The 72,089-nt window shown below is 42.6% G+C and overlaps 1 protein-coding gene across 7 annotated transcripts; it reads right to left on the bottom strand.

Annotated features, from left to right (window-relative positions):
• Nucleotides 1–27,795: 27,795 nt before the first annotated feature.
• PPM1A (protein phosphatase, Mg2+/Mn2+ dependent 1A) lies at nucleotides 27,796–63,135 on the bottom strand. 7 transcript variants are annotated; one of them, XM_081935711.1, is made up of 8 exons: nucleotides 62,731–63,135; nucleotides 62,231–62,426; nucleotides 44,027–44,068; nucleotides 42,304–43,154; nucleotides 40,312–40,429; nucleotides 31,958–32,066; nucleotides 30,816–30,873; nucleotides 27,796–30,450 (listed from the first exon to the last, which is right to left on the bottom strand). In XM_081935711.1, exons 4-8 carry the CDS (start codon nucleotides 43,135–43,137, stop codon nucleotides 30,403–30,405), a joined length of 1,167 nt encoding a protein of 388 aa, XP_081791837.1. In that variant the 5' UTR covers nucleotides 43,138–43,154; nucleotides 44,027–44,068; nucleotides 62,231–62,426; nucleotides 62,731–63,135; the 3' UTR covers nucleotides 27,796–30,402. The 7 variants fall into 7 exon arrangements, with proteins under 7 accessions (XP_081791837.1, XP_081791838.1, XP_081791836.1 ...); XM_081935712.1 differs by lacking the exon at nucleotides 44,027–44,068; XM_081935710.1 differs by lacking the exon at nucleotides 62,231–62,426.
• Nucleotides 63,136–72,089: the final 8,954 nt, after the last annotated feature.

Below are 72,089 nucleotides of genomic sequence, written 5' to 3'. Positions count from 1 at the left end.
AGGGCCCAAAACAATACTGGGTGACTTTTGCAAAATTAAGCTCAGAGCTCAGTTCCTAATTAACTGTTTTCAGTGAAAGGATGGGTAATTTCAGGCAATGGGTCACAACATTAATGTTTTGCAAGAAGCTGGATAAAAGTGAGTAAGCACAATGTTAGCCTTTCATATAATGCTTAAAAAGGTGGATTCCAGCAGATTAGTCTTTGTAAAGTGCTATGGGCTGGTATATAAGCCAAAATGCAAAAATGGTAGGAAAACAAGTGAAAAGAAACCACAGCAAACACAACTGAACTGTGGATGTCTCTATTGCTGGTTGATCCAATTCCAAACAGAATGAAACTATTTTCCTGAGATCAGAGATCATTGTGCAAACATAATTTTGCACATGTAAACTCCCAAATTTAATCTGAGAGACATTCCAAAAGAATGATGAGGAAATATTGAGGAGAGCTACTACCAATTTCTGTGAACAATATAAACCAATATAAACTACACAAACCAATGGCCTGACACCTACCATACGAAGCGCCTTCATTTGTTTGATGGACCAAAACCCAAGGAAAATTTAGAAAACTAAAAATTTAGAAGAACTAAAAAGTTATATTGAATCCAGTGAATTGTCCATGGGGAAATATATACCTTTTCCACCCTTTTATGTGGAATGTTCCATCAAAATTTTCAAGAACAATTATCTGCTTTTGTGTAGTTGTTTAGCCTGAATTTGCTTGATCTGGTTTTTATCCACATAAATCCTGCCCTTTCACACCAAATCATTGGAAGGGGTTGATTCAAGGGAATTTCTATTCATCAACATGGAGCATTGAAGTTAGTAGAAAAAGCTTTATTGTTGGTGGCGATATCTTTGGGGTCATATTGTGAGCAGTGGTTAGAATGCAGTATTGCAGGCTAACTCTGCCTACAACCTGGAGTTCAATTCTGTCGGAGCTCAAAGTTCAATCAAAGTTGATTACTCAACTTTCCATCTTTCTGAGGTTGGTAAAAATGAGGACCCAGATTGTTGGGGCCAAAAGGGAAACAATGATTACATTTTAAAGTGCCCGGAGAGTCCTGTAAAGTGCTGTGGGGCAGTATTATAAGCCTAAATGTTATTGCTATGCAATGGATTAATGAAAAAAGATACCCATTTTTAAGGAAGGACATTATATATCCAGAAGCAGAATTTCATCAGTCAATATGAATATTGATGATAAAAGTTTGAAGATTTTTTTCATTGCAATTATATTTTTATATGATGCTTTTTGCAAAAGGTCATTCTCTATAGAGAGTATGGGCAAGGCACAAAATGTTTTCTAATGTAACCTAAAACAGAAAACAAGCAACCTTAATCTTCATCACTTCTCTTCTACTACGCATGCCCAAGATGGTGTCCTGTCGTGTTTGAGGAGAGCTTTGGGGAGATGATTGTCCGTCTTGGGGCTTGCAGGGGTACCCTATTCCATCGTTGGTTCCAGGTCCAGCTATGAGAACTTCCTGGGACCTCGGGGGATACCCTTGAGCTGCGATGTCCTGCCTTATAGCTGGAACATTGTGAGTGAAATGGGGCGGTTAGCAGTGAAAGGAGAATGGAGAGCATCAGCGGCTGCCGGCATGGGTGTGGTCAGCAGCTGTGGCGGGACGCCCGGCCTGGGGTCTCTGCAGCCGGCGTGGGTGTGGCCGGCGGTGGTGGTGGGATGCCCGGTTTGGGGTCTCTACAGCTGCCGCCCCACCACGCCGTGGTGTTATCCCGGTTGCTCCCCCCTCCTCCTTGCTTATGAACATGATAAATTAGATCAGCGGGGAGGGGCTGAGGCAGCTGGCATGGATAATAACGCTGGCGGAAGATGGCTTCGGGAGTTGGCGTGGGCGCGGTTGGAGTGGGGGGGTCCTTCGCTGTCGTCCCCCCCCCGGTGTTGCCGCCATTGCCTGGGCCACCGTACTGTGCCATGTGGCCATTTGGCCCCCCCTCCTGTGATATTATGGACTGGGTCAACAGAGTGCGGCCCTGGCGATGGATGTGAGTGCGGCTGGCGTGGGCGGAGCTTAGCTGTTGGAGTTGGAGTTGGAGCAGCTGCCGATGCCGCCACTGTCCTCGTTGCCACCATCACTGGCCGCTTCACCACCTCGCAAGATACCATCTGCTGCGATTTTGGACAGCTGTCCGTTACTTTTACATATTGTCCCCAACATCGACTATTTTTATGATGGACATAAGCTTCCTGCTACCCCCTTGAACACTGCCGACTGCCCCCCCCCCTGTGGACATGTCATCTCCTTGTTCCATCTCCCCATGATGTCATCCCGTTTGGTTGATGCCATACTCTCCTCTATGCTATACTGCGACAGAACTTTATTCCCTCCGGGAACTCCCCCTTTCCCGGGGATGGCCTTCTGACCTATCAAGATGCTTCCTTAATGACAGATCTTGGGATCCCGAGAGGTGGCATGCGAAGAAGAGACTTCTTAAGGGTTTTTTACAGGGGCTTTTAAACCAAATTTTAAGGGGGGGAGAGGGGGTTGATTCGGATGGCTCAGACAGGCTTGGGGGGGAGTCTGCCAGGGCACAGGCCAGAGATAACTAATGGGTGCGGGGTGGGAGGGCTAGGAAGGGTTTGGATTACGGGGGAGATGCTAAGCCATTCCATTGGGGGGTTCACCATCTCTACTGTTTGTGGGAGAGGCAGATATGGTGGGGGCCAAGGGCCAAATGATGTTCGGAGGACGCAGGTTTGCTGTTCAAGAGCGATTGCGCGTTCCAACCCTCATCGCCCTTCTCGCACCCCCGGGTGCTCGGGATTACAGGACCCTGGTCTCCGGCTGGTGTCGCTTAACACCAGGTCCATGGTACATAAGGCTCCCCTCATTTACGACCTCATACAAGAGGGTAGAGTGGACCTGGTGTGCATTATGGAGACCTGGTTGGGCTATGAGGGGGGTTTGCCCCTTAGCGAACTATGCCCACCAGGCTTCTGGGCGTTTCACCAAGGCAGGGATGGGGGGTGGCGGTGGTTATTAGGGAAAGTCTCAGACCTCAGGAGGTCACTGTGCCTCAGTTAGGCGGGTGTGAGTCCCTCTGTGTGAAGTGGGGCCTTGGAGCTCAGGTGGGCCTTTTTGTTACGTACCTGTCTCCCTGCTATGTTTCATCAGCCCTGCCGGAGCTGCTGAATGTATTAGCTGGATTGGCGGTTGATTTCCCCAGGCTCATGGTCCTGGGGGATTTCAATCTGCCTTTCATTGGCGAGACATCCGAGTCAGATCGGGAGTTCATGGCTTCCATGACAGCTATGGACCTAACTCAGTTAATTCAAGACCCCACCCATAATGGGGGACACACGCTCGACCTGATTTTTGTCTCTGGGCAGTGGATGAATGATCTAGATTTAGGGGATATTTCTATTCAACCCTTGTCATGGTCTGATCATTTCCTCATCAGGCTTGACTTCCATACCGCTACTCCTCGCTGCAGGGAGGCGGGACCGACTAGATCAGTGATGGCGAACCTTTTTTGGCTCGTGTGCCACAAGTGGGGGGAGCGCAGGGGGGGTCGAGTGCAGGCGTGCTGCACCCATAATGCAACACGCGACCTCCCCAGTGCGCATACGCGCACAACGCGCGACCCCCCCATTTTACATGTTTTTTTTTTGCCCTCCCCAGGCTCCAGGGGCTTTATAGGAGCCTGGGGAGGGCAAAAAGAGCCTCCCCCGACCCCCTGGAGGCTTCAGGGACTGTCCAGAGGCTTCCCTGAAGCCTTCGGAGCGCTTAAAACCACCCTCCGAGCAAACCGGAAGTGACTTCCGGGTTGCTCGGAGGGTCGTTTTAAGCGCTCTGAAGGCATCAGGGAATCCTCGGACGGTCCCTGAAGCCTCCGGGGGGCGGGGGAGGCTCTTTTCGCCCTCCCCAGGCTCCTATAAAGCCTCTGGAGCCTGGAGAAGGCGAAAAATAGCTTTTAAAAAGGTGAACTCAGCTGGCCAGCGCGCGCATGCGTGCTGGCCAGCTGACAGGGCAGCGCCTCGCGTGCCCTGACAAATGGCTCCGCGTGCCATAGGTTCGCCATCACGGGACTAGATGGTTCCGCCCCAGGCACCTGATGGACCCTGAAAGGTTCCTGATGGAGCTTGGGACTTTTCCTGAATCCCTTGCTCACAACTCGACCGAAGCCCTAGTGGAAGCCTGGGATAGGGCTGCTGCTGGGGCCTTGGATCGTGTTGTGCCTTTGCGGCCTCTGACCCGGTGTCGATCCCGGATGGCTCCCTGGTTTACCGAGGAGCTCCGGGAGATGAAACGCCGGAAAAGATGCCTAGAGAGTGGCTGGAGGGCCAGCCGGTCTGAATCTGATCGAACACTAGTAAGAATTCATATTAAATCCTACTTAGTGGCGATAGAAGCGGCAAAAGGGCAATATTTTTCCGCTCTTATCGCGTCCGCAGATAACCGCCCAGCCGCCCTGTTTAGGGTGACCCGCTCCTTACTTAACCAAGGAACTGGGGAAGACCCCTTGCAGGTTAGGGCTGAAGAATTTGTTCAGTATCTGCAGGATAAAATCGCTCAGATCCGGACAGGCTTGGACTCTGACTGGGTAGATTCGGGCGAGCCGACAGGGATGAATCTTGAGGAGATAATCTGGGATGGGTTTGACCCTGTGACCCCCGAAGGCATGGACAGGAATATGGGGAGACTCAGTGCGGCCACTTGTGTGCTGGACCCGTGTCCCTCTTGGTTAGTTTTGGCTTCCCAGGAGGTGACACGAGGCTGGCTCCAGGCGATTACCAATGCTTCATTGAGAGAGGGGTTCTTTCCCACCGCCTTGAAGGAGGCAGTGGTGAGGCCCTCCTCAAGAAGCCTTCCCTGGACCCAGCTTCTTTAGCCAACTATTGTCCGGTCTCCAACCTTCGCTTTGTAGCAAAGGTTGTCAAGAGTGTGGTAGCACATCAGCTTCCCCAGTACCTGGATGAAGCTGTCTACCTGGATCCGTTTCAGTTGGGTTTCAGGCCCGGGTACAGCACAGAGACGGCATTGGTTGCGTTGATTGATGATCTCTGGTGGGCCCAGGACAGGGGGTGTTCCTCTGTCCTGGTCCTATTAGACTTCTCGGCGGCTTTCGATACCATCGACCATGGTATCCTACTGCGACGACTCGGGGGGTTGGGAGTGGGGGGCACCGTTTTACGGTGGTTCTCCTCCTACCTGTCGGATCAGTCGCAGTTTGTGTTGACTGGAGGGCAGAGATCAACCCCCAGGCGCGTCACTTGTGGGGTGCCCCAGGGGTCGGTTCTCTCACCCCTCCTGTTCAACATATACATGAAACCGCTGGGCGAGATCATCCGTGGTTTTGGGATCTGGTATCATCAATATGCTGATGATACCCAACTTTTCATCTCTACCCCAAACCACCCAAACGATGCCCTCAACGTGATGTCCCGATGCCTGGAGGCTGTGCGGATCTGGATGGGGAGGAACAAGCTCAAGCTCAATCCCTCCAAGACTGAGTGGCTGTAGTTTCCGTCATCCCGATTTGTACATCTTGTTCCATCTTTGACGATAGGGGGAGTAATTTTAGCCCCCTCAGAGAAGGCTTGCAATCTGGGAATCCTCCTGGATACGTGGCTTAGTTTAGAAGAACACCTGACGGCCGTGACCAGGAGGGCCTTTTACCAGGTTCGCCTGGTATGTCAGTTGCGCCCCTTCCTGGATCGGGATGCTCTGTGCACAGTCACTCATGCTCTCGTCCTTTCTCGCCTGGACTACTGCAATGCTCTCTACATGGGGCTGCCCTTGAAGAGCACCCGGAGGCTTCAGCTGGTCCAGAATGCGGCCGCGCGGGTTGTCATGTGGGTACCTAGGTGCTCCCATGTTACACCCCTTTTAGGCGGCCTGCATTGGTTGCCGGTTGTTTTCCAGGTGTGATTCAAGGTATTAATTATGACCTTTAAAGCACTCCATGGCCCTGCCGCCCTGTTTCGGGTGTCCCGCTCCCTCTTGTTTCAGAGGCCGCGGGAGGCCCCTCTACAGGGCAGGGCAGAGGAATTTGGTAAATATCTGCAGGATAAAATCGCTCAAATCCGGAGGGATTGGGTCCCTGTCAGTGGTCCAATAGAGACGTCCATGGCGAGTCTTGAGGAATCGATCTGGGAGGAGTTTGACTTGGTTGCCATCGAGGATTTGGACAGAATGCGTGGACGACTGCGACCCACCACATGTTTATTGGACCCGTGCCCCTCCTGGCTTGTACTGGCATCCTGGGAGGTTACACGAGACTGGCTCCTGGGCCTAGTGAATGCTTCGCTGAGCGAGGGGTCTCTCCCGGCCGCCTTGAAAGAGGCGGTGGTGAGACCCTTGCTCAAGAAGCCTTCCCTGGACCCTTTGGAGCTGGCCAATTATCGTCCTGTCTCCAACCTTCCCTTTTTGGCGAAGGTTGTAGAGAGTGTGGTGGCCTACCAGTTTCCACGACATCTGGAGGAAAATGATTATCTAGACCCGCGCCAGTCCGGCTTCCGCCCCGGTCACAGCACGGAGACGGCCTTGGTCGCGTTGGTGGATGATCTCTGGAGGGCCAGAGATAGGGGTTGTTCCTCTATCCTGGTCCTATTAGACCTCTCGGCGGCTTTTGATACCATCGACCATGGTATCCTACTGCGCCGGCTGGAGGGGTTGGGGGTCGGGGGCACCGTTTTGCGGTGGTTCGGCTCCTACCTTTCTGGCTGGACGCAGCGTGTGTTGGCAGGAGAAGAGAGGTCGACCCTATGCCCCCTTACTTGTGGGGTGCCACAGGGGTCGGTCCTCTCGCCACTCCTGTTCAACACATATATGAAGCCGCTGGGTGAGATCATCCGTGGTTTCAGGGTGGGATACCATCTGTACGCTGATGATACTCAGCTGTACTTTTCCACCCCGAACCACCCCAACGAGGCCATCGAAGTGATGTCCCGGTGTGTGGAAGCCGTACGGATCTGGATGGATGACAACCGACTCAAGCTCAACCCCTCCAAGACGGAGTGGCTGTGGGTACCAGCTCCCCGGTTCAGCCAATTAATTCCATCATTGGCCATTGGGGGCATTCAACTTGCCCCCGTGGAGCGGGCGCGCAATTTGGGCGTCCTCCTGGATGCCCGGCTGTCCATGGATGACCATGTGACAGCCGTGGCAAGGGGGGCGTTCCACCAGGTTCGCCTGGTGCGCCAATTGCGCCCCCTACTGGACCGGGACACCTTACGCACAGTCACCCATGCGCTGGTGACGTCTCGCTTGGACTACTGTAACGCTCTCTACATGGGGCTTCCCTTGAAATGCACCCGGAGGCTACAGTTGGTCCAGAACGCAGCCGCGCGGGTAATTATGGGGAGTACTAGGTACTCCCATGTGACACCGTTCCTGCGCGAGCTGCACTGGCTTCCTGTGGTCTATCGGGTGCGTTTCAAGGTTTTGATAACAATCTTTAAAGCGCTCCATGGCTCAGGACCTAGTTACCTGCGGGATTGTATTCTGCCCCATACATCTCTGCGACCAATTCGCTCGCACAGAGAGGGCCTCCTCCAGGTGCCGTCCACTAGACAGTGTTGGGGGGCGGCGCCTAGGAGTAGAGCCTTCTCTGTGGCGGGCCCAGCCCTGTGGAATGACCTCCCTCCGGATATTAGGAATACCGCTGACCTCCGCTCCTTTCGTATTAAGCTTAAGACCCACCTATTCCAAGCAGCTGGCCTGGCTCAACTTTGATCTAACCATATCGCTCCTGACGGGTTTTTAATTGGGTATTTTAATTATATTTAATTATCTAGGGGTTTTAAATACTGTATTTTAATTGTTTTTTATTCATCAGCCGACCTCCTCCTTGTGTATGTCTGGTATATGTCTCTGTTATATGTTTGTTTTGTCCACATATTTATTTCATATGTTTCATTGTACGCCACCCCGAGTCCTTCGGGAGAGGGTACGGCTAAGAAATAAATATTTATTATTATTATTATTATTATTATTATTATTATTATTATTATTATTATTATTATTATTATTATTATTATTAGGCCCAGGGTACTTGCGAGACCACCTACTGCCACCAGTAGCCGCCCACCGTCCAGTACGATCCCACAGAGTTGACCTCTTAAGGGTGCTGTCGGCCAGACAGTGTCGGCTGGTGATCCCCAGGGGGAGAGTCTACTCTGTGGGAGCGCCTTCCCTCTGGAATGAGCTGCCCCCGGAGCTTCGCATAATCCCTGACGCGTCCTTCTGACGCGTCCTAAAAAGTTGGCTTTTCCAGCAAGCCGGCCTGGCCTGTTAATTTTTAACTTATTTTAAATGTATTGTCTTTTAAATTCGGTTTGTTTTTTTGGATATGGATTTAAATTTTTTTTTAACTTTTGGGATGTATGTTTTTTAATGTTGTACGCCGCCCTTTTGGAGAAGGGGAGCATATAAATCCAAACAAACAAACAAACAAACAAACAAACTTCAGTTGTAATTTCTTTTGCATGCAATGATTACAGCAAAAACATACACATGTAACAGTATTAAATTGTCATCATTTTTATTTGTGGGAATAGAGAGGAACATCACAGTTAATGCTACATACCAAAATATTTAGTCATTAAATATCTCAACTCAGGACAAAAAAAGTCTCTTAATTTCATGTGTTCCTACAACATTATCTAAATTAATTATTCTGATGTAACATGGATTATACATTTGGGAAACGACATCTGGTGACAATTGCAGGGGATTGGATTAAAAAGTCAGGATGGCAGAGGGATTAAAAATATACATTGATATCGCACATACACAAACATCCTGCATGGACACTGCTGATGGCTGCACAGGCTACTGATCAGTAGCTCAGACCATACTTTGACAAAAGTAAGTTAGCATCTCATATAATGTTTTACTAAAAAATGCAAAGTCTAGGCCTGTAATTTGAAGTCACATGTTGACCCACTGGAAAGGGTGGAGAGAAAAGCAACAAGAATTATTAGATAACTGGTGGCAAAAACATACAAAGAAAGGTTACAGAACTTGGGTATGTCTAGTCCCGTGATGGCAAACATATGGCATGCATGCCACAAGTGGCATGCGGAGCCATTTGTCAGGGCATGCGAGGCATTGCTCTGTCAGCTGGCCAGTGCGCATGCACATGCTGGTCAGCTGACTTCGGACTTCTTTTGAGGCCCTTTTTCCCCCTCTGGAGCCCTGTTTGTACATACGGACATTTTTAGTCCTCCAGAGCCTTCAGGGAAGCCTCCGGAAGGTCCCTGAAGGCTCCGGAGGGCTAAAACCGGCCCTACAAACAAACTGGAACTCTGCTCCTGAACTTCCGGTTTGCCTGTTGGGCCAATATTTCGTGCTGTTGAGGCTTCAGGGAAGATCCTGAAGCCTCCGGAGGGCCTCTGAGGGTGCGGGGGAGGCTCTTTTCGCCCTCCCCAGGCTCCTATAAAGCCTTTGGAGCCTAGGGAGGGCAAAGAAAGCATGCCAAAAATGGGGGGGAGCGCTGGTCATGCGTGCATGCACGTTGGGATCATGAGCATTGCATTATGGGTGTGGCACATCTGTGCACGACCCCCCTGCACTCCCCCCACTTTTGGCACGTGAGCCAAAAAAGGTTCGCCATCACTGGCTTAGTTTAATGAAAAGAAGGACTAGGAGACATGATAGCAGTGTTCCAATATCAGAGGGGCTCCTACAAAGACAAGGGGATCAAGCTATTTTCCAAAGCACCAAAAGTCAAGGCAAGAAACAATGAATGGAAAGTAACCAAGGAGAGAAGCAACCTAGAATTAAGGAGACATTTCCTAGCTGTTAGAACAATCAACCAATGGAACAGTCTGCCTTCAGAATTTGTGGGCACTCCATCACTTTTCAGGCTTTCAAAAAGAGATTGGAAAGCCATTTATCTGAAATGGTATAGGGTTTCCTGCTTAAGCATGGATTGGACTTCGAGGTCCTTTCCAACTCTATTATTTTATGTCCTATGTTGATGCTAAGAAAATGAACCTCAGGAGCAATCTGCTCTGAAATTTGGGACACAGTTTCCAGTTCCATAAGCACTGTAGAAATAGAAGTGTAATGTCTGCAATAAATAAAACCTGCTACTTTCATTGTTTGCTTTTTAAAACAAGGAGAAGGGAGAAGCAGAAGAATGGAGAGGAATGACTAATCAGTACATATTTACTTACTTACTTACTTACTTACTTTATTTGCGCTTATAGACCGTCCCCTCTCCCAAAAGGGACTCGGGGCGGTGTACAGTCCATACATAAAGATACATAACATGAATAAATTAAATAATTAAATAGTTAAATCCAACCTTCCCTAATTTGTGGCCTTTCAGATGCCTTTACACTAAAAAGCTCTTAGAAGTCCCACCCACCAACATTGTGTAACTGGATCATGTGCTACGGAAAGCTTTCGCTTTATCATCAAGATCAGCCCCACATAGTGTGCTGCTTTCCTTTGCCTTTTCCCTTTTTTGCATTTAGGGGTATGGAGTGAATTTAAGTAAGGTGAGTAACGTATGCCTTGTAGAGAATTAAGACAACTGTTCCGCTCCTTAAAAAACAAATGTCACCAAGAAAAGAGTGAGGTATCATTAGTATTAGATAACACATTGCTCTAATTCTCAATTTCAGAGGTTGATTATGGATGTGTAGGTAGTATATCTATATATAAGGACAGTATTGTTCTTAAAAATAAGGAGGGGAGGGAGGGAGGAAGGAAATTAATATATGAGATTTTCCAACCTGGTGCTCTCTAGAAGAGGTGGATTTTGACTTGCCATAATGGTCACACCAATTAAGGTACATAAAAGTTGAAATCCAATACAGATGGAGAGAACTGGATTGGAGCAGGGCGTTTTATTTACATTCAGAATAACAGAGTTGAAAGGGACCTTGTAGGTCATCTAGTCCAATCCACTGCTCAAGCAGAGGACCCTATACTGTTTCTGACAAGTGGCTGTGCAGTCTCTTCCAATGATAAAGCATCCACAACTTCTGAATGCAACTTCTGTTCCATTGGTTGATTGATCTCACTGTCAGAAAAATTCTCCTTATTTCTAGGTTGAATCTCTTCTTGATCAGTTTCCATCCATTACTCCTTGTCTGGCCTTCGGGTGCTTTGAAAAAAAGCTTGACCCCTTCCTCTCTGTGGCAGCCCCTCAAATATTGGAACACTGCTATCATGTCTCCCCTGGTCCTTCTCTTCACTAGACTAGCCTCCTAGTGTTCTTGTAACCGTTCATCGTATGTTTTAGTCTCCAGTCCCCTAATCATCCTGGTTGCTCTTCTCTGCACTTTTTCTAGAGTCTCAACATCTTTTTTATAGTGTGGTGACCAAAACTGGATGAAGTATCTAGGTGTGGCCTTACTAAGGCTTTATGGAGTGGTATTAGTACCCCACTTGATCTTCATTCAATCCCTTTGTTAATGCAACTCAGGATTGCATTGGCTTTTTTGGCTGCCACCACATGCTGCTGGCTCATATTTGACTGAATGTCCATAAGGACTCCAAAACCCCTCTCACAGTTACTGCTATTAAGCCAGGTTTCACCTAATCTGTATTTGTACTTTTGGTTTTTCTTCCCTAAGTGTAAGGCTTTAATTTTTTCTAAATTGAATTTCAATTTTGTTAGATTTCTTCAAAGCTACTTAAAAAGTCCCAGGAAGTTTCCCACATTGACATCTCAGATTTGCCCTGGATCTTCTCCATATCTCTGGCTGCTACGTTCGTCTGTTTGTTTCTACAAAGGAAATATTTTCAACCTGCAGTTTCAGTTGACCCTCAGATGAGGTACTGGAGCCTCCTAGTGTTCAACTGCAAATCTATTTGTCACGTAAACAGTTGTAGGAGATGTTGCAGCCCCAGGCATCTCAAGATCAAGCAACCTAAAAACACAGAGATGCCCACAATATAGTCAGTGACCATGTTCATGTAATCAAAGTTTCATTTTTACAAGTCATTACTATAGAAAGGAGACCTTTGCAGACATTTTATAATCGATGAAGCATTCCCAGAAGTTCTTGTGTTCCTTGAGGCTCGCAAAGTTGGGGATTTCTGCTGTCCAAAATATGGTTTTTAGTATTATGCCCTGATTGAATTATGTAGATTAATGATGCTTCAAAGTATGGAGTGGAGATAGTAAAGGGGTCATCTAAAAGAGTAGTACCTAAACCAGGTGTGTAAAATAACCTATGATAACTGTCCATTTCAGTGGTGGGTTCCTCCCGGATCGCACCGGATCGCGCGCGCTCCCTTTCAGCGCTCCACCTGGCTTGCGCGCTCCCTTTCAGCGCTCCACCTGGCTCTCGCGCTCCCTTCCGGCGCTGAAACCGGAAGTACAGTTTTGCCCGGCCCTGGCGAAGCAACGACGCCTGTCTGCGCTCCACCAGCTCGGCTGGGAACGGAGATGTTTCCTCAGCGGAGCGGAGCGCCTGAAAAGTCTTTTCAGGCGCTCCGCTCCGCTGAGGAAACATCTCCGTTCCCAGCCGAGCTGGTGGAGCGCAGACAGGCGTCGTTGCTTCGCCAGGGCCGGGCAAAACTGTACTTCCGGTTTCAGCGCCGGAAGGGAGCGCGAGAGCCAGGTGGAGCGCTGAAAGGGAGCGCGCAAGCCAGGTGGAGCGCTGAAAGGGAGCGCGCGCGATCCGGTGCGATCCAGCAGGAACCCACCACTGGTCCATTTCCATGTGTCTCTATTCTTTCTAATATATGATTTTTAAAAGAAAAATGCTCAAGATTTAAAAGGTTTTTTTTAAAAAAAATCAGTGGCTTTCTGAAATGTTTCCTTGATTGGTCTCATTAGAATTATTGTAGCTGTATTGTAGAGAGAAGCCACATCTTTCTGTTGGAACAAATGTGTAAGCAAATTTGGTCTTTGCCATGAACTCCTCAACCTCTAACTTGGACAGACCTCAAACATACAATATTTTATCTTAAGCTCCAGGACATCTGTGGACTGTGCGAGGATGGGATTTTAAAAAAAGAATCCTAATAGCAATCTAAAGACACACCAGAGCTGCAATTATGTAGTCATGGCTGCCATTTTGATATTTTCCTTCCCCCAAGGCACCTATTTCGATTCATGAATCCATGGAATTTCTTTCTCTTGAGGTGAATGTAAAACTTGATGTCTTCTTCACACAGAGAGGGTTGAAAAGTACTCCCTCCCTCCCAGTCACATGATCTCCAGCCACACCTATCCAGCCAGTCATTAGGGCAGAGAACCAGTTGTTAAATTATTTGCCCCGCCTGGTCTGGCCCCCCCCTCACCCCCCCTCCCAGCCACCTCTTGCCACACCTGGCCTCAGGTGTGTTGTTCACTTGTGTGTGTGCGTGTGTGTGTGTGTGTGTGTGTGTGTCTATCTATCTACCTGTCTATCTATCTCTATCTCTCTTTCTCTGTCTTTCTGTATCTCTCTCTGTCTCTCTTGCCAGTGAGGAGTGGGGCTGGGTCGCATTGTGGCTCTGCATTGTAATGGACTCCAGGAGGAGGGGACCCCAACTCCCCCATTATGAAGCATTCTAAATTTCACTGTGCTGTGCAAGGCACTGAGTGAGCAGCAGGCAAGCCATGGAGGCAGCAACAGCTCTCAGGCCAGAGTGGCTTACAGCTCCAAGCCCGAAGCGTCTTATAGTTCCAAGCACGAACTGGCGGGAGGCGAGGGCTGCCTTAAGCGCAAATGTACCGTGATGAAGGCAGAATGCTGTTGCTGTGCAAAGGCAAGTACAGGGGCACTTTGCCCCCTCTGGAATATGGAGCGAGTCTCCATCCCCCATCCCTTACCTTCTCAGGCCAGGTGAGGAGTGACTGGGAGGGGAGGGGGGCAGCCAGTGGTGGGATCAGCCAACAGGGAGACGCAGCAGAGGGCCAAAAGAGCTGCATGCTGCTTCAGAGTCGTGGGTTGCCGACCCCTGGTCTATAGAGTCTAAATGTATGGGTACAAAATGATCAGAATTACAGCTTGGCCTCCATCTTCTTCCTACATTGAATTAGGAAGTGGAAAAACCAAGGGATCTGCTTTTAGTCTTGCACTCTTGTCTACTCCTGTCTGTTTGGATTGGCAGCAACATTCTTACACCTGAGTTTTCCAAACTCTAAATGGATTTTTTCCCCATCTAAACCAGATTTTTTCAAACTTGGCAACTTTAAGATGTGTGGACTTCAATTCCCAGAAGCCATGGCTGGCTGAGGAGTTCTGGGAGTTGAAGTCCACACATCTTAAAGTTGCCAAGTTTGAAAAACACTAATTTTAACCATGTGCTTTATTTCTATAACTATATGGCTACAGAGTCAACTACACAACCGGAAAAGGTACGTAACTTTTCTGCCTCAGCTGCCAAAGCACTTTGGATTCTGGGCAACAAAGTGTGTCAGGCTCAACTTCTACAATGGGGCAGCTGAGATGGAAATAATCACTATTGATGGTGCCTTTCTGTGAATCAGAATCCCTGATGACACAAAAGCAGCCACTGTTTCCAGGGATGATGCTGAAATCAAAGCTATAGAAAAGGGAACACAGAAGCATCATAATTTAATATTCGATAGTTATTTCTTTCTTTGAATAAAGAAATGTGTTCTATGTACAATAGTTGAATTGCCTTCATGGCTGCTGCTGTATTTACCAAGGTGCAATGGCTTTTATTTGCGCTTAGTGTCATTTTTGACAATCTTACACTTTACAGCACATTTCCATTGATCTTATACTCCTAAATTGTGTCCTAATAATATTTATCTATTAAATGCAGTCTTTGAATAAAAATATTTCCAATTGAGCTCCTGACTTAAATAAAACCCAGCAATTTGACAAGAGAGCTTATAGGTAGTGTTTGATTTACAGTTCACTGAGTGACTGTTCAAAGTTACAATGCCACTGGAAAAAGTGACTTATGACCGTTTTTTGCACTTACGACTGTAAGCATCCCCATGGGCACATAATCAAAATTCACATGCTGGGCAACTGACTCATATTTATGACCGTTGCAGTGTCATGTGATCACATTTTGCAATCTTCTTGCAAGCAAAGTCAACGGGGAAGCCAGATTCACTTAACAACCGTGGTACTAACTTAACAACTGTAGCGATTCACTTAACAGCTGTGGCAAGAAAAGTTGTAAAATGGAGCAAAACTCACTTAACAGTAACAACAATTCACTTCTTCAGAACTGAAGAAGCTTCTTGGATGAGAAACGAAATGTCTTCCAGGAAAAACAAAGGGTTAGGTCCAGTTGCCTTCTGAAAAACCATCTTTGGTGCTTAGATGGGGTTCCACTGCCTCAGACAGACTCAGTGCACAAGCTGGAGGTCCTAATAGACTCAGGACTCCTGCTTGAGGAACAGGTGGCAGTCATGGCTTTGTCTTGAACATCTTTTGCTCCCATTCCTGGATCGGCAGACCCTACTTACAATCACTCAACTAGCCCTCTGGAGAGCCGAAACAGAAACTTCTTACAAGACAGACACACACACCAACAAACTCCACAGACTAGAAAAACAACAGAAGCCCAACCCCCCTCCACAGCAACTCATGAAACAAACAGTACACAACATATCAGACAGAACCCACACCACAGCTGAAACCAATGTTCTTTCCAGAGGATTCAACTTTGCAGTCGCCCCTAAACGCATCCCCACTGAAGACATCATATGAGGAGTTGAAGCTACACTCACCAAAATCAACCCAGATGAAGCCAATAAAATCAGACTTGCAGTCACCAACGTCCTTTGCTCCAGTAATCCACCCAAAAGAAACTTACAGCAAGAAGAACAAGAAGCACTCACCAACCTGAGGAAAAACAACAACATAATCATTCTCCCAGCAGACAAAGGTAACGCCACTGTGGTGATGAACACATCTGACTACCAAGCCAAACTCTCCAACCTACTCCAAGACCCTGCTTACAAACCTCTAAACACAGACCCCACCACCTACCTGGAAAAAACCACCAAATCCAAAATAAAAGCCTCTCCCATCAGTGAAGAGATCCAGCAAAGAATCATTCCCAGAGAGAAATCTTCCAGATGCCCCAAACTCTATGAACTCCCCAAGATACACAAAGAAGGAACACCACTCAGACCCAGTCAGCTCCATAGGTTCATCTCTACAGAATCTTGCCAAATTCCTCGCCAAACAACTCCAACCCTAAGCAGAATTCATCACCTCATACGTACAAAACTCACTCCACTTCATAGAAACAATAAAGAAACAAAACCTACAACCCAGCGACCTGCTCGTGAGCTTCAATGTCATATCCCTCTTCACCCTAGTGTCTATAAAAGAAGCCTTGACAGCTATCCAGAACAAACAAAATCCCCCTAAACACATCCTGGGCCTGACCAACCACTGCCTAACCAACACATATTTCATCCATAATGGACAAAGATACATGGGATCACCCCTCTCACCCGTCATCGCAAAATTATACATGGAACATTTTGAAACTAATGCCTTAGATAAATCTGAACACAAACCCAAACTCTGGCTTAGATATGTTGATGACACTTTCGTGATTTGGCCACACAGGAAAGAAAAACTGGACAACTTCCTCACACATCTCAACAGCCTACACCCCAAAATACAATTCACTATGGAAATAGAAGCAAACAACCAACTTCCCTTCCTAATCTACAAAAAACCCAATGGCTCCCTAGGACACACCATCTACCGGGGAAAAAAAACACCAACTGCTACTTAAACACACAATCCCATCACTATTACCAACCTAATCCAACAATTACCAACCTAATGCAAAGGGAGACTCCCCCCAAGAACCAAGACACAGAACAAGACAATGGCATTGCCCTCCTCCCTTACATCAAAGGCACCACAGATAAAATCAGCAAATTTTTCCACAAACACAATATCAAGACAGCCTTCAACACTGACCAAAAAATAGCCAACATCTTAAGAAACCCCAAAGACAAAATCTAGCTAGAAAACCAAGGAGTCTACGAAATACCATGCAAAATCTGCCCTGCAACATACATAGGACAAACGAACAGGAGAATAAATGTACGCATCGCAGAACACAAGAACGCAGTAAGAAAAAAAGAAAAAACTTCCTCCCTTTTCCAGCACCTTAAAGCTACAGAACATGAAATTAATTTTGAAGGAACCAAATTAATCTCCAAAACTGAACACTTCAACAAGAAAATAATTATGGAAGCTATCAAAATAGAGAAACACCCCCACAACATAAATAAATGTGATGATACCTCCCGCCTACCAGACATCTGGAAACCAGCCCTAGTCAACAAACGAGCCCCACCCACCACACAGGCCGTTACAACACAAAACAACAATGGACACACAGCCAGCACCAATCAGCACCAATCTACCAATCATGATACAACCACACAGCCAATCAATCCACTTACTGAAACAAAACCAGCACTCCACACACCCCCACCAAGATTTACAGAAAGATGGCAGCTCCGATCATGCTTTAAGCCGAAAACACTTGGAAAATAACCTTGGATCATGGAAATCTTTTCACCTGTTCCAAAAGCAGCCCAAGGACATGAGCTGAAGGTAATGATGGATCCCAATTGAACCAGCATCAGGAAGTCAAGATGATCAGCCCCTGCCTAGCCAACAATTCAGGAGAAGGACACCTGCTGAACCACAGAGGAACTTGCTCCTCCTCAGGGGTGTAAATCAGCTCTCTCCAAATACAGAATCAGTAACAAGTAAAAAAAACATGGACCACCTCTTTGCTCCCACCTCTCCTTCTGGTCTTTTTAACAGATAAAAATATTAACAGAGTTGGAAGGGACCTTATAGGTCATCTAGTCCAACCCCCACCCTACATCATTTCTGACAAATGGCAGTGCAATCTCTTCTTGAAAGTCTCAAGTGATGAAGCTCCCACAACTTCCGAGAACAAGCTGTTCCATTGATTGATTCTCACTGTCAGAAAGTTCCTCCTTATTTTTAGTCTTCTTAGGCCAGTGTAAAACACCTGCTTTAAATTCAACAGTCTTAGGATAGGCTTAAATCTGCCATCCTGGGCCCAAAATTTGGGAAGCCAGGCTCTGCCTGTCACAATCCAGGACAAAGGGTGAGTGATGGAGGAATAACACATCCTTAAAAAATCTTGGTCCAGCTAGCCCAGCTGGTGGCACCTCATAAGGGCCCTTTTCCAGGGTTACAGGAGAAGACGGTCAACGGTTTTGAAGGCGGAAGAGGGCTTTACGCCCCAAAGGCAGATAAAGCAGCAGAACCATCTTCTAGGAGAAGGGAAACTCTCCACTGCCTTGTGGCTATATCCACTACTGGAAAAGGCTTCAGGAGTGAACCTCGGGGCAAAATCCTGAGCCGGAGTCCCGGAAGCAGTGTACAACCATGTTCTGGTAACTCCTGCGACACAGCTGGAACCAATAGTATCAGCTCTGCTGCTCCATTGGACTATTTCAGCGACATGGAGAGGGGGGATCTGTTGCTTGGATAACAGTCTATCCTCCATATTAATCTACCCAGGCCTCATGCTCTGGAGAGGACACTCCAGCTTTACCTCTTTCCAAAGCACGATTCCATAGTCTTTGATGGATGCCAGTGCCAGGATAGGCATAAGAAACACCTTTCTTAAGTTGTGCAGACTCACATTTTGTGCAGACAGTTTGAATTAGCCAGACCAGTGGTCTGACTTAGTTGCATAGATAAAACCAATGAGAGAGTGAAAGTGCCTGGGCAGTAGAGGACTTCTTGCCCAAAGGTAACTGAAACCGAATTATACATTCCATTATACATTTAGTTAGGACTAAATTTGGTGAATGGCCGTTCGATAGTGCCACTCTTTCCCCCATCTTGTTACTAATAGGAATCACACAGATATCAATTGCATTTCCCTGTCAGGCCTAACAAGAAGTCATCATACATACAATCTTTCAGTTCAGTTTACCATTAAGACTTTAAGACACAGGTGAGGCTACACTGAGGTTAGCAGGAAATCTCAGAAGGCAGAAATCACTCACCTCTGCATCCCTTTCCTTTTCGGATGGATGTGCTGTGTAACAGAAAATTGTCTTTCCTTTTTATTAGCTCTGCAGTTGCCCTGGCATTTGGTCACACTGGCATTATTTGAGGGGATATATGGAGCTGAGGACCTCCCAGGCACATTAGAAAAACAAGCACATATTAGTAATGCAATATAATGAACACAGGCAATTCCACCCATTATTTTTAAATGGATACTGAGGAGGCTCTTGATTTTGTTTTCTTGATGGGTGTTTTAAAAAAAAAATCAGCAGTTCCTGACCTCAACACGGATGCCTTGGAGGGTTAGTAACAATCCATTCTGTATCAATGCACATACTAAAAACTTCGGAGGGACTGAGCAACGCTCACTGCTTCTGATAGCAGGCAGCTTGGCTTTTGTTGACAGCCCTCCAAGTAAAAAGATTTAATGCATCCCTCTGAATGTGAATGGGATTGTGCCCTACTGACATTAGATATCTTGCCTCCAGGAGATCAAAGCCGGATGCTGTGGGTTTGCGTTAATGTCACCTTCATGACTACACAGAGTAATTGAGCATGACAAGAACTAGATCATAATATGGAGGGAGAAGGGAGGGAATAGAAGGTCAAAAGAGATGAGGATGTCTCTGGCTCTGCACATTGTTAAAAAAAACTGAAAGCTTTTTGTGAGCTCCCTTTCTTTCTTTCCATTGCAGGTAGTCCTCGACTTACAACGGTTCGTTTAGTGACCACTCGAAGTTACAATAGCACTGAAAATAGTGACCTATGACCATTTTTCACACATATGACCATTGAAGCATCCCCATGGTCATGTGATTTATATTTGGATGCTTGACAACTGGTTCATATTTATGACGTTCCAGTGTCCTGGGGTCATATGATCACCTTTTGTGGCCTTCTGAAAAGCAAAGTCAAAGGAAAAGCCAGATTCACTTAACAACGGTATTTCTGATTTAACAACGGCAGTTGATTCACTTTACAAATGTGGCAATGGGGCCACATGTAAAATGGGGCAAAACTCACTTAACAAATTTCTTATTTAGCCACATAAATTTTTGGGTCAATTGTGGTCATAAGTCAAGGACTATTAGAAAGTTTTATGGTGTTAAAAGTTTCAAAGTAGAGGGAGCAGGAGAAAAGAACTGAAGAAATGTGCTGAGTCACAGTTCTTCAGCACAGGGTTTATCAGGCTAAATTTGACAAATTCAAATTAACACATTGTTATGCTTTTTAAGTTCCTCTTCAGTTAGCTGGTTTACACATCTTGATGTATCCTTTCTTATCCTGGTGCTCTTCAGAGGTCCAGCTTGTAATGGCCTTGGTGGCTGAGAACTGTGGAAACTTTGCCATGGGCCCAGAGGGTTCACCATTGGGGAAAGCGTCACTATTGTCCCAATTCATTTGGTCCTAAAGCCAAATTCTTGAGTTACTGACTTATTTCTTCCAAGCAGAAAAGCATGAGATTAGTCTCTGAACCATTTTTGCCTTGTTCCTGTCTTCCATTGAGCACGTTCACTGTCTTTTCCTTTGATACTTGCTCCGTCAATGAACCAGCCCTGGTTATTCATAGATCTATAGTGGAGTCTATGGTGCCTCATAATCTGGCTCTCTCTAGTGTGCTGTGGCTGCAGACATCACAGGATTTCAAAAATGATTGTTTGAGGTACTTCACAACATGTTTTTGAGATAGGGCACTGTAGAGTTTTCATTGAACATCCTACTGCAAACAGATCCCATATAGAGAATGTGTTATTTTGGCACAGATAAATCTTTGCCCTCGCTTACAGTTCCCCAAAACAGTTATACTTATTTATTTTCCAATTATTATTTTTATTACTTTGCTTATAAATTTACAGAGTGAAGTAATTAACTCGCTGGTTGGTGACAGAAAACCTTGTGATTTTTCTAGGGCTGAGTTATATCTGTCGTCAATGTCACCGTTGTGGATAAAAATTACAATATTATGACACCTTTCTTCAAAACCGACTCCCTGGTAGTCCCCTATCCTTCTAATAACAGTTAAATATTGTTAATATTTAACATCTGTCCATCTTTCCTATTGTACAATTACGTTTTTAAATTTTAAAATTCAGACCATATTTTAAACATGGAAGCCTCCAAACTGAAATCATCTGAACTGTCAACACTCAAAAATTGTCCCGTAGAATTAAATCTATCAGATGCCCAAAACTACAAATGACAATCAACTTTGTGTGATTATTCTAGGCCAACCTATAATATTAAACATTACATGAATTAGAAATCAAATCCTTGACAAGTATTCCAAGTATTTAGTCAGTATCTTCAAAAGTTTTAAAAAGAAAATGCTAAACTCAGTTCACCTCTCAATTGTAGAATATAAATAAAAATGGCTGTCTAGAAAAAAATGAACACTATAGTTAGCGAAAAACGTAAGGAAGGCAAAATCTCTAGGGTGTTGGGTTTTAAAAATAAAATCTTTCATTAAAGAAGCCTGCAAAAAAATCAAGAAGAGGGATGAGAAAGCAAAGCGAAGAGGGCAAATTGTGAGGAACAGAGATTCCTTTGATAATATCTTTCTTCTGGCTGCAGCAGATGTTGCTTCACTGCATTACCAAGTAAACACTTAAAGTTTTTTGTCCATTTTTAAAATATGGATTTTCCCTTTTTTCACGCCAACTTTTTCAAGCGTGCAATTAATAGCACCAGGTGCAACGGTTCCATTCAACTTGTGCCAGATCTATATAATCAGGAGTCATCCTCAACACTTCTTTGTGGAAGCCTCCAGATGCTTGCTGTCACATTATCTCTGCCAGAGAAGAGGCACAAAGGGAAGGTAAGCGGAATGTGGTCAGTTCACAAAAGATTTTGCACTCCCCTGCCTCAGTCCCCTCCCTTTTGCTTCCCCAGGTGACTTTAACTAATCAATGACTAAATAAATAAATAAGCAGCAGCAAGGACAATAATTTTAATGGAGGGAAACCTGACGGAATGCCAGGTTTCTATCTTTCTAGTGGTATGCCCAATTGTGAGATTAATGGCTGAAAGTCACTCTGCTTAACCTGACACAAAACAATCAGATAATGACAGGTACCAACACATGACTTAGCTTCTGCCTATGCCTTGGATTTTATTTTTATGGATATGGATAGCCCACCTTTTCATGCAACCCCCACCCCACTGATGGGGTGAATAAACATGACTGCAGGTAGAAATAGGTTCTTTGCTGTTAGGAGGGAGAAGTTAAATACATGCTGTACTTAAGCAAGACATGGCATCCAGTGTTTTTCTCCTGTGAGCTAGGAGGCAATGGCATTCCGTTAAGGTGGTCATGGGTATCTTTATGATGCAGGAAATAAGTGATTGAGGACAAAGATGACAGAAAAGTCTGAAATTATGTGTGGTATGGAAGAAGGGATGAAGTGTCATTTTCTATTGCTCACCTAAATAATAGAACTCAAATCATTGGGTGAAACTGGGCTGGCACAAAAAAAAGCCCTTTCCTAATCAATGTTAGCCTAATTCTAGATTTCTATTTCTGGCCCAGGAAGAACTTGAAGGGAAGAGATGGGGTCCATCTGTCCTAACTTTCTCTGATCTTGAGATTCAAAGAATTGCAATCTCAAAGCTTCTGGATGAGCCAGATTAAAGGAGGTGGATCTGTGCAATAAGGACAACTATCCATGTATATAAAGATGAGAAATAGCTGACATTCCTCCTCCTCCCTTTGTCGAAGGTGGCTCATGAACCTGTCCTCAATGGTTCTAATTTAGGTAGCCACCCCTCTCACAAGCACAACTCTGGGCTGTACAACACAAACAGTTAAAACCATCTAAATATCAGGCTTCCAAGTAACACCCCTAATGAAAGAAGACTCCAAGGCTTGAGGTTCCTCAAAGTTCCATTTTATTAGAGGTGTCATATTGGCACATCTGGGAAGACCCAAATCTGAAAGCTTCCAGGTTTTCCCCACCCAAACGAAAGTTCAAGTCCCTGCCCAGCACTCACATGTCCATCACATGGCCCAATCAGGCACCATCCCAACTGGAGATGCCTCCCAGTCACACCACTCCAGGTGCAAGGCAGGACGTCCTTGACTCTCTGAGAAACGAATGTTATTTTGACTACCGTATATACTTGAGTATAAGCCGACTCGAGTATAAGCCGAGACCCCTAATTTTACCCCAAAAAACTGGAAAAAGTTATTGACACGAGTATAAGCCGAGGCTGGGAAATGCAGCAGCTCACGGTAAATTTCAAAAATAAAAATACAGGTAGATAACAATAAAATTGCTAAAAGTGTGTGTGTGTGTGAGTGAGACAGACAGACAGAGGAACAGAGAGAGGGAGAGAGAGAGGGAATCAGAGAGAGACTGACAGAGACGAATCAGAGACGTACTTTTAACTATCTGGCAGCGGCGTTTTGCCTTGGGGGGGCTCCTCAGAACATCCCAAGACTTCGGAGGGAAGTTTACAGCCCTCCCTCGGAACGCTTCGGAGGGAAGCTTCTGCAAAGGTGAGTGACAACAAGTCTCCCAGGCTTTAATTTGCAGAGCTGTGCGCACGCGCCTGTTTTCCACGGCGTGGAGCAGCGGCGAGATTCTGCGCGGCGAGCGATGATTCCAGGGGCCATCCGGGAAGATGAGGAACGCGAGGGGGGACCCTGCCCCCCTCACTGATGGCCCCCGGAATCATCGCTCGCCGGGAGCGGGAGCGGGCGTGTGGGGATGAGGGAGCACTAGAAACTGGAAAAGCAGTTCCCCGGTGCACACATGGTACTGAATATCCTATCCTATCCTATCCTATTCCATTCCATTCCATTTCATTCTAATGCAGTATAGGAGATTTACAGTTTGATAAGGTTCTCCTTTTCCCCTAAATATTAATACAGATGAAGCTAGGGTCAAACATTCTGATTCTAAGGGAAAAGAATTCCGGATGGCCCCTGGAATCATTGCTCGCCGCGCAGAATCTTGCCGCTGCTCCACGCCGTGGAAAACAGGCACGCGCGTACAGCTCGGCAAATTACAGCCTGGGAGACTTGTCACTTGCCGGGGTTATGCAGAAGCTTCCCTCCGGGCGCCCGCTTCCCTCCCTCCTCTCGGGCTTCGGAGGGAAGCTTCTGCATAACCCCGGCGAGTGACAAGTCTCCCAGGCTGTAATTTGCCGAGCTGTACGCGCGCGCCTGTTTTCCACGGCGTGGAGCAGCGGCAAGATTCTGCGCGGCGAGCGATGATTCCAGGGGCCATCCAGGAAGATGAGGAATGCGAGGGGGGACCCTGCCCCCCCCCACTGATGGCCCCCGGAATCATCGCTCGCCACATTAAAATGTTTAAAGAGCCACATTTTTTTTTTTTTGTTCACTGGAGTATAAGCCGAAGTGGATTTTTCAGCCCAAAAAGTGGGCGCGCCTGTTTTCCACGGCGTGGAGCAGCGGCAAGATTCTGCGCGGCGAGCGATGATTCCAGGGGCCATCCGGGAAGATGAGGAATGCGAGGGGGGACCCTGCCCCCCCCACTGATGGCCCCCGGAATCATCGCTCGCCACATTAAAATGTTTAAAGAGCCACATTTTTTTTTTGTTCACTGGAGTATAAGCCGAAGTGGATTTTTCAGCCCAAAAAGTGGGCTGAAAAATTCAGCTTATACTCAAGTATATACGGTATATATCTCCCATACTCCATATAGTCCTCCCTCCCAATTTCCCACGACATTCAATGTGGCAGGTCTGAAGGCCCAATGCAAAAGATGGCTTCCAGGCCTGACACTAAAAACAATTTTTAAAAAATCAAACGAACAGGTAAAACATCTATGGAGTTTCTTGGTCATCCAGGTGATGGTTGTCCCAAAGGTGCTTTTTCAAGAGGCAACTGGACTTTCTGGTTTTTCTTTGAAGACGTTTCGCTTCTCGTCCAAGAAGCTTCTTCAGCTCTGAGCTTAAGAAACTTCTTGGATGAGAAGTGAAACGTCTTCAAAGAAAAACCAGAAAGTCCAGTTGCCTCTTGAGCAAACACCTGTGGGAAAACAGGTAAAACCCAATACAACTTGTGAAAAAGATCTTGGAATAGAAATTGTATGCAAAATTAAACATGAGCCAGAAGTCTGATAACTGCAAAAAAGACAAATACCATATAAATAGGCCATACAAATAGAAGAATACTTTCCAAATCACAGGAATTAACAATTTCATTTCATTCTGTTCTGACAAGATCCGAGTTCAAGCACTATTACCTAATTCTTGGCATCTCATTTTATAAAGAGTGAAAACAAGTTCAGAAAAGGGTAATGAGGATGATTAAAGACTTGAAATTTACAAAAGGGACATGAAAGGAGCTGCTTATTTCAGCCTTGAGAAAAGTCAATTGAGGAGACTATGGGAGCACTTTTGTAAATACCTGAATGGATGTCACATGAAAAGCCAGGGCTGGTTCTCATTTCTGAATGCGGGACATAGAATAATAGTTTTAAGTAACTGGGAGGCAGATTCCAATTGAAGAGCAATTTGATAATGAAACTAAATATCAAGATGGCACGTCCCTTTCATTGGATGCATTCAAGCAGAGACTAGATGGCCTTTTATTTTGGAACTTCTAAATTTGGATCCCTGCATGGAGCATTAGCCTGAACTGATGATCCAGATGGCATTTCCAATTATGATTCTCAACTATTTCTGCCTACTCCTGGCAGATGGTCAGTCACTTCCCATTTAAACCACTCAGAACAGGGTGTCCACTACTATTCCAGGCAGATGGTTCCACTGCTTAACCATTTTTATTATCAGGAGACAACTTCTGATATTCGGTATGAACTTTCCTTCATGTTAAAACCCACCGAACTTTGCCCTACTGTTTCAACAGAGACCTTTTTGTACGTAAAAACATTTTGGATATTTATAGTGTTTTGTATCATCCCTTAGCCTTCCTTCTATAAGGTACATGTGCCCAAAGTTTTGCTCACAGGATTTGATTTTCATACACCCCAACCGTTGTAGTTCTTCTCTGAACCTTCTCCAGCTTTATCATGTTCTTTTTTGAAATCTGATGGCCAGAACTGGACTCAGTACTCCAACTGCAGTCTAATGAAACTAGTCTCTCTTTAGTCAGTATATGCTGCTTCTTTCAATGGACTTTTAAATGACTCTTCACTTTTAACTGCAGCTTCAAATGGCTTACTCATGTTTACTGACATCCAGTAGTTTTCCTTGATCTTGTTTACATGCACTGCTGTCAAGTTACACCTCCATAATATTGCATCTGTGTGTATGGTTTTCCATAACCATTTGCCTGACTAGGCATCATGGAGCATCTTACAGTTGAGTATGGTTTAATATGTATACCTGCTGAGATCATTTTGAATTGTAATTCTGTTCTCTAATCACTCTAGCTTGGTATCATCTGCAACTTTAAAAAGCCTCCTTTCCATTCTGCCATTTGGGCAGCCTATCAAAATGTTGAATAGAATGAGGTAAAATATGGAAACTTGAGGACCCAATTCAATATCCTCCTCCATGTTGGTGCACAACCCTTTATGAAATGTTTGTCCAGCCCATCATGAATCTGTGATTTACCCATTAGTCCATCTTGTCTACAAAGATATCACATGAGCTGTGATAATACTTTATTGAGATCAAGGTATGCAACATCCCTAGCATCCCTTTGGTGTTCTATACCAAACTAGTAATTTTGTCTAGATAATGTTCATCCAGTTTTCCAACCTTTCTGGATGAAACAGATTAACGTATATATACTCTTTTCTTTTGGATTTTAGTACAAGACATAGTATTGATAGGGCATCAATAGCACTTACCAATGACTTCTGGTAGGAGAATGGGAATAATGCCACCATTGGATCCTCTGGATCCCTCAGCAACTTTCAAACCCAGCAACAATGGTATGCTTCCAGACTGACAGCAGGGTCAGTGGAGAAGTGGTGTTCTGATGATTCCCTTCACTGTAGCTGGTTCCATTTAATATTAACGGGGGAAGAGGTCAAGCCCCAAAGCTTATAAAGGGCCTCAGGGTCTGATGCTCTCACTCCTCCTGTTTAACAACTGAGACTGTTAAGGGAGGCCAGCCATTGGTTTGGAGTTGGGCATCAAGTTGGTTGTTTCTCCAAGCCTGGGCTAGGTTGTTTGAGGAGATCTCCCTTTAGTAGTGGGTGAAAGAGGCATTTGTGATGATATTTTTGTAGTTTTTGTTATAGCTTTTGTACCCCCTGCCATGAGAAAGCATATGATCTGCTTTTCTTATATGATTTTTGCCAGGAATATGTTGATGGAAAGTCACAGGTTTTCATTTTTCCCCATGGGGAAAAAGAAAAATAAACTATTTCACAGAATGCCTAACTTCATTTATTACACTTCCCAGCTTCCCATTTACAGACAGTGGGCCACTTCAGTAGAGTGCTGACACCTGCTGAAATAATGAGAAATACTGAATTAAACAAAAGGCTGCATTCCCCACTCCCCCCAAAAATCCTTGTTTCATTTGAGGGCAATCATGAAAAACCAGAGAAGTTTGCAAGTGACCCCTGATAAGGAAGAAAAGTCTCCATTCCGGGGTCAGTTTCCCTAGAAGTATGCTCCCTGGAATATGCTTGGAAAAGGAGAAATGTTAGGGTACTTAATAGTGTGGAACTAAATCATACTTGCTATATTATTTATGACTTTTGTAAAACAAACTCAAATACGCCCTCCTCCCCCAAAATAAGGAATGATGGAGTATCATTGTTTAAGGGTACTTAACACAGAACTGCCTTAAATTACTTAAATTTATCGGTTCTCAAAAGTCTCCATTGAAACTATACCAGAAATTTAATGCCGTGAAAAATACTGTATAGAGAACAAGATGCATAGAAAGAAAAGGCAAAAGTTGGGACCATTGTTTTATTTTATTTCATCAGCAGACAGGCATCCACTCTTTCACCTCTGGCTAGGGAAATAAATACTGTAGCACACAATTCTTTAAACTATGCTGGATACCCCTGACGTGTTCAGACATTTCTAGCATTTAAAAAAGTTGCAAAAATGAAAAACAAACAAACACACACACAAGTTTTTATTTTTTGCAGTTTGGTGAACAATAACCTTACTAAAATTTGTAATCCATGGATTATATGAATTTAATTTTACTTTGATTAATATGTAAAATTGCCGTGTATTAATAAAATCTAGTAACACAGTGCCTTGACCCCATTAAAGAGCCAAACGTAGGTAGGCCAATGTACAACTGCTGTACCTCTTTTCTGTCAATTCATACTTTTAAGAACGATGGTAAACAATAGCAGAATAACTGTTCTCATCTTTCTTTTAAGACGTTGCACCAACACCAAATTTTAAACATGTGCTATTATTACAATTAATAATATTAATCATATGGCTTTCCATTTGAGAATTTTAAAAAGTTGTTTCTGATCTGAGATTTTGCCACCTTTACATATGTGTATACTTCACTATACACAAAAAATAATGATCTGAGTTCTGTTTCTAATTCTAAAACCAACCCATTCTTGTTAATTGATTAGTACTTCAAATATAGCCTCTTAATTAGGTGCATACAAAGTTATTCTTAACAATTGTATTGCCTGAACTCAACAAAACTGTATTTTAAGCATTTAATGTAGGTAGGATGAAGGGCTGTTGCTTTACCTAAGCTGCTCTAAATTTATAAATACAAATAGTGCTTATGTTTTCTTCATTCATGCTTCAAAGGGGTAGAAACTGAACACAGTGATATTAAACAACCAAACAAGAGAAATAAAATATTTGCGATTATAATAATAACAATCCTTAGACATTACTTTTTCAACATTTCCTAACTGCAATAGTTTTAAGGCTCTATATACAAACAAATGTATATCTGAAAATTAGGGAAAGAGGGATATAAACGTGAGTTGTACATTGCTTCCTATAAAAAGGTATGTTTTACACCTTTTAAAAAATGCTAGCTACATTGTTACTATCTATTTATATATTTTGTGGATTTTCCTTTGGAGGGGCATCAGTTGGCTGAAAGTTTAAAGAAATACATAATGATCATGCAATACCCTCAACTGAAAAAAAACAAAAAAAAAATACAAGGTGCGTAAAACAGTAGTTCTGCAAACACATAATCAAGTTATCTTGTTTTCAGTAGAGGAAAATTCAAGTCAAATTAGTTTTATTATTTCATCTTTTTTTAAAAAAAAAGCAAATTAAACTCAACAATTAAATATTCTGAATCTATGCACTTCAAATCACACCTACTGTTCAGTCAAAATAAGATTGTCAGGCTCTCTGACAAATTAATTTTAGTTAAGAAGCAAGTATACACTATGCTTGTAGAATGCTATCAAACTAAAATCTTGAAATAAAACTCATGTAACAAGATCATTCTGTTTCTCAAAGCATATTATTCCCACTAATTAGAAAATAAACTCCATTTGTGCCTCGGGCACAGTCAAGAGTTCTTCCCATTTCATAAATGGGCAACTGTTTAATAAAAATATTTATCAACATGACACTTTATTTATGAACATTTCAGAAGACAAAAGGAAAGAGAAAGTTACACATTTATTGTTAAATTTCTTGTTAAATCAAGCTTTATTGATAAAATGGAATTAAAAGAATTTTTACTTGGAACAGCAGCCAATCCAGCCAATCAGGCTAATAAAATGGTGCATGCTCCTACTAAATATAGAAAGATACCATCTCTTAACATAATTGATACTTAATCGAAGGTAAAAGTTTTCTCTAAAAAAAGGTGCAATTCAACAAAGTTTTTAGCTCCCATGATCTATTTAATAGCCATCTTGTAAAGTTGGTGAACTTTTCTTCTTTTGCTGAAATCTTTCACACATTTCAGTGGGACTTTTAGATCTGCCATAATTTTAAGATAAAAAAACAATTAAAGTCTGAAGGAAAATTAACTGTGTTCCAGTTATTTTCCATACTACAGTTACAATAATCTGCTTTTATATCAAATTTCCTTTACAAAATTTTCATGCACCTCCTGAGTATTTTGCTGGCTAGGTTGCTACTCCCAGCAATCCAGAACCACAAAAACAAATAGAAAGAGCTAGAGTATTGTTGTGTTAAACAACAAACCAAGCCTTTCATTTACGATGTAAAACAGCTCATTATGAAATAAGCATTCTGGACAACCACAACTGCACTTTACAAAACAAAATCATACAACATAAAATTGCTTGGAGTCCACTTTACAGCATCATAGTTTCAGTATCACTTTTACAGAAGTTTGCTTCACACACAAAAACAAGATTATTCCTGGGATAAGTGTTGAACTGCTGTTTTCTGATGTATTCACTAATACCAACATCACTTCCCTTCAAGCATGTATGAAACGGATGCTAAGAAGGATCATTGTTGGTTGGGTAAGTTTTTCCATTAGGAGAATTGGTGCTAATTCCACAGCTTAGATGGCATTTTACCACATATCATCAGTTGTTGCAGAGTCCTTTAAGAAAAGAGAACAAACCCTTTAAAGTCTGGAGCGCCCAAAATTACAGCAATTTCTGGATAATCCAGACTGAAAAGGGTGGTAGATATGTCCATAATTTTAGGATTTTGATTTTCTTTTCTCTACTCTGGAACAAATTATAAATTTAACAAAACATGAGATAAAAGTTACTGAGAGCAAACATCACCCTTAAATAACTAACTCCAAAGCACAGTATGTTTTCTGTCAGTGAATTATAGCTGGTCATTTAAATTAAAAGCAGTAAAATCTTCCAAGGTATTTCAGTTTAGTACTTTATTAAGCTTAAGTATAGTGAGAATAATATTTTAGTGAATACAATTTATACTAACAAAGTAAAATTAATGACTGAATAGTGAAGTAATTTTTCAGTCAGAATTAATAAGGGAAAACTGCTCGGTGGTGCCAATACTCACAGCTTCATCATTCCGATAAGGATTCAGTCTGTTATAAATGGCTTCAATCACACTCCGTCTAAATCAGGTAAAGAAAAACCAAAACAAAACAAATTTTAAAGGACAGTAATTCCTAGTAGTCAAACATGATTTTTAAAAGTTTTAAAATAGAATTCCAGAGTACTAAAATAAAATAAGGACATGACCTTAAAAACAAACAAAGAAAAAAAAGAAACTGTGGAGCTATTTGGTAACCTAAAATAATGGCAGGACCAAACAAACTAGCTTAATTAAGCAAGACATTGAATTATCTTCATGCAACACACTAGCTGAACTCAGAAATGAACATATAACCAAGTCAGGTCATATAATGCCAAAGGTTCTACTAGTTGTCTAGTTGACAATATTTTAACTTCATACCACATTTTGATGTAAATTTCACACACAGCTGAATGTATTATCTCTTTTAAAGTTATATTCTCTAGACAATAAAATTTTGGATGCCATTAATCCATTTTATTTGAAATAAGACCATTTATAAATTGAATTTTAACATTATTAAGTCATTAAATAACAAACATTTAAATGTTAGGATGCCTCTTTAAAAACCACTTAATTAGCTGGTACTGATGTCTTTTATTTTTAGCATTTAGTATGCAACTGAGCAGGAGCAGCAAGTTTATAATGATCTGAATTCAATCCCTTTTAAAACAACACAAACTATTTCAGTGTCAAAACCCCATTTCAAGTTCAAAAAAAAAAAGAAAAGAAAAAAAGTCATTTTGAGCTTTGGGAAGATGATGTAATCTTGAAAGAAGCCTGCCTCAAATTAGAAATATATTGCTTCAAGTTTAAAATACACTCCAAATACTTGAAACAATCTGGCTTCATACTCAAAATGATTGTTTCATGCTAATTTCAAACTCAAAAGGATGCATTTTTTTCTTTAATATACATAAGTGAAAAGGATGCATTTTGAGCATGAAACATTTTGCAATTTATATTAGTTTCACCTCTATTTCATCGTTTGCTTTAACATTTGAAAGAGACTGTGATTATAGATGGATGTTATTGAAAATACTTTATCACCCTTAAGGCAGATTTTATGAAAGGTATATACCTTATTTAGACTCAAAAGCATATTTACACTGGTGCAAACTTACTTGCTTGCCAATTCACCCCCAGGTGGAAGATTTGGGATGCTCTCTGTTTGCAATGTACGCATGACGTGGACTAAATCTGGTACTCCTTCACCCTGCTTCTTTATGATCTCTGGGAATCAGAAGTTATCTTCTTGTAAATTCAGTTCAATCACAATTAGAAAACATTGCAACATTTAGTTTAATCAAAGAAAATCCAAGGTTTCAAAAGTTTTGCCTTTTTAATGATTTTGCCCTAGCAAATTTGAGCAGAAATGCAACTCAGATACTCTACCTTTTCATAATATCCCTGATTCTGTTTATCTTTCATTCAGAAATAGATAGATGTTTGTAATGTATTTATTAAATTATTACATAAAAATATCAGTATTCTAGCACCCCTGAATACTGACATGTTAATGTTTGGAATTACCAGAAGAAAAGAGATCACTTCTTTACTGATACATTCAATTAGAATTTTTAATCAATAACATTCAAATTCCAGCATGATTGAAGAGTGTTTTATAAACTATAGTCTTTGTTTTAATAAACTAAAGTTTTTAAAAAATCATACAGTTCAGTACATACTAACTTGGAAAAAAAGAATTATAAAATAATGGAAATTACACCAAACTCAAATTCCTATGCTCATTATATAAAATGTACGACCGTATTTTTGGAGTATAAGACGCACCGGAGTATAAGACGCACCAAGGTTTTGAAGAGGCAAGGTTTTTTTTAAAAAAGTAGGCAGGTAGATAGAGGGAGAGAGAAAGAAATATAGTAGGTAGGTAGGGAGAGAGAGTGAGTAGGTAAGGTAGGTAGGTAGAGGGAGAGAGAGAGAGAAATACAGTTGGTGGATAGGGAGAGAGAGTGAGTAGGTAGGTAGGTAGAGGGAGAGAGAGAGAAATACAGTAGGTAGGGAGGGAGGGAGAGAGGGTAGGTAGGTAGGTAGATGTTTCCAGGTGTATTTATCCATGTGCTGGAGAAGGAAATCACTGACAACCTAAGACTTGTTTCTGCTGGCACAGCACTTGATCAATGTAATTCTCATCAATCACTCTAGCTGAAAAGCTTTCAGAAAGAAAGAAAAAAGTTTTTGCACTCTGCAAACCTCCCAAAACGACCCAATTTTTCGCAAAAACAAGCCCATTTTTTTCAAATAAAAGGCATGAATAGCCTTGGGGGGGCTTGCAGAGTGCTTGGGGGGGGGGAGCAAAAAACAGCCCATTTTTCGCAAAAACGGGCCTGTTTTTTGTCAAAAAAATTGCATGCATAGCCTTACGGAGGCTTATAGAGTGCTGTTGGGGGCTGGGGGGGGGGCAAAAAACGGCCCATTTTTGGCTCATTTCTGCCCTCCCCAGCCCCCAGGAGCTCCCTGAAAGCCTCCATAAGGGTATGCATGGCCATTTTGGTGAAGGGGACAGGGCTTTGGGAGGCAAAAAAATTCTATATTCGATGTATAAGATGCACCCAGATTTTCAGCCTTTTTTTGAGGAAAAAAGGTGCGTCTTATACTCTGAAAAATATGGTAACTACCAAGAAACTGTTTAATTACAATTAAACAATACAGTTTAAACAATATTTGAACTCTAAGACCTATAACACTTTCAATCTACTGTCTGTGAATAATCAAAGCTGCACATTTCATAGATATCTAGTTTTTCAGAATATTAATAACTAATCTAAAATAATTTCTGCTCTTCTGCTTCAATATTCAGAAAATCAAGAAAAACTATAAAAATAATTTTAAAAATAATTTTTACCAGTAATGTTTCTATTACATGGTAGCTAGTCCTCTAAGATACAGTTCAAGGTATTTCCGAGATTACCTATTAGAGATTCCTTAACTGGATACCACACACACATGCTCTCTTTCTCATAGATATGCAGATCTGTGGGTAGTCCTTGACTTACAATTGGTCACTTAATGACTATCCAATTATGATGGGCCACTCCACAGCTACTTAGAACACATTTTCAAAATTACAATGGCCTCACACACTTTCCTGTGGTCACATGAACACATTTTGGGTGCTTGGCAATCAGCTCTTCTTTATAATACATTTCCACATGACTGCAATTGCTACATCTTTTGCTGGTTTCTGGCATTTATTTCTGGTTTCTGATAAAAAAAATGCTCATTGGGGAAAATAGATGCATTTAATAACCATTGCAAAAGTGTTAAAAAAAATTGGGTCCAGTCATATTATGCTCCAACTTACAACCATAGTTCCAGGCTCAATTACAATCATAAGTTGAGGACTGCCTGTACAAACCATTAAAAAGATTACAATTTTTATTTGTGAATATTTACTTTGATTTGTGATATAATTGCATGAAACATTTCTGCAAATAACAATGTGTATGCAATATTCATGTTCAATTGTTTATAAAATAAGAAAAAAGTAAGTAGTAAGAGAAGTTTGGACACCATTTCCATCAATACTTCGTTACATCCCCTTTGGCAAAAATAACTGCTTCTAAACATTTTTTGTAATTAGCATATTTTTGTTTCTGCTATTTCTTCCCACTGTTTCTTGAAAATTTTTAACAAATTCCTCAGTTTCTTAGCGCACACTGCATTTTTGAAATCTCCCTCAAAATTTTCAATAATATTCAAGTCTGGGGACTGTGAAGTCTATACCAAAATCTTTAACATTCTTTCCTGTAAGTATTGTCAAGGTTGATTTGGAGGAATATTTTGGATTGCTGATGTTGACATATCCAATCTCTTTTCAGCTTCAATTTGTTCACTAATTGGGACATTTTCTTCAATAATATTTTGCTTTTTACTTAAACCCATTGTTGCTTTCATTTGCATAGTATTTCCTGTGCTACTTATATCCATTCAACTTAAAACATAACAAAGTCTGCTGTGCTTAATCGATAGCAAAGTGTTTTCCCCCCAGCAAATACTCCCCCCCCAAAAAAAACCTGTTACTGTGTGTTTTTGTTTAATCAATCCAGAGCACTTTGCTCAAAAACATTTCACACTGATCTTTTGCATACTTTGAACTGCAACTTATGTGATGCATGCAAAGAAAATGCTTTCACTTGGCAACTCTCCCATGCATATCATAATTGCATTAGCAACACTGTTTAGTGGACCTGTGGAAAATTATTCAAATGACACCTTCATTTTTCAGTATTTGTTTGCAAGGTCTGTTGATTCTGCTTTATTAGTTAACTAGTTTTGGAGCTGCTCTAAGAAAGATTTGTTTTGGTTTTTCTGATCTTGCTTTCACTTCAAATGTTCCATGTAACTTTTATTTATTAACCATGTTTCTGACAGTTGAAATTGCTAGCTAGAAACAGTTAGAATAGTGTTTTTTAAACTCGGCTTCAGGATGGACTTCAACTCCCAGAATTCCCTTGGCAGCCATTTTAACATCTTAAAAGTTGCCAAGTATGAGAAACACTGATTTAGAGGATTTTTTTTTAACGCTGCAACCTTATTCTATTTTTTTTTAAAGTAAACTGCCTTTATTTTCAAATGCACATATATTAAAAGTAGAGAGAAAAGTATTTATATCTTTTGAAAGGTTAACATGTCCAGTGGAATGAGTCAATCACCTTTATGGGTCTTACTAACAATTTTATAATAAAGAAATCTAGACGTGAATCAATTGGGTGTCCAAATCTCTATATCTGCTATAATAAGAGTTTTCTTATTTTGAAACTGTAAACAACTGTACATAAATAGTACATGTACATTCCAATTTCTTTAAAAAATATATTTTTAAGAAAGTTGCAGAGACATGCAATAAGTCCAGGGGTGCATATGATTTTGCGTCTAACTATGGATAATCAATAACATCAAATGGGTTTCTATTAGCAATTGTGGAATAGCTTTAAATCAACATATTTAACCAAGCAATAGTATATTAAGTTCTTATGGTCCATAGTTTCCCAAACAGATATATGTCAACATTCCACTCAAAATAAAATAAGAAATAATTTTATAATTTTGATCTATATAAAAAAAATGAAATTTGAAAACAAGAACACAATTGATGAAATAATTCTGAAGTATATGACAGTAACTTTTTAAAAATATTCTAGCCCCATCTGTAGGCTAATACATAGCAACAACAGGAAGCATATTAGAAAATTTAAGTAGTTATATAACTTTACAATAATCCTCTGCAATCCTAAAATAGCAGTATTTCACAATGGCCAGGAGTTGAAGAGCTGATTATAAGGCTACATTCAAGGGATTTATGCTAATGCAATGAAATCACTGGGCTTCCTCTCTCAAAGAACAACTGACCTCGACATTAAGTTTTAAAAGTCAATTGTTGTGGCATAGGAAACTACTTTTTTGGCGGTGGGGGTGAGGGTAACTAATTACAGTTTCTAGGATCCTGGATGTACTGTGAGACAAAGGAGAGTGAGTACAGATAGTCCTCAACTTACAACCATTTGTTTAGTGACTTTATAAAGTTCTAACGGCACTGAAAATTGACTTGTAACAGTCTTACATACTTAGGATCACTGCAGCAGCCCCATGGTCATGTGATCAAAAGTCTGCCGCTTGGCAACTAGAATATTTTTATGACGGTTGCAGTGTTCCAGGGTCATGTGATCACCTTTTGTGACCTTCTGACAAGCAAAGTCAATGGGGGAGCTGGATTCAATTTACCACCGTGTTACTAACTTGCACAACTGCAGTGATTAACTTAATAACTGTGGCAAGAAAGATCATAAAATGAGGCAAAACTCACTTAACTTGTTTAGCAACATAAATTTTGGGCTCAATTGTGGTCGGAAGTCAAGGACTACTTGTATATTTTAAAGGTGAAACTGTAGGGCCAGAATTTTAATTTCATCAACTTTTTAAAGCAAAAATGTCTACTACTGAACACAAAATAAAGAACAAAGATTTCAAAATTGTTTTATAAAGTATTTTATTGTGAATTGTGAACATCTGGTATTGGCTACACCATTCTAAGGCTATGTTATCTTTTGTACAAAAATAAAGGGATTTCAATTTACCTAAACTACACAGTTTCAGAACCTAAAGCTGTAGTACATTTTAAATACATTCTCCATTAAAATACATTTGAACTAAATAGAAATATGAACAGTCACAAATAATTTATGGCATAAATGTAACCAATTTATTGGCCTTGGTTTTATAGTAGCTTGCAGCTGCTTTTTGTTAACTTAAAATACTTTCCCAAATGTAGTACAAAAAGATCACTGAAGGACAGCTGGAGCTTGGAAATGCAATTTACAGTACCATAATTAAATGGGCACTGTACTTTTTAAAAAAGGTTTGGGAAATACTTTATCTTTACAAATGTGAGAGAACAAGAACTTTCTGGTATCCAGAAATCTTATACCATTTTCTCAGTAAGAGGAAATCTCTCTATATAAATATACGTGTTTTACTGAAGATGGGTATTACAGCATACTTAATAACCATCTATGAAACAAACACATGTTTAAATAGTGAAATTTTCCAGTGTAACTCCTGAAATATTACACGTGAGAATCCCACTAAACTGAAAATTTGCTCTAAGAAAATCTCCTTGAGGCCTGCAATCTCAGCTGTATTTGAGGGACTTAATTTTATTAGTCTAGTCCTAATATCTAGCATATCAGAAGAACATTTTGAAATACAATTTTAAGGAACCACATTTAGTATTAAAGTTTTGAGTGTCATAAATACTGTTACATAACTATAATTAAATGTATTCAAAATAAATATATCTGATCAGAACACAGATAAAGGCATAATTTATAATATATTATAGTAGTGTAACTCAGTCAACAAAGCAGCTTTTCAAAAAATAAATATGAATCCTAAAGTTGACTTTTTTTTGAAGTTTGATCATCCTAAAAAAAGATAACTAATTTTATTGCTCATTTTCCTATTATTAAATGTTAAAACCTTCAATTTTACTTCAATTAAACACACACACACATGTGTGTGTGTGTGTTAAATGTGGTGATTTTAAATTTTAATGTTTGCCTTTTCTGGAATCTTAATAGAAATAGTATATTAAGCATATAATTGGATGAGTCAGCAGCTGTATCATTTCTTGTACCAAACAGTTTTATATTCCCAAGAATTGTGCAAAAGAGAACATAGCTATTAATCAGAATAATTATTTTTCAATAGAGCAAGAGAGGCCAATACCCCGGTTTAATACATATTTAAAATTTTAACCATTCCTAGTTCAAAAACAATTCTAGTCTCAATTGCTCTTCAGGACTCCTGAAGTTAGAAACCAGGCAATACTGCCTGTAATTTACAAGCAGTTTTCTTTGGCACAGTTATCCCTTTTGAAATCCATCAAACTACTTTTGAACTCAAGGAAAATTCAAGGAGTAATTGGATGCTCTGTGGAGGACTAAACAGGAAACTTCAAAACACTGCAAAATGCTTATGTTGTCTTTTTGGTGTGTGTTAGAGAGAGAGAGAGAGGGAGGGAGGGAGGGAGGGAGGGAGGGAGGGAGGGAGGGAGGGAGGGAGGGAGGATGGAAATACATGATATAACTCAGGGTTTGCTGAAATGTGTTCTATCGAAATCAAGGGGGGCACAAAAGCGAACAAACGTATACTGAAACAGTTTACTAGCCGAGTCGTAACTAATCCTGTTGTTTGAAGTATTTGCATGCCAAAATCAATACTCTAAACTTAGAAGCAATTTTCTTTTAGGAAGAATAAGGTCTTCACTTGGAAGGATGGGGAACTCTTGGATTGCAGTCATTGAACATAATTTTATCTCAAGATAAAGAAAACTGCCCAATGTCTGGTTGTTGTGGCGCAGTGGTTAGAATGCAGTACTGCAGGCTACTTCTGCTGACTGCCACCAGTTCAAGTCTCACTGGCTCAAGGTTGACTTAGCCTTCCATCCTTCCGAGGTCAGTAAAATGAGGACCCAGACTGATGGGGGCAATATGCTGACACTGTAAACCGCTTAGAGAGGGCTGTAAAGCACTGTGAAGCAGTATATAAGTCTAAGTGCTATTGCTATTATCCAGATAATATATAGACTTTATCATAAGACACAGCTTCACTAGGTTGTCACTACATAATACTTCTTTCCACTCTTATTAATTACGTTCACTTACTATGCTTGCAATATATCGTATAAGCAAAGACTGTGATTCTGTAGGAAAAAAATGCAGTATTAGCAATCACTATCTGGATTTCCTCCAGTGTAACATTCATGTGCTTTGAATATTACATTTAATACTATCACATTGTGCTTTCAGGGGTTTAAAACACTTCATAAACATTATCTTAGTGTATTTTTTATGTCAGATATATCAGTATTATGTTCCCCTCTTGAAAATGGGAGGGAGAGATTCAACGAAGTGTGTTTTGACAGAGCCATCTAATGAGGTAATTATAAAGATGAGACAGGAACCAGAAGTTTCCTGATTTCTACCTTAGTCTCCTAACCACTGTAGCACACACTGACGTATTGGTACTTCACTAAGAGAATTTTAAGATCTCAAACATTAGTAGATAGGCTTACAACTGACAGTTAGCTTTTATAACATTAAAAAGGTATGAAATGTTTAACTCAAAGGTCAATAAAGCAGACAAAATTTCCCACTATTCAAACTCATAATTCCATGGTCTTAATGTATAATTAAATCACCTTCAATTTACATTCATATAAATTGAATGTAATAAAATTTGGTCATTACATCTATTTCAAAGGTATGATGAATTCTGACTTAATCTAATTTCACACTGTTCCTTCTTTTTAAGAAATGCATATTTGTCCATACTAGTATTCTTTACAACTAGTAATATGAATAAAAGCTTACTTTTGAACATACTTAAAATCCATGTATAAAAGCACAGGATTGCACCGCACATATCAAAGGCGCTATATAAGAGATTGGCATGCATCTTTTAATGCATGATTTAAACCAAAATAAGATTTAAATCAAAATAGTTTTTGAATTCCATTGTACAAAATTGTATTAATATCAAGTTACAAGACTACGACTATGCTGTCTTGTAATTATCACACATTTGTAACAAATATTCATACATATATTTAATGAGTATTCTGTTAAATTTAATACTATTAAGATAGCTAAATGCTCTTTTAATATCAATTAGAAATTGTTTGGAACCTAAATTTATTGCTGATAATGGTTCTAACAAAAATGTTGTACAGTATCTGTGTTTTCCTCTATTGTAAACAGAACAGTCAAGGACCCATATTTTAATAGGATATACCTACACATGTAACAAAAGGCAACAAAAGTACCTTTAAGTGATATGTGTCATAAATATCCCATGGCACGTAAGGATTTAATTGAAAAAACAAACAAATATTTAAAACTTGGCTGTCCAGGTTTTGTTTAAAATTATATTACTTATTTTTTTCTTAAAGAGCCACCTTCTACTCTGCTTTCCAGGAACTTGTCCAGCTCTGTCTCTCTCTTCACTGCGTCCGGTAATACCTTTGGTGCATTTGGAAAACAGATCAGTATCACACTCATGTTGTCTCGGCTACCCTGAAAAGGGAAGGAAGAAGTAGTTTCACATTTTTTAAAAAACATTTCTAAGCACACTATTTGTAAGTCTATCAATTGTATCTTCATATTTACAGCATGAAAGAAAAGGATAGCTTAAGATATGAAAGAGAACACTGTTCTACAATATTTAATTTCACATAAAAATTCATTTCAACTTAATTTATAGTTAGGAGAATATAGATATATCTATCTTATTTTTTAAAAGTAAGACATAAATTGTCTCTGATGATTATCAAGGTAATTTATTCACTTGTTTCTAACTAGCTTAATAATTAGAAGAATTTAAACCAGGATCTTTCTAATTATTAAGTTAATATTTCAACTCAAACTCTCTGTACCGTGTTTCCCCAAAATTACGACATGTCCTGATAATAAGGCCATGCCACATTTTTCTGGTGGGCAAAAATATAAGCCCTCCCCCGCAAATAAGCCCCCTGGACAACCCCCCACCTCCAGCCAGGCAGAGCGCCGCTCACCAACCTAGCAGTATCCCGAAGGTGCCAAGCCGCGGGAACCGGGGGGAGGCAAAGGTGATTGCGTTGCTTGGTGCCTTCAGGATACTGCTAGGTTGGTGAGTGGCTCTGTGCCCAGCTGAAGAGGGGGATTGCCGGGTGGCTGCTCTCTTGCGAGCAGGCTCCAAAGAGCTGGGCATAGCCTCATGGGCGAATGGCTGTGTTGCGCTGTCGCAGCAGCGCAACACAGTAGCCATGAAGCGACCACGCTCACGAGCAGCCACCCAGCAAACCCCCTTTCCAGTCGGGCACAGCGCCATTAACTAACCTAGGGGTATCGCCAAGCCGCGTGAGCACCTGTTCGCTGCCGCCCGGCTCCCGCGGCTTGGGCCTTCAAAATGCCAGTGAATGGTGCTCTGCACGGCTGGAAAGGGGGGTTACACGAGCGGCTGTTCCGCTCTCACGCGCCTCCTAGCCTCACGATGCGCTGGCCCAGCTCTCTCTGCAGAGAAAGACACCTCCGTCGCTGCCGCGGCTTTTTCTGTGCCGGCAGCTGGGCCACAACCATAGAGCGTATGCCCAGAGCAGCCACTGCCAGAAGACTCGGTTTGGAAGCCGCAGAAAAAGCCATGCTGCAGCGGCAGCAGCAGAGGTGCTCTGACTCTGCGGGGAGAGCTGGGCCAGGGCATCATGAGGCTGGGAGGCACGTGAGCGTAACCCCCCTCTCCAGCCATGCAGCTGCTCGCGTAACCCCCCTCTCCAGCCATGCAGAACGCCATTCACTGGCATTTTGAAGGTGCCAAGCCACGGGAGCCGGGGAAACTCGGTATATCTCATAGATGATTTTTTTTTAAATAGAAAAACAAAGCAAATAACGAAATTCAGCCCAACATAGAAATTAAATATCACTGCACACACCAGCAATTCTCAGTCTAAAGTTGTAGCTTCCCAAGGCTGTTAAGATTTTAAAAAAACAATAGTAAATGAACTGAACTGATTCAGAATTCCTTATGATCTATCAAACAAGACCTTTGCACCATTTTAAAAAAAAGGCGCTGTGAAACATTGCAAAACAATATAAAAAGTAATTTTCAAATTAGCTCTATAAATTAACTACCCATTTTCTATATTGTAAAAATATACAAAATACAATGCAAATTCAGCAATATGTTAGCAAAGTAAAAGTAGTTTTAAATAAACACATTATTGGCATTGTATGATCTTAATAATGTAGAAGAAAAATAACCAGGCCAATTTATTAGTTGGCAAAGTACCTCTTTCTAAATTTCACCTGTGCCACAAAGGAACTCTCTCCAAAATTATATATAGCATATATAGATTTTTAGCCCCCCATGTAAAACCATGTAATAAAAGTGCATTTCCTTCAGAACTTCTGGCTACCTTGTACAAGCAGGTGTCAACTATCTCATTACAAACTCTTTCAAGATCATCAGTGACTTCAAGCCTTGATCTGACAAATTCACACAGCTCTTCATTTCCCATAACATCCCAGATACCATCACAAGCCAATATGATGAACTGATCCTCTTCTTCTGATCTCTCAATTTCGTACACTTCAGGTTCTGGAGAGACAAGCTGCTCTGTGGGACCTTTCCCATGAACGCATTTGTAATCAAAGTCCCCAAGCGCTCTAGATACAGCCAGAGATCCATTCACACGCTGAATCATTACTGAACCACCTGCATTTTGTATACGTTCTTTCTCCAGTGGATTATTTGGTTTATGATCCTGTGTAAAGAAATAAACCTTTGTATTTCTACAAAGTAAACCTCTAGAATCTCCACAGTTGATAAAGTAAGTGTGTTGGGGAGAAATCAAGACTCCCACGGCTGTTGACCCGCTTCTGTCTGCACCATGTTTTTTTTCTGAGAGTAGCCTCATTTGTTCATCGATCTGCAGAAAACCTGTTCTGATTCCAGTCTTTACACTTTCCACAGATGGTGAAGCACCGCATCCTTTAAAATCATGATTGCATGTGATGTGATCTAATAAATGCTCACAGCAGTATTTGGCAACTTGGGATCCAGCATGTCCATCATACACAGCAAAAAAAGACCATCCATCAAGTCCATTGGGCAGGCCGATCACAGATGTATGTGCATCTTCCATCTCAACTCGCCAACCTTGCATGCTACTTAACCCATAGCGTAGTCCATTGCCCTGCCCTTGGGCATTGTGCTTCTCCATCTTTGGCTTGTCTAGAAAAGCTCCCATGATGTATTCTTTCAAATCTGTGGAGATAAACATATCTGCTGTTAAACTGTCATGACAAAGAGAGGGGGGAGGAGGATATATATATATATATATATATATATATATATATATATATATATATATATATATATATATATATATATATATATATATATATATATATATATATATATATATATATATATATATACATATATATATACACACACACATGCATACATACATACATGCATACATATATATAAATTAAGCCATAGGTTCCTTTATCAAATAAAAAAGATTCTCAAAATGGAACTGTAGTAGTATAGTCCTACCTAGTTCATTACGTTGAATCACACAATGTCAGTTGAAGCTCAACTGTTTTGCTTTTGCAGATTTATAGACTTCTGCCTTAGGCATGCTTTGTATATTTATACAAATATTTAAAATGTTACTATGCATGAGAAAGGTTTGTATTTTATTTATGTGTCTTTTAACAAAATATTTGGAATTAGTATAAACAAAGCAAACTAAAGTTCAAACTATTCAGAAATAAACAATGGTCCTTGAATCTTTTGTTGCACTGAACAATAATATTTTCAGATATTTGTGCAATAAAACACAAATCCAGATTCAATTAGATCAAATATGGTATCCACATCATAAGACCTTATGGATCATTAATGTGCCTGAATATTCACAGCTGGAAAGAAAAGTCAATTTAACTGACTGATGTTAAGATTATCACCGACTTTACAAGGCCTCAGTGATCTAATTCAGCCTTCTTGGGTATTTTGGCCTGTAATTCCCAGTAGCCATTACCAGACAAACAATAATGATGAGAGATGGGAGAATGCTAGACTTGGGAAGACAATCTATTCTAATACCATGCCAATACTGTAATAATCACCTCTGACTTTTATAGCCCCCCCCCTGTCACTTTCACCTGTTCCTTTAGAATTTCAGAGAGAGAAAAATTCTGTAAGAAATGCAAATGTGATTTCCTATATAAAGGTTTATTTTTTCAACCAGAAATTAATACAAACATCACAGAACAGATTAAAGCAAAACAAATCCCTTTTCAAAGGCTAGCAATTGACATTATCCAGCCTAGCAGGTTATGTAGGGGACTTAATTTGATCCACAAAACAGATTCATCTCTATACTTGTAGTGCAGATATTCTAATATATGGTACTGGAGATTGGGAGCCAATGTGAAACAGAAATGATGATTTAGTAGTTAAGATGCTGGGCCAATGATCTGGGAAGTTCCCTTAGTGCAGCGGTTCTCAAATAGTGGGGCGCGCCCCCCTGGGGGGGCACGAGGCTCCGTAAAGGGGGGCGCGAAGGCTCCCTTTCCATCTGGGTGCAACGGTGGCGGCGTGGGCGAGGCATAATATATCCCGCCTGGAAGTGGCAGCACTTCGGACTGTGGATTTTCATTGGAGCCGCAGGCTGGAGCTGTGCAAGAAGCCTGCTCGGGCGGGGGTGGGAGGGAGGGAAGCATGGCTATCCCAGGCTTCCCTCCCTTCCCCCCCCCCCCAGCCCAAGCAGACTTTTTGCACAGCTCCAGCCCGCGGCTCTGATGAGTCTCTGAGCAGTCCCCAGCGCTGCCACTTCAAGCCGGGATATATTCTGCCATGCCCTCGGCGGCGTCTTTATGCAGGTAGCTCGCCTCCCCGCCAGCAGCTCCACCGCCAGGATTCCGTCTGGAAGCGGAAGCGCAACAGCCGCTGTTGGGGAAGGGACAAAGGGGCGGCGGTCGCCCGATCTTGCCACCGCCACCCCTTCGCCCCTGGGATGCTGGAGGAGCTGCTGGCAGGGAGGGAGGGAAGAAAGGGAGGAGGGAGTAAGGATAGACAAGCAAGAGGGAAAGAGGAAAGAAGGCAAGCAGGCAGGAAGGAGGCAGAAGGAAGGAGGGAAGAATGGAACTGGAAGGGAGGCAGGGAAGGAGGGAGGGAGAAAGGAAGGATAGGAGGATAGGGAAAGAGGAAAGAAGGCAGGCAGGCAGGCAGGGGGAAAGAGGAAGGAGGGAACTGGAAGGGAGGCAGGAAGGAAGGGAAGGAGGAAGGGAGGGTGGAAGGAAGGATAGACAAGTAAGAGGGAAAGAGGAAAGAAAGCATGTGACTACGGTGGGAGACGAGGAAAGACCGGTGTGCTATGTTATGCAGAGGTGTACTTATAACAATTTTATAGACAAATTATACTATTTACAGTCGCGCGGGGGGGGGGGGGAAATGTTTTCTTCTTCCTAGGGGGGGCATGACAGAAAATAATTGAGAAGCACTGCCTTAGTGACTCTGGGACATCACTCACTGATAGCTTACGCTACCACATAAGCAGGTCATTCTAGACAAAAACTTGGATATGTAACACTGCCCATTTTGCTACAGTGACACCAGGTGGCTAACATCATATAAAAACACAATCTAGAATAATATCAAAACAGTATTAAAAGCTATTACTAAAAAAAGCTGAAGTAAGAAACTAATTCACAATCATACGAGCTCCATCTAAAAGAAGCTCCATATGGGGTTATGAGAAATTATTAGTTTACCCTAGGAACCTTAAAAACATTCATAAAAAGTGCCATAACACTTTTTTTTAATATTACACCAAAAATTCTACATATATATCAATCAATATTTCCAAGGATTTAAATGTTATCTGCTTCAAAACATACATTATGGCTAAAATATTATTTTATTTTTTATTTTTTAAAAATAATTTTATTGGTTTTTTTAACATTTATAGGGGAAAAGGTAAATGGAAAGGTATACAAATTTTGGCAGTTGCAAAGTGTGGCAGGGGCCCCCTCCCTCCAAACTCATAGAATACATCTGAGTATAAAACATTAATACATAATCATATATAATCAGCATATTAATTCTAATAATATTTTCAATCAGTTTATACATTGTAGTATATGATCTACATATAATTCCATTACTACTTTCGGTCTGTTTATAACAATGTGATTTTCTTATTCATTTTTGTGATCTGAGCTTTCTTGGTGTTGCCCCTTCTCCCCCCGCTGGCAGAGCTCCGGCCCCTCCCGTGTCCTGCGTATCCGTTGTAGAATCTTCTGTTTTTTCTAGGTTTGTTTTGGTTTTTTTCCATAAAGGCCTGTGCCTCTATGGGTGTGTTAATTCTAATTCTTGTCTCCTCGCAGAATATCAACATACCTTCAGGCATCAACCATCTAAACCACACCCCCTTCTGGTATAATTTATTCGCCAATTGCGAATAATTTTTCCCTAATTTTCTTGGGGATCTGCTTCAGAATGGTTATTTCCCTATCGTGATATGTCAGTGCCTGCCCTCTTTGTACACCCAGAATTTCACCTCTTGTGCTTTTTCTAAGAAATTTAATATGGACCTCCCTGGGTACGTTGTGTGTTCTAGCATAAGCTGAGTTCACTCTGTAAACCAGATCTATCTCCCATTCCATCTGTTGTTTTTCTTTATGTATGTATTCAGCCAAGATGTTAGTCATAATGTCCCTTATATTTTCCCCATCTGCTTCTATGACATTTTGAAATCTAAGATAAAAGGACATTCTCTCAAATTCTGTTTTCATTTGCTGGATATCAAGTTCTTTGTTTCCCTTCTGCACTGCTTCTACCCCCCCCCCTCACCTCCGCCACCCCACCCTCCACAAGGTCCAGTCTCTGTGAGTTCTTGTAGATTTGGACTTGATTCTCTTTAATTTCTTCCTTCATTTCCTTTAATTGTTTCTTAATTTCTTCCTGGCCCTGTATAAGTTGCTGAAGCATTTGTTGCAAATCCATCTCTGTACTCTTAGGTTGCATCAGTTCTGTGATCTTTGATTGTGTGGCAGGACTGGATGTTGCAGATGTCGGGGCAGAAGTAGCAAAGCCAGGTTTTCCAGGGGGTGGTCTTTTAGGAGACATAGTTTATAAAGTAGAGAGATCAGTCAGTATGGAGAATGGACAGCTGGAGAAGTAGAGCAGACAGATGAGTCCAGGAGGCAGAAGATCCAAGCAGAAGAGAATTCTTTAGTCAGTCTGGCAATAGAGAGAAATTTTTCCCCCAGAGTTTTCAAAAAATAACAATCCACAAGAGGTTCTTCTGGGTGACACGAAGACAAAGATCGGAAGCCTGAATTTTAAAGGTGGAGTCAGGTTTCACAGTTCATGAAGACAACGGAAGTGTGCCATCTTGCCCTGCCAGCTTTGGGCTCAGAGGCATAGTAAAGTTTTAAAAGTTCACAAAGTTCTCAGGTCATCAATACGTTATGGAGCTAAATCCAATGAAGAATCATTTTTACAGGGGTGAGGCATCATTAGTTGGCTCTCCCCCCTCCTCCTTCCCCTGGGGGTGAGAGCAAAATTTTTCCAAGCCGCTTGTCCAAGTGGGGGGGAAATCCCCCTCCCTCCAGCCACGCCTCCAAGGAAATCCGAAAGTTTAACATTTTAAATTGCTGAAAGGTCCATCAAGTCAAGAAAAAAGGGAATGAAGGGGGGAAGCGCCTCACCACACCGCCGCTGCTTCCTTCTATTTTTACATCGTCCGATCAGCCTGTTGCGAAGATGCGCGCGCGCCCTCCGAGACTGCTCCCCGATGCCTGGAGCGAAGCGGAGGGGCCCGCACCAGCCGCCGCCGATGCCAGGGTCCCCCGCCAAGCCGCTCCTTCGGCAGGACGCCTCTCCGGGGCATCCTGTGCCCCCCAAGAAGCGGGGAAGCCCACCGGGGAGCCGGAGCGGGCAAAGGACTTGCCCGTCGCCGTCAGCCGCCGGAACCGGAAGCTAAAATATTATTTTAAAGGAATATAATCCTGTATTGAGTCATTTGATCATTAACCAGCCACAGGAAATAATTTGCAAGCTATGTTATTTGTGGACAACCATTCAAGTATGAGCCAGCAGTGTGCAGCAGCTGCCAAAAAAGCCAACATAGTTCTAGGCAGCATCAACAGAGGGATAAAATCAAGATCACGTGAAGTGTTAATACCACTTTATAATGCCTTGGTAAGGCCACACTTGGAATACTGCATTCAGTTCTGGTCGCCACAATGTAAAAAAGATGTGGAGAGACTAGAAAGAGTGCAGAGAAGAGCAACAAAGATGATTAGGAGACTGGAGACTAAAACATATGAAGAACGGTTGCAGGAACTGGGTATGCTCCTGACAGTCTTTTTTAAATTTGTAATTTTAACTGAGGGTATTTTAATTGTTAATTTTAATTCTATTATTACTATTGTATGCATTTAACGATTGTTACCTCCTCCATGTACATGTACGTGTATGTGTTTATATGTATGTGTATATGTATTGTATGTATATGTATATTTGTATGGGTTTTTATTGTACGCCGCCCCGAGTCCTTTTGGAGAGGGAGCGGCTAACAAATTAAATTTATTCTATTCTATTCTATGTCTAGCTTAAGAGGAAGAAGGACTAGGGGAGACATGATAGCATTGTTCCAATATCTCAGGGGTTGCCACAAAGAAGAGGGAGTCAAACTATTCTCCAAAGCACCTGAGGGCAGAACAAGAAGCAATGGGTGGAAACTAATGAAGGAGAGAAGCAACTTAGAACTGAGGAGAAACTTCCTGACAGTTAGAACAATTAATCAGTGGAACAGCTTGCCTCCAGAAGTTGTGAATGCCCCAACACTGGAAGTCTTTAAGAAGATGTTGGATAGCCTCTGTCTGAAACGGTATAGGGTTTCCTGCCTAGGCAGGGGGTTGGACTAGAAGACCTCCAAGGTCCCTTCCAACTCTACTATTGTATTGTATTGTATTGTATTTATGCAAGCATTCCTGCTATCTGTAGTAGGGCATTCTTCATTTAAATATTTTATTATTAACATACTCTGTCAAATATATCCAACAATATACAGTATATTGCATGTTATGATTTCATTATCAATTAAAAACTTTCTAACTTTCTGTGCAAAATGACTTGTAGTCTAATGAACATTTTTCATTATCTTTCTTCTGGCAAAGCCTATTATTCATTTTCATCCTGCTATATCGTGGGTAAAACATGTTAAGAAATGAAGCCCTAGTTATAAATTTGGTAAGGCACAGCTCTTTAACCACAATCTCATAAATGGTTTGACTGCAGAAAACACTGTAAGCAAAATGAAAATATGATTTAGTCTGTTGTAAAAACAGAGTCACTGTTTACCTTCAAAAGTTTTGTAATAACTTTACCATCAAAGTCACCTTAGAGATCAGGTTTAAGAGGACAGGTGCTCTTTCAGGACAGCATCCAGTTAAACAAAAAGGAATATAAATAAATGACAGTCCTCGTAATGATAGAATGGCAGTTGGTCTTACCTGAACTGCTATTTTCGGTGCTGCGACAGGAGGCTCCAGTACAGGGTATTAACACACCCAATTGGCCACGAGACTGGGATGAAGCTGAAGCCACGCCTCTGTGCTCCACCCTTGACTTCCAGTTTCATCGAAGCGAGCTCCCCCGAGACCTGAAAACAAGGCACAAAGGAGAACTCCCCCCACCCCAGCTACATTAACTAATCTAGGGCGGTAACTGGAGCCTCCTGTCCCAGCACCGAAAATAGGAGTTCAGGTAAGACCAACTGCCATTTTCTGGAGCGAGGGACAGGAGGCTCCAGTAGAGGGACCTACCAAACCTAAGTCCCATGGGCGGGAAAACTACTGATCTGCAATGACCTGCTGTAGCACCCTACGTCCGAACGCCGCATCAGTCGAATGCATCCAACCTGTAATGCCGAATGAATGACGATGGTGAAGCCCACGTTGCCGCTCTGCAAATATCGTCTATCAGAGCCTGCGAGGCCCAAGCTGCCAAGGTGGCAGCGATCCTCGTTGAATGTGCCGTAATACCGGCCGGCACAGGCAACTTCTGGGCCTCGTATGCCAGGGCAATAGATAAGCGGATCCACTGACTAATGGTGGAAGATGTAATCCTTTTACCCAGCGATGAAGGTTGGAAAGGCAAAAACAGTGCCTCCAACCTCCGGAAGGAGGCCGTCTGCTTCAAATATATATGCAGGGCCCGCCGAACATCCAGGCAGTGCCACTGCTGTTCATGTTCCCTAACCGGATCCAGATAGAAGTCCAGAAGCACAACTTCCTGGGAACGATGGAAAATAGAATTTACCTTTGGCATAAAAACTGGATCTAACCGTAACACAACCCTGTTGCTGTGGAACACACACAAATCCTCCCTGGAGGAAAGCGCCCCCAACTCTGACACTCGTTTAGCCGACGTGATAGCCACTAAAAACACCACCTTAAGAGTTAGGAGCTTCAGGCTAACTGTCCTCAATGGCTCAAAGGGCGTGGTCATGAGAGCACGCAACACAGTAGGGAGGTTCCATGTGGAACCTATGTGGAACCTATGGACCACTGGGCGTCGCAAGTTGGATATCCCCTTAAGAAACCTCTTAACAATGGGTAATTGGGTGAGGGAAACAGGACCCTCACCAGGAAGAAATGTAGCAAGCGCAGCAAGCTTCCTACGCACAGTGCCCAGGGAAAGCCCCTTATCCAACCCGTCCTGGACAAAGTCCAGGACCTGTAGAACAAAGGCCCTGGTGGGCACTACCTGGGTGGCCTGACACCAAGTCACAAAGGAAGCCCAGGTGGAGTCATAGATCCTCGTAGTGGATTGTCTGCGCGAGGCCTCTATGGTCCTGATCATCCGTAGCGACAGGTGAGCCTCCCTCAGTTGCTCCCGCTCAATCTCCACATGGCTAGTTGTAGCCAGTGTAGCTATGGGTGAACTAACTTCCCCTGGCGCAGCTCTATCTCCCCCTCCGGAATCCGCCATGGAGGCCGGACCGACAGAGTCATGAGGTCCGCAAACCAGGCCCTCCGCCAGGATCAGCTCCGCCTGTTCCCTGACTAGTTTCTGAACTACCCCTAGGGGAAGAGTACCTGCTCTGCTGAGCCTCCTGTTCCTGAGGCTGGTACGAGGGCTTGCGGTAGAATAGAGTGGACTTTTGCTCCACCTTCTTCGCCGAGGTGGGTAGGACTTTTTTCTTATTCTTGTCTTCCATGAGGAGCGAGTCAAGAGTAGCTCCAAACAGGTATAGTCAGCCGACGCCAGCTGCCACCTTGACTTGCTGTCTGCTTGCCAACTCCCAAAGAAGACGACGAGAGGTGACGGACGATGCCATAGCCCTGGAAGCAAACATCATGGCATTCAACGTGGCATCCGACGAAAACTGAGCTACCTCCACTAACTTGTTCAGGTCCAGGTGCAGCCACACATCTTCCGGGGAAATGCGCTCCTGGATCTTCTCCATCCACAAAATAGCCGTGCGATTAAAGAACGAAGCCGATGCCGCAGCCTTGATGGCCCAGGCCGCAGACTGGAACGTCTGCCTGAGAGTCATCTCCTCCTTTCTGTCATCCACCTTCAGGTTGTCAGCCACATCCTTTGCCACCAGAGAAGCAGGAGACGCCAACGCAACCACAGGTAGGTCCAAAGTGGGCAGCTGCAAGACTTGGGAAAAATCTGGCTCAATATTATAAAAACATCTATCATTACTGCTAGGGTTAGGGAAAGCTGCAGGCTTCTCCCATTGTTTCTTCACCACTTCCAGGAAGAGGTGAGGAGCAGAAATTTCTTCCTTAACAGCCTTGGGCTCAGAGAAAACCGGGCCCCGAGGTTTCTTTGCTGCAGACCCCTCTGTAGCCCCTCCTTAGCCCCATCTTTGGTTGCTTCCTTACTCCCCTCCCCCTCTTCTACCTGTGCAGTAGCACGAGCCTTGCGCAGGAGAGATTGGAATAAATTTGGGGGGGAAAGGCCAGTAAAGGCCGGAGATTTTGGTTTAGCGTCCTCCTCGTCCTCAGACAGGTCAGGATCCCTTTGGGTCTTCTCCCCTGACACTGAACCTTCACTAACCAGAGAAGGGGAGACGGGGCGGCTCACTGGAGCGGAGGAAGGGCATGCCTGAGAGGAGCTAGTCCTATGGGTCTTGCCTTGATCCGCTACCTGGGCCTTAGCTGCCTGTTGCTGGAAGCCCGCCACAATGCCAGAGGAGATAGCCCTTTAAATAAGGCTCTGCAACCCCCTGGGAAGATTATCCACATCCAGGGAATCCCAGGAGGAATTCCCAGGATCCTGAGCTGCGTCAGTCTAGGGAGCCAGAATAGGCCTAGGCAAGGCCTGATCCCCTGAGGGATCCTCATGAATGCAGGAATCCTCCAGATCCATTTCCTGGTCCTCCAGGGAAAGGGGTGGTGATGGAGAAACGTTCCCAAAAAACCTCACTAGGGAATCCGGGGAGCCCAGGGGGGGGAACAGGTGGAGACCCACCCCCAATGGAGATCTAGAGCGAGAGGGAGAAGCGCTGAGCCTACCCTGCTCAGTCCTCAACTTCTCTGCTGTAGAGAAGTTCTTGGAGATGGCTTTGTGCCTTCCCGCCTCCTCTGCCATCTTTGCCACATGGGAATAGTACTCACCCTCCTTGCGGAGCCTCCAAATCTCCCTCTTCAACTGCACAGGAAATAGAGAGAATAAGCCATGGCAAAAAGAAGGCTGTTCCTCCCCATCCAGGCAGCCCCTATGTCAACACCGAGCATGGTATGTTTTAGGGGTTGCCGCCGAGGCTTGACTTGACTCCGGACGCCCTCACACTTTCCCGCATCTGCACGGCTCCAAAGAAAACCTCCGAAGGGACTCTTCGTGCCATTTCCAGTGCTCTGGAGCTGCCGTGGCTCGAATCCAACCGCCGAAGATTTCAGCCAGCGTATTTTAGTGACGGGAAGCCGTGGAGCTGAAAAGCCCAAACCCGCAAGCCTCCCGATCGCCCAGGGGGCGAGGACTGGCGCCATGTGCTCAATGGAGTCCAAAATGGCCACTGCAATGCCAATCGAGCTTTCCCAGCCCCCAGCAATTCCAAACAACCTCCTTGGTGGCTAGGAAGGAAACCACACAGAGGTACTTACTGGCCCTAGCAGGGAGAAATTTTCCAGAGGCTGCAGAGGCAAGGAGGGTTCAGTAGAGATCAATTTCACAGGAGAAAAATTAAATAGGTCTCGTTTTTTGGCCGGAATGAGATGAAACTGGGAGTCAAGGGTGGAGCACAGAGGCGTGGCTTCAGCTTCATCCCAGTCTCGTGGCCAATTGGATGTATTAATACCTTCTACTGGAGCCTCCTGTCCCTCGCTCCAGAAAATATAAACAGTGAGATTTTTGAAAAAAAAGCATGCACTTTTTAAACTATACGTAAATCCATCTTAATTTAGGAATGACCAAGTCTAATTAAAAGTTGTAGTAACAAAAAGAGACAATGAAGATTTACTGTAATCTCTCTTCAAATGGGATAAATGTAAATAAGTGAAAAATCATGTGCATGGTACCTAAAAATAAACAAAAATATCATATAGTCCAATGAGGCTTGAGGTGACAGTAGCTTTGTGGAAAACCTTTGTAGGGAAGAAAATTGTGGAAGATGAGAGAAATGTTGGAATGAATGTAACTATAAAGTATATTTGGACTCAACTGAAAATAGAGAATATAGATTTATTTCAGTACATAAAAAAGACTTAGATAGGTCTTGTAAATTAACATGAACCACCAGCAGTGTTAAATTGCCCCTGGGAAACTAGATATATAGTAGATCAGATATATACTTAGTCAAATTAGCTGAAGAATTAAATGCTTCATTTAAAATCACTACTGCATTTTTGTGATATGGTGCCTCAGATGCCATAGATATCAATGCAATGTGAGTACCCTAAATCAAGCTAACCTCGATTTGTCTGGAACTTGAAAATGGTAACAGTTTTTTTTTGTTTCTAAGGAGGGGGATGTAATTCCCTTTCATCAATTTCCAGTAGGATATTTTTGTTTCAGAGAATATACAATGGAAGTTTATAGAGTACATTATTCCATAGATTTTCACATAAATCCCTTTCCCTACGAAAGTCAACAGGAATTAGAATCATATCCCCTATGAAAGGCTTTCTTATATCAGGCACAGAGTAGATGGAATCATCTTTATGAATTTATTTTGTATTTTTAATTGGTGGGAGGAAGATGTTAAGGGACAAAGTAGATTTATTAAATCTGTCAAAACCTAAGGAACCATTCTAAATTCTCCTTCTCCAAAACAATGAAAAAGAACCGGTAGGCATTTATTCTGAAATTGTTACTTATTCAACTTGTGTTTGTTAATATTTTCCTTTATTAATAGAAAGGGAGCTAGAACACCAAAATGGAAATTAATTGTCAATGCTTAATTGTCAATGCTAATAAAGACCCTATGAATAAAGAAAAAAAACAAAAAAATGGGGAAAGGATGAAATTTATACTTATTAAAAATGACAAATGGTAATTGTAAAATAAATATTTAAATCAGAAAAAAACTAAAGAGGCCCCCACCTACTTTTATAGAACAAATAAAAATCAAGTGCAACTCAAGAATAAAACTATTTTAAAGAGTGGAACTACAACATACATGTATGGGTATGTATATTTTATATTTCGAATGAACTAATGTTTTGCATTGTTTCACACTGCACAATTAACTTAGGAAATCTCATCTTAAGAGAGAATTACAAAGGATTAACTCACTGGTTGGTATTATACTGAACATTTACAGTACAGATGATAATTTCAAGTTTGTCTTTACTAGGAAGAAATGAGTAAGGAAGGCCATTACTGATTCTAGTATTCTGTAATATAATTCTATATAATCTGTTATATATTTATATTCCACTGATAAACAGTATTTCTTAATATTCTTAATAGCAGTTTTAAAATAATTTGAAAAGCACTACCATGTTTTTTTTCCATGCTTGACTAATAAACAGGATTGGAATAAGTTACCTTGTATGAGCTGAGTAGCACTTCCTTACCCTGAAAGAAGAGTGTTAATTCCACCAATTCACGTTGTCAGTGGCAGTGAATTCATTTCCCAAGGAATGCTATTCTGAAAACTTCAGTGGCTGGAAGAATTTGGAAAGCCCCAATATGCAAGAAGGGCTCTTCACTACTTTCTCGGTGCAACAATTTATTTATTTTTAATCTTCATGATAATCTAATCCAATAAGATCCTTTTAAACTACGGCAGCCGCTGTGCCACGAGACAGTGAATTCTATCTCTGAAATTCTATAACCACTACAACTAAAGAAAACAAATGTAACTACCAAATTTTGAAGTCAAACAACTGTTACTGAACTAGTGTGAAATTTTCTACATCCGTAAGCCATTATACAAAAAAAAAAAAATAAAAAAAAAATTAAAAGGCAAGAAGGATAACTGAACTCCATTCATCCATAATTTGAAGAAGAAATAAAATTAAATTAAGCTTCTCTAAAAAGTTAAACAGACTTGGTGTTTGTTTGTACTTGCATGGAAGACCAACATGGAGTCCAGTATAACTGGTTACACAGGAAAGTAAAATATCATTCCAGAAGGCAATGGCAAATCACTTTAGCACCATGCCAAGAAAACTGATGGATAGTCCACAAAAGCCACCCAAGTTCATATGGAAGGTGTTCTTATAAAGGTATATAAACTGGAATCCTTTCTTTTGGGAGGTTTCTTTTTCTGAACGTAAACTGTACTGAAACCAAATCTCATAGTTCTGAAAGTTACCAGAATTAGAAGCTGGGAGCCAATTATTATTACTCTGGAAGCAGGAATTGCTATACCAGTGACGGTTAACTGGTGCCGAGTGCCCAAAGCATGTGCATGTGCGTGCTAACAAATCCCCAAAATGCAATGTGAGTGCCACCACCCATGCGCCCCTCCCGGGCATGTATGCACATGCCCACACATTCAGGGGGCCCCGTGCCCCATTTTGGCTTCCAGGTTGGTGCAGGTGGCCTTCGAAGCCCAAAATGGGGGGGGGAACGCACGCATGTGCGCAAACTCCCAAAATGCAATGTGAGTGTCCTAGTGCATGCGCACAGGCATCCCCTGCATGTGCCCCACCCCTGCACATGCATGGCAGAGATCCGAAGACCAGCTGACTGGCAGGAGGTGCCCGAGCACACACAATGGAGTTGGGCTTGGGCAATGGCTGGCGTGCCTGCAGAAAGGGTTCCGAGTGCCACATGTGGCACGTGTGCCACAAGTTCACCATCACAGTGCTATACTATGAATGTTACTGAAAAGCACTTCTTTCAAACTGAGACCCAAAACCCCACTAATACTTGGGAACAATCAGTGATGTAAGGTTATTTACAAGATTTCCTCTCCCCAATCATGTCAACATGTCCCAAGAGGAGAAGCAAGTTATGGTCCCATTCATTAAAGATTGCTTTCTGGTGGGATCCCAGAAGAAAGCCTTATGAACTTATGAAAACTTATGAAAACTGATTTTTTAAACTCTGTTTTTAACTGTGCTTTTAGTCACATTATTATATTATGTTATTATGTTGCAAGCTGCTCAGTGTAATTTAGGTGAGATGGATAATATAGAGATTGTATAAATAAAGACAAGATTACAAATTAAGTGTAATACAGTGTAACAAATCAACACCACTCATTTAAACAGTATGATTCCATTCTTTAGTGCCTATTGAGCAAGTTATCTTTGAATCACTAAAATTTTCATTTTTCTAAACTATGCAATATATACCACATTGTAAGAAATATTAGAATTATTTCAGATTTTGTTTCCAATATTAAAATACTAATAAAACCCTTTTAGTTAACAACTTGATACACTATAAATAGCATCTGAACATTGTCTTAAAAACACCCATATAAACATCCATGTGTAGTCCAAGCATGGGAGCATGCAGCTGGAATTTGCTATATTAAACTATTAATTATTATGTGTGTAGAACTATAGAGAACTGGCTTCATGATTTGTCACAGTTTTTTTCTGTGTGGTTTATTTGTTTGTTTATTTATACTTCAAGACAGCAAGCTATTCTAATTATTTAAACTATAGTAACTTTAGATACTATATTAACATTGCAGGTATAATCCATAAAATAAACTGAAATAGGTTTTCTGTGATTTGCTGATATACAATGCTAAGATAGAAAGGTTTTATGAGCTCATATGGTTCAGGGGACCAAATGTCTTTAAAAGTGTTGAGAGAATAAATAGTTCAGTGGCTGACTCGAGTGTTTCTATAGGCCCGTGACGGCGAACCTATGGCACACATGGCACAGGTGGCACGCAGAGTCCTCTCTGCGGGAATGTGAACCATTGGCCCAGTTCAGTTCTACTCGCATGTGCGCGCACCTCACACTGGACAGCTGGTTTTGGGGTCTCTAACGCACATGCATGGGGAACGCGGGGGAGGGGGGAGTGCAGTCACCCATATGACTGGTCTGATTTCACAGCCATTTTTGCGGTAGTCATTAAATGAATGCTGTTGGTTTTTAAGCGAACCAATGGTTTGCTATGGGCTGGTATTGCAGAACACTGGAAGTAAATGCTTTTTCAGCAAAACTGTCGTATAAAGAGGTCATGTGATGAGGAGATGCTTCAAATGTCCATAAATGTGGGCTGATTATAGAGCATCTGACATGCAGTGACATGACCACAGAGGTGGCACAGCCATTAGAACTTCAGAACCAGGTTGCAAGTAGTCTCACATAAATCCATTGTAACTCTGAATAGACACCAAGTGACCAATTGAGGACTACCTGTAGAAGTGTGATCCCATTTTACTGAAAAACATTAATCTGGTTGGCCCAATCCAAAATTCTAACTTGTTTTTAAGTTATCGTAACTTAACTGGCATGTCATCTGTATATGAGTTACTCAACAGTTAACTCTTCCTCTGAGCATGTAGCATAGGTAATTAAGAATGGCTGAAAAATAAAACTATTTCGATGAGGATTAGGATTTCCACATCCAGCATTTAACGGCAACCTGATTGGACGCCATGGATATTTATTTTTATGAAGCAAAAAATGATTCCTCACAACGCACAACAAAAATGGCTGAGAAATTAGACAGGGAAAGGTGAATACAGCTGCCAGAGATAGTATTCCATATTGTCTAGGACACACATCATGGATAAGTACAGTCTAGCATTAAGTGCTAATATGTCTGTAAATCTTAAAGATTATGTTTAGGAGTGAAAATCCTTACCTCCCATAGGATTGGAAGCTGTCACTGATTATCTCAAATAACAAGACATAAATAAAAAATTAATTAGCTAACTCTAGTGCTTTGTGCTAGTTGTGTGAACAGAAAAATCTCCATAAACTAAAACCAGATTAGAACACATCCTATTCAGTCCCTATATTATTTCCAAGATAATTCATCCAACCAAATTGCTTGTACAACCAAAGTCAAATTTAAAGTGCCAAAAACCTTATTTTGTTCTGAAAATGTATTCTGTTAAGACATTTTTAATGTAAGAGAGTTACAGTCAGATGAATGATCTAGATCAGGGGTGTCAAACTCGATTTCATTGAGGGCCGCATCAGGGTTGTGTTTGACCTTGGTGGGTAGGGGTGGGCGTGGCCAATTTGACATCATTCATGTTGGAGGCGCCTGTGGTAGCCTGAGTGCTCTGCCAGCGAAAAACGGAGCTTGGGAGAACTGCGAGCTCTGTTTTTTCTGGCAGAGGCTCTACAGGCTGTTCCTTTGCTGTTTCCAGGGCAGCCCTGTGGGCTAGAACTAAGCACCCCACGGGCTAGATCCAGCCGCGGGCCTTGAGTTTGACACCCCTGATCTAGATGCATGTCTAGAAAACTATATGAAAGCCTGAATAAAAGTTTGAACAAAAGTTGGTAAATAAGAGTGTGTGCTGATTTTAGATCTAATAAAATCATTAACCTCCTAGTGTAATGGAGTTCAACTACTAGTCTTCCAGTGTAAAAGACAGAATCTGTATTGTTAAGGATTTTACAAATGCAAAAAATCTCATTCCAATTTCACATATGCGTAAAATTCCATGCAGGTTTAACTGACATTCTGCTTTAATGAATACCCTCTCAAATTACATTGGAAGTTTACTGTATGCTGCTTATGGAGTAAACATCAGTAAATCTTGATTGCCAAACTGTTTCATAATAGTTTATGAAAATCATGTATGATTTTAAAGGGTTAAAGTGGAATTTTCCAGAGGTGATATTGCATTAAAGATAATCCTGCTCCACTGGGTAGAAAATACTATTCTGCCATGCTTAGAATTAGCCTTCATCAACTGCACATATAAATATTATTTTCTTTAATTTCCACTATCCTCAATAAACAGTATATTATTCTTTCACAGATCTATAACATTAATCTGCAAATAAAACAATAATTACTTAAACCTGCTACTTGCTGAAAAATTGCCAATGTTATATCTATTAGTTAGATTACCATAAGCTGCTTTTATGGGAGCTATACTTGACAGAAAAGGCAGCTGCTATTCAGCATGCTGACCAGCACTAGCTGGTATCTTATTTTGCCAGAGCTATACAGGCTGCTAATAAGCTTCCAGGCCTGATTCAAAGTGCTGATGAGAGAAAGCTTCATACAGCTTGGCCTCTTGCTAACATCAGTACTAATATTCCATCTTTATTTTGTGCACTTCAAAATAAAATACATAATGCTTCTGCTTTTCCCCAACATTCTCATGGGCTGAGCAGAGTGAGTGGCTGACCCAAAGTAATATCATCAATGTAATATTCATGCCTAAGAGACGACTAGAACTTACAGTCTCCTGGATTCTAGTCCTACACCTTTAACCATTGCATCAAATAGTCTCTCTTACCATGTTTACAACTTTTCCAAGAACACTATACCCATCCTACTAGTTCTGAGAGAAAGGATGCTTTCTGAGGAACCATGGGGGAAGCTGAGAGCTGAAAAATGCATTCAGATGTTGCAGACCCCTCCCATGCCAAGAGCAGGCTCATGAGATCAGGTAAAACCCCACCCTTTTGTTCTGATGGAAGATGGTAAAGGCAGTTCTCATGCAGAAAACATTTGGATAAGTAACCAAAATTAGAAGTAATAAAATTATTATTACTATTTTTATTTTTTTATCTGATATATCGTGATAAGTGCTTTACTATATCTATTTAATTCTCCTTCCAGAGATCAGGATAGTTTGACATTGCTGGCCTTTTGTAGGGTCCTAAAGAGTTGGTTCTGTGCCTGAGCCTGGGACGCCAAATGTACACAAGGACCGTTTTTCAGTAGTCTTAGCAATTTGGGTTGTTGTTTCTTTGATGCCCATGTTTTATATTTTATAGGAGGTTTTTTATTATAATTCTGCTTGCCACATTGAGATGGGTGGGCCATATGAATTGAATAAAATATTTTGCAAGCCACCTAGAGTTTCTTCAGCATACAGCACATACATTAATATTTTATTTATTTAATACCTATACCTAAGTGACTCTGGGCAGTTTACATCATAATAAAACCATATAAATACATGATTTAAAGCATAGCTTAAAACAGATTTAAAACATGTTAAAATACTTTCTACTACAAGCCTATACTCTGATATGAAAATTCATTCTGAAGCTTACTCCGCTATAACAAAAACTCTTCATTTTAAATTATCAGCACTTGAACTGTGTAGATTATATAATCAAGATGTAGAAAAGGAAAACTTCTTCATTCAGCATTCCAGCTATCTCAACTTTTCAAAAAATCTTTCAGTTTTAAATCTAAGACAATATTACACTACAGGAACTACATATAATCAAATCCAGGGATAAGAAAATGAAGCAATACCTCTATGCCTCAGGGTGTCAATATGTTTTCTTTCTCCTCACTGCTGAAAGCTACATTAACACAATATATATTAAATGCATGCAAGTGTACTTGGGTTGTACTAGTATAAAAGACACAAAATTTGACATATTAGGTAGACCAAGATAAAGCCATGTATCCTAAATTACAGAATTATATTTAAAACAAGACTACCTGACAGGCTTCTAAAGAATAAATTACCCACACATCTACATACCATTGTGCTGTAGATTAAAAAATACAGATTACATTAGCAGAGACTACACCAAGCCACAGTAACTTGTACAGTACCTTAAATTGCAAAATTACTGCTAAAACAAGGGTATCTTTCAGGCTTTTAAAGAATTACAAAGTATCTACATCCCATTGGGCATGTTCAGTCACCTGAAAAAAATGGTGCCTATAGCCTCTATTGACTATACCAAATATCATAAAAAAGAAATTTATTTCCATTTTTGTTTGTTTCATAAATATCTCCTTCCCATTTTTTAAAAAAAGGGCAGTAATAAGCTATGCAATTAGGAAATGTAAGTTAACGATTAAGGTATATTGCTTTATAAATATTATATGTTTGAATTTACTCATCAAATTGGATCAAGCACAAATCTTATCTTATAGGGATGTATATGGAATCTTCTAAACAGTTATATCTGTCTGATTGACAGAACGCTTGCAGCAGGAGGGGAAAGTATGCTTTTAATCATGCTTAATAAAGCTTAGCAGACAATGAGTTCTTCGCCCACTTCTGTCTCTCCAGAGAAAGAAACAACATCATGCTACGTCATCAATGGATTGAGTTGACAAGAACAATGAACACAGAGAAATCAGATCCAAAACAAAGGGAGTCTACACTCATTTAAGAACTTTCTACAACACATGTATGGAAAACATCATAAACAATTAGCATATAAAGTGTAGCTGGAAATGTATTATACTAAAATGGAACCGGCTTTTCTTCTAAACGAACCTGCCTTTGAATGCATTTATAACTTTTGCAAGATGTACTTACATTTGAATATTGCTAAAATGTGCTTTAGACATATATATTTCTTGTGTGGTGTGTGTGTGTGTGTGTGTGTGTGTGTATGCCTCCTACACACATTTTAAAAACCTATGCAAATAATGGCATCTGCAAAGCTGCTCTCCACGTATAATACCTGTACACATTTCAAAATATATTCCGGACCTGTAGTTTTTAATAGACGTAAAGTTTACATACATATATTTCTCACATACGGGGAGCAGCAGTTTCTACATTTTTGCCTGGTCTTAACCAAGATGATGCCTGATTTCAGCATTTTCATTTCAGATCACCACAGCACGCCTTACCAATTATATACTTTTCTCCTTCAAAAGCAGGCAGGAAGGGGTGGGACCGAAGCAGAAAGCCACCCCAAACTGAAGGCACGCATGTTCCACCTCTGTCACTCTTTTCCCTAAACTTCATCGTTTTCCTGCCGGCTGCCCTTACCTGGGCCTGGAAGGTACGGTCTTTTAGTTTATTACTTTTATTACAGGCTTGCACAGAGCAATAAATCCTCAGCGACAAGGCAACGCGCGGTTCCAAACGGTATCAATCCCATGATTAACGAGCAACAACAACAACGCAATCAAGGTGAACAATATGATACGATTCTACAGGGCAGAAGAGAAGCCGCCGGCACCACCTACACACAACACACACACACACACACACGCACGCACGCAGAGAGAAAAGCAGTGTAAGCTGCCCTGACGTATCAAATTCCCTTAGTGAAGCCGCCCATCAACCCCCTTCTCTCCCAAACGCCAGCTGGGTTAACGAGGTAGGGGGGAATCTTTCTGGGATTACAATGATACCGACCGCCGCCCCCCCAACCCACATGCACAAGCAGGTCTCGCTTCTAGGCCCCGAGTTTCCAGGCGGTGGCGGCGGCCTCTACCTTCTCCCGGGCCTTGGCGCGACCTCTGCCACCAACCGCAGCGGCTTACCTTTCAGCCCAGGCGAGCCAGGAGGAGAGGCGGCTATCAGAAGAAGGGGGTCGGAAGGACAGCACTGGACTAGGCCGGGCCGGGCCGAGCCGGCAAAGGCGCCTTCGCCTCAGTTCATTCGCACGGCAGAGACGACGACGACGACAACCACGGCCGCAGAGGCTGGGGCTGCTCCCGCTGCTCCTCCTCGTTGCTCCTGAGGAACCGAGCGCTCATCTCTCCTGCCTGCCTGCCTCCTTCACTCTTCCTCCAGCTTCTCTCTCTCTTTCTCCCGCGCCACCCCCTCCTCCCCGCAAGCCTTTCCTTCTCGCGGCGGCGTCCTCCGGGCTGCCTGCAAGCTCAGCCTCCCACGACACCCCGCTTCTTTTCCTTCTCCTCCCGCCCTCCCCCCCCGCCCCGCGCCGCTCAGCTCAGCTTTTCGGCTCCTCTAGGCAGGCGGACTAACAAGAGAGCGAAAATGGCGCACGCGCAGCGGAGCCACCCTCCCGCGCGCGCGAGGCTTGGCTGGGGGACGGGACTTGGAGGACATCGGGAGCGAGCTCTGGTTTGGGTTGGTGCGCATGCGTCGGGGACCGAACGCCCTCGAACGGAGGTGGGGGGGGGGGTGCGCGCGGAGCTGTAACGTTTCTTCTTAACGTTCCTCTGAGCGAGATGCTGCGTCCTCCGCCTGGCAGCCGAGTCTCTCTCTCTCTCTGTCTCGGGCGGGCAAAAGTCAACTATCAGCCGTTTCTACTATTCTTACTCTTATTCTTACTCCCTACTTTAATATAATGCATCGAGAACCCGGATGTTGAGGTCGACGGGGGAGGAAGGAAAAAGAGCTGCTGTGGGGCGGATTTGGGGGGGGGAGGAGACCTTTGAGTGATGGCTATGACGTCACTCCGATTTCCTCCTGGGCCTGCAGCTTTTCCGGACTGAGAGAAAGTAGGTCGGGGAGAGCATGAATGAGATGCTATCAGCCTTATCGTTTCCATTATTAACGCTGTTGTGTCGGCTTCGCACAACGAAAACAGCACCCGGGAATTTGCTGTTGGATAGGGTTCAAGAACCTTTACAGGCAATTTTAACGGTTGATCTTAGCCAAAAGGCCAAGAAGCTGCAAGAAAAGACGGACTTAAGAATCAGATCAGTCAGCAGGGGGAGCTTTCTAATGACATCAAAACATCCTGAGGTGTGAAACGGGGTTGTACAATATATTACCCTAATCGTGGTTCAATATTTATATGCATTATATGCCCTTAAACTTGCTGATAGAAGATTCCCAATCTTTGTTTATGTAGATGATGTATTAATATTCCCCCGAACAGAAATTGGTCTGAAGCATGCACTGAAAACTGTCAAGCTATTATAAAGATATGTAACTATTAATTATGATAAAGCCAAAATTGTTTCTTTAAATCAAAGATAGAAATACAAATGGGCAATCAAAAATAACACAGCTGAACAAGTTAAATGATATATATAGCTTTGTCTTTCAAAATAATAGGAAAATTACAGCCAAAACTAGCTATGTTGTTTCAAAAGCAGAAAAGATCACCAAGCCCATCTTATTGGTACAGGACACAAGGAAGTACACTTCCCTGGCTGCACCTAAGCACTTTCTGGTCAAAGCAATTGCACAATTGATGCATGTACAGCCCGGCTGTCAAACTCGTGGCATCACGTTGCCACCACATGACATTTCGTGACTTCCTTTGTGGAGCTGAGGTGGGCATGGCCTGCATATGACAGATCAGGCCCACGGGTCGCCAGTTTGACACCCGAGTACAGTATGGAATTCAAATAGAAAAAATCCAATCAAATTTCCTTAGGACCATTGTAGCTACTCCAAGATAAATGGCCAATACAACACTGAATCTAAAACACGACTCAAGCATTGGATCTCATGCCTGGTCTCGAATATTGTTATCCTGGAGTCTTATTAAACTCTGGTGATTTATTATCCCTCTTATAATTGGACAAGGAACTTGTTAACAAATCTGCAGGGGGAAAATTACCATATATACTTTTATCTGAATTTCTATATATCATGGGCTAGGAGGATGTTGGGAATACAGGTAGACTTTGCTTAATGTCTGTTCATCCAGCGACTTCAAATTGGGGATGGTGCTGAAAAAATACTTGTCACCGGTCTTCAAATTTAACATGCAGAATCCTTGTTGTCAAATTATAAAAATTTGAGCCTACCTGTATTTATGATCACTCCCCCCCTCCCAGGCCTTTTGCCATATTTGCCTGCCTTTCTCCTGCACTGGGCTCACCCATCCTGGCTATGCATAGGGAGGCATTGCAGAAACATTCTGTAGGGGACAACATCAGGCTTGGGTGCAAGGGCTACTCTAGGAGGTAAACTCTTGCAAGACTGTTCCTACAGTGGCAGGGGCGTAAATGAGATTGACCCAGCTAAGCAAGCGGGTGCAGGAGGATATGGGCTCCTAAGCAGGCATTTCTTGATGTGCCACGGCTCAAAGGCTGCTTTCTGTCACTACTCATGGACTACTTGTGGACTTCTTAGTAAGGTGCAGCTCATGGGCTTCTTAGCATGCCATACCTCAGGTTTCTAACAGTTCCAAAGCTGTGCAACACTCAAAATCACATTGCTGAAGCATGGCAAGCAGGACCAGAATCGTGTTTCTGGAGTTGCTTGCTGCACCACACCTCTGATTTCTTTGTGTGCCATGACTCTGCGCATACCAGCTCAGTAGCTTTTTGCAGAAAGAAAGGCCAGTAGATGGCACATAACTGATGAGGCATAGCCTCAAAGCTAACCTGGGAATATTAAAGAAGGGAAGTAACAGCCAGTAAGATAATATATATATATATATATATTCTCCATTTCCAGATCTACAGGACTTCATACCTACCTACCTAAATATTTGATTTTCCTTCATTCTTTTTCCTTTCATGGCAAGCAATGTTATGAAGCACAGAAAAGCAGTAAGACATAGTAAACTAAAGAAATGAAAGGCGAAGGCAAATTATGTACTGTGTATATAAATTTTATTTCAATTTAGATAGATTTTAATAGGCCTATAAAGTTTGACACAAACTATCTTTAGGTTACTATTTATTTAAAATTCTGCCATTCCTTATAAAGCAACGCATCACTACTGGAATTGTCATGTGGTAGATTTTATCAAAGACATTTTCAAATAAAGCTATAGACCAGATCTTACCATGCTATCTATCTACTGTACTGGAATATTTGGATCTTTCCATTGTTCTACAGCAACTAATTTGGCAGCTATACAGTATGTAAAACGTAAAGGCTGTTTTAGTTTGTAATTTCTTACTGTTGCCATCAAATATTTCTAGCAAACCTTGCTTTGGAGAGAATTAAATATTTTGTTTATTTTATTTTAACTGCCTTTATTAGGTGTGCAATACATTTCTTTAAATATCCTTCCAAAACTCTGATACTTTTATCATATTCCCACCAAAGATGAAAGAATATTCTCTTTGATTATTTTAGCGGCTTACCATCAACTTAATGAATATTGAGAAGGTAAGAGATTATTATTGGGATTTGATGCTACCAATGCAAAGGTTTAAGACATACTTCCTGTATAGATGTTGATGTAGAAAATATTATTGTCTAACTGTTCCTTTAAGTATAAACTCCAGGCTTCTTTTATCTCTGGCAGATTTACCATAAGCTACTTTAAATCTGATAAAAAATTTGAAATTATACTCAGGTTCTATAAAAATAATTAACATTAATTTTTCAAGAGAAGACAACATATATTTGCAATTTCCTTAACTTTTAATCTTATAGTATTGAATTGACCTGACACCAAAGAATATATGGCACTTTTTAAAATTGTGCATCCCATCCCTTTTAAATTATAAGATTTGGAATTTTTGTAGAAATCTTTTATTGTATAATCACTCCCCTCCCCCCGTGATTTTTATTGTATTGTTTTGTTGTTATAATTTGGGTATGTTATCAATGAACCATCTCACCCTACAAATTTGGCACATCACTTATTTATAAAGTTATTATTGGAGTCCTTTAGTTTAAAAGCCTCCCACCGTCCAGTACAATCCCACAGAGTTGGCCTCTTCAAGGTGCTGTCGGCCAAACTGTGTCAGCTGGTGACCCCCAGGGGGAGAGCCTTCTCTGTGGGAGCGCCCTCCCTCTGGAATGAGCTGCCCCCGGAGCTTCGCATAATCCTTGACCTCCGGTCCTTCCAGGCGCTCTAAAAAGTTGCCTTTTCCAGCAAGCCGGCCTGGCCTGTTAATTTTATTTCATTTTTTAAATGTATTGTCCTATAAATTGGGTTTGTTTTTTTGGATATGTATTTAATTTCTTTTTAACTTTCGGGATGTGTGTGTTTTAATATTGTACGCCGCCCTGAGTCCTTTGGGAGAAGGGCGGCATATAAATCCAATAAAACAAACAAACAAACAAAAGATCTACCAGTGTGAAAAGAGAAAAATTTAAATTCTTACCTTAGACTGAATATTGTTAGCTATAGAACGTTTAAAAATTGCCTTCTATATAAAGTTAAAGCAGAATAATATTTGTTTCTGCTATTTAGAATTTTATCAGGAATATAGGAATGTGTGTGTATGTGTGTATATAAATACCTCCTTCCTTTTTCTAACTGCTGTTATATATTAACTGATCCTATACTGTTGCATTTTGTCCCTAAATTCTAACCCTCTGTATACAATACAGTTGTTGCCTATTTTATTTTTGCTACAGTCATTTGATTCTTATTACATCATGTTTTATAACATCATTTTGTTTCGTAGCGTCCCTACAGCATCTTCTTAAGTAATTTCTCAGAATCTGAGCTAAATGTTAATTCACCTTATGAAACAGTCTAAAGAAAGAATATGAAGTACTTTGTTCTGTTGAAGGCTTGAATGCAATTCATTCTCCAGTGCGCTGCTTGGAGAGTCCAAGGATGGGTTAACACAGCCTATCTGCCCAAGGACTGAGTTGATTTTTCCCCTGGTCACGTCTCCTTTGCCTCCTTAGGTTCAGTTTTAAAAACTCAGTCTGCCCGATAGGCTCTCCAAGTGAAATTGTTAGATAGTGATTAGAGTAGAGTCTTAGGATTTTTCCCTTGTTTTACTATTGTGTTTTAGTGTTTTAGTTAGGTTTTGTTTCTTTAAGGCTGTTTTTCGGGGGCATCGTGGAGCCTCACCTGCTGCGTTCATGCTCGGTGGGGGGAATCAGCTAAGGCCACTGGTCCGCCGGCGGCCGGCGAGTGTGAGGATGGCCGAGGCTTCGGCGCGTCTCCGTCCACTCTAGGGAGTTTTCGGATTGAATTTCTCCCCCGCGGTGTCTTGGCAGGGTCCGGAGGTTGCAGCGGCCATTTTGGAAGCGACGCGTTGGCGCGCTTTCCAACGACCTCATTGTCGGCGCTGGCTGCATTCCTGGCCGTTTAAAGCACGCGAAAGTTGCGGTGGCCATTTTGTTTGGGCCATTTCGGCAGCAGCAAGGCAGAACGACCCAGCAGCTTTCCGCGTCTCTCCGCCTCAGCGCAGATCACTGCCAGGGATTGCGAGGGCCTGTCCGGGGCGCCGGCAGTACCTGGGCCCTCCCTACTTGATCTTCGGCCTGAAAGAGCGGCTGTGGAGTGTCCTGGTGTCTCTTCCAGCCTCCAGAATCGTTGGATCTGCAGACGCTTTGGAGCCAGCTGGCCAGCGTCCAGTGCCCTTCCCCTGCGGCTGACTCATTCTCCTCCTGAACAACCATCAAGAACATGGCTGATGAAGGTTTGGAGCAGAGGGAGGAGTTGGCAGAGGCCAGATCCCTCAGGCCAGGGGAGAAAGGGTGATAGGGGAGCAGGGAGCAAGTCTTCCCACAGTTCCTCTGGGAACAAGGGCCCTAAGCACCTGGGAGAGAAGAAGCAGGAGGGTCCTAGGGAGAGGCCTAGTAAGACCCGGGGCCTCATCCTCCTCAATCCTGTGAGGCTGGAATGGGGCCTCCTTTACCCAGGCAGGAGAGAAAGGAGTCTCTCCAATCAAGGGGATCAGTCACCCTCCATTAGTGGTAGGGATTCCCTGTCTGGCTCCCCTGCAGCATCCCTGGGTTAGCCAGACTCTCCTAGCTCCTCTGTGAGGGAGGAGCTGGAGTCGTTCCACGGTTGCCCCCACATGGAGGAATCCTTGGCTCATATTCATTCTGAAAGAGGCTGAGTCCCTTCTAGGCCCAGGTCTGTTGAGGACCCTCTCTCAGCTAAAATGAGGGACATCATTACTCAGGCCATTTCCCAGAGGGTGGTTGAAGCCATGCGCCAAAAGGAAAGTAAGAGTGGCAAGGGCCCTAGGGCTACCCATCCCCACGCGGAAGGTAGGAGCCACGCCCTCGACTCCCCAGGCACATCTGTTACCATAGAGGTATCTGTGTGAGAAGAGGAGGTTGCAGATGAGTTTGAACTTTCGGAGGATGATGACATGCTGCCTGATAAGCCGGCCTTTACTGGCCTGTTTAAGCCTTCCTTGTTTAAAGCTATCTTACACAAGGCCAGGGCCTCTACGGAGCTCGGGGCCAAACCTAAGGATAGGGCCATTCCCTCTACTTCCGAGGACCTTAAGGTGGGCCTCTTTAGTGAGACTACCCCGGACCCGGAACTCATCCCGGTCCCTGACTTGTTCATGGACGTGGTACAGCGCCAATGGGTCCAGGCAGGCACACTGGCCAGCCCCAGTGATGCAGACAAAACCTTGTATCCTCTGGAGCCAAAATTAGAGGAGACATTAAAGATGCCCTGGTGGTCTCGCTTACCTCCACCTCCACTCTCCTGGCTGACCTGTTAGAGGGGCTAAAGGCAGAGGACAAGAGGGCTGAAAAAGCCTGCCATAAAACGCATCAGGCGGCCGCCTGGGTGATTAAGGCATCCACCTCTGCCTCTTTCTTTACAAGGGCCTCCTTACTCTGGCTGTGCCAGCTGAGAGCTAAGCCTCCTTCGGAGGGGTCTTGTTGGCATGATCTCAACAAGATCATCACAGCCGTGGAATACTCGGTGGATGCCTCCCTGAATGCAGCAAAGTTTGCCTCCAGGGCTCTGGCTTCCAACGTGACTTCACGGCGCCTGCTGTGGCTTCAACATTGGCAGGCGGACATGAAGGCCAAGTGGAAGCTGGCTTCGGCTCCGTTCAAAGGGGGCTCGCTCTTCGGGGATTCCTTGGAGAAATTCTTGATTGAGATGAAGGATAAACGGAAGATCCTTCCCTCTACCTTCAAGAAGAATGAGAAGAAAGGTTCTGGTTCCTACAGGAAACAGACCTTTCAGGCACAGGACAATGCCCAGGCTTCCACCTCGTCCTTCCCCTACCAAAGGTCCTACAACCAATCTAATGACAGAAATCAGGACAGGAACAGTTCTAGTTCCAGGGCAGAACAACCAGTGCTCCTTTCGAAAGCCATTTCGAGGGGGTTCCAATAACCGTCAGTTTAGACACAGCAAGTGACCATCAGAGATCCCCTCCCATCGGGGGCCGACTGCAACTTTATGCAGACCGCTGGGAGGGAATCACCGGGGATGCGTGGATCCTTAACATTGTCAGGAGGGGGCTATCGCTGGAATTTCTGTCAATTCCACCGCAAACATTTGTTTGTTGCCCTCTGGCCAAGAACCCTGTAAAGAGGTCCCTCACGCCATAGAGCCAGTTCCCCCGGACCAGGAAGGGAAGGGATTTTACTCCATTCTCTTCCTGGTTCCCAAGAGTTCAGCGGGGTGGAGGGCCATACTAGATCTGAAGTGCCTGAATCATCATCTGGCCTACAAGCGTTTCAAGATGCAGTCCCTCCATCCTGGGCTGCATAAAGCGAGGCAATCTACTCACGTCCATCGATCTCAAGGAGGCGTATCTACATGTGCCCATCCACCAGGCCCACAGGAAGTTCCTGCGGCTGTGTTACAACGGAAGGCACTACCAGTACAGGGCTCTTCCATTCGGCCTCTCGTCCGCCCCCAGGACTTTTACTTTTACTCCTTGCAGCTGTGGCAGCTCATCTGGGCACTCGTCCCATCTGTCTGGAGTGCTATCTGGACGACATCATTATACACTCAAAGACTCGTCTACAGGCGGTGAGAGACGTAAGAGCCACCATCCGAACCTTGCAGGAACACGGCTTCTCGGTGAATCTAGAGAAAAGCCACCTAGAACCCGCAACATGCATCCAACACCTGGGCACCGTGATGGACTCTGTCTCGTGCCAGGTGTTCCTGTCTCCGGACAGGCTACGTTCTCTCAAGACCAGAATTTGGCTGTGCCGCCGGGCCGCCACCTTGCCGATCGTTCAACTCTCGCAGCTGCTGGATCTCCTGCATCAATGTAGTTCCCTGGGCTCGGCTCCATGCCAGGGAACTACAGTGGTTCCTGCTGCCGATGCAGAGGGCGAAGGCCAGCAACTCGCCCAGGAGGGTTCGCCTCCCGCCACAGGTGTCTCGCTCCCTGGGTTGGTGGCAGTCGAAGGTGGTAGAGAGGGGCTGTCTGTTCAAAGAGCCCAACAGGATCATGGTAATGTCGGACGCCAGCCTCTACAGCTGGGGCGCCCTTTGCCAAGGTCAACTAGCGCAGGGCAGGTAGTCACGCGCAGAAGCAGCCCGAAACATCAATTGGCTGGAGTTGAGAGCGGCTTGACTCGCCCTGAGATGATTTGCAAGCCAACTGGTAGGTCGTCACGTCCTCCTGCTCATGGACAATGTAGCGATGAAGGCCTATGTGAACCGGCAAGGTGGCACTCACTCCAAGCGGCTCATGGCGGAAGAGGAGACCCTGGGCCATTGGGTAGAACATCACGTAGCTTCAATAAGAGCGGATCACATCTCCGGCACCAGCAACGTGAGCGCGGATTGGTTGAGTCGACAGGCGATTGACAACTCTGAGTGGAGACTGAATCCAGACCTGTTCCGCCAGATTGTGAGATGGTTCGGACTTCCGGAAGTCGACCTGTTCGTAACTGCTGCCAACACACAACTCCCAAGATTCTTCTCGCGTTACCGATCGTCTCAGGTGGAGGGGACGGATGCGCTGCGGACCAGGTGGCCCCCGGGTCTCCTGTACGCATTCCCGCCCCTCCCGCTCATCCCGCAGGTGATCAACAAACTCCTGGCGGAAAGGGTGGAAATCATCCTGGTGGCTCCTCATTGGCCCAGGCGGTCCTGGTATGCGGACCTGGTCGATCTCTCCATGGAAAGACCGTGGAGAATTCCTCAGGAGCAAGTAGTCCTGCTCCAGGGGGCCATCAGTCATCCGGAGCCCCAGTGGCTGCAGCTGGCCGTCTGGCACTTGAAGGACAATGCCTGAGGGAACAACACCTCTCAGATAAAGTCATCCAAGGCTTCCAGGAGACCGGTTATGACCCGGATCTATGATGCAACCTGGTCGGCGTTTGC

Source organism: Natrix helvetica (genome assembly GCF_964273705.1).
Source record: "Natrix helvetica genome assembly, chromosome: 1".
Classification (NCBI taxonomy): domain Eukaryota; kingdom Metazoa; phylum Chordata; class Lepidosauria; order Squamata; family Natricidae; genus Natrix; species Natrix helvetica.
This window is presented reverse-complemented; position numbering and strand designations above follow the sequence as displayed.

Excerpts from the sequence above, each read along its gene's own strand:
- PPM1A (XM_081935711.1), bottom strand. The coding sequence starts at position 43,137 with ATGGGAGCTTTTCTAGACAAGCCAAAGATGGAGAAGCACAATGCCCAA. Across the intron at positions 30,874-31,957 it reads GGGGGTGAATTGGCAAGCAA|ACGGAGTGTGATTGAAGCCA; the intron begins GTAAGTTTGCAC and ends TACCTGATTTAG. Across the intron at positions 30,451-30,815 it reads CTTATCGGAATGATGAAGCT|TCTGGATTATCCAGAAATTG; the intron begins GTGAGTATTGGC and ends CACCCTTTTCAG.